Raw genomic sequence first — 72,089 nt, 5'->3', positions numbered from 1 at the left:
CCTAAATAAGGCACAGATCATGTGCCTGAAGCATAGAGGTATGCCTGAAAAAGGTCTGAAAGAATTCTTACTGGAAGCTATCAGATCAAGATTGCAGAGATAAGAAATGGTGGGATTAAGATAAACTTTTATCTTCTTGATTGTGGTGTGTGCAAGTTTTAGATTTTCTTCTCTTCCAATAGAAAGTGGAGCTTCACCCAGAAAATCCATATTAAATTCACCGAAAAGTTATAGTTTGGAAGAAACTTCTGATGATCTTCCATCCAGCCTTCTGCTCCAAGCAAGTGCAACATTGAAGCTAAAACAGGCTGCTCAAGGCCATGTCCAGACAAGCCTTTGACTATCTTTAATGATGGAAATATCACCATCTCTTTTGGCAAGCTGTTCTACTGCTTAACCGTTTTTGCTGTAAAATCTCTTTTTTAATATCTGAACTGTGATGTCTCATTAGTAACTCAGGTGATAAAAGATTTGGAATTTTAAATTTTTTTTCAGAGGTCCCTTTTAATTGTCCCAAAAGAGTGACTGGCAAGAAAAACAGTTCTTGTCCTCTTTTCTAACTTAACCACTGAAGAGACGGGCTCTACCAGTGGACTTCACATCTATTTTGAGAGTGGAGTTAAACTGGTCAGAGACATTAAGTACTGTTCAATCTTTCACCTTTCTGCATCTTTGTCCTTTGGTGTTAGTATACTTTGGCCCATGAGTTTTTATCACTTATTCCAGGCTCTCCTCTCATCTCTTCCTAGCTCTTTTTCATTTTATTCCCATTCTCCCAGACCCCTTGTTTTTTTTCCCAGTTTCAATCCCCCTGATCAGGTCATTATTCCCAGTCTCCTCCTGATGCCTCCTTGAAAGTTTGCTCTCAAGAAAGAGAGATCAGTCTAGTACAGTCACTCCCTCTGCATTCAGCTCAGGTGAGGTGTCTCCTCTCATGTAAGGTTCCTGGTCACTGGCAGAAGCATGGTGACCTCAGCAGCGTGACTGCCTCTTTTCACACGCAAAGGGCTAAAGCCATGGGGCAGGAATCACAGGTAAATATCTGTTCAGTTCCTCAACTTCAAGCTCACTTCAGAGAGAGTACCCAAATAATTATCTGTCTCAGCATTTCAGGAGGAAAGGTAAGGATTTTTCCTGAAATAAACATGTGTAAGGATGTCATATTTGCATGGTTTGATTTTGATTGGAACTTCAACAAACTGTTGCACTGCTTTCTTGTATTCACATACAGGATTTTAGATAGATAGATAGATAGATAGATAGATAGATAGATAGATAGATATTTCTTTTTTGTAATCAGATTCTTAGACTTTTTTTTTTCTTAGATTTTCATTTTGGAAAACAACATCTCTAAAAATGACATAAACATTTTTCAAAATAACAAGGGTGGCGGGGGATGTGTGAACCATACACCAGATGCTTTATTTCTACCAAGGTCTTCACCCTAGAAAACAGATATGGTTCTGTTAAAGCATTAGTTATGGCATCACAATAAAATAAATACTGTATCTTAATAACAGTCTCTAACTGGCTTCTTAAGGATCTGTTATGCATCAGTTTGATATCTGAAAATGAATTGTTAATACAGTAACATTATTATGTGGCTGACTCTGTATGTTGAAAAGTAACAGACCCCTGTTAGAGGATGCAAGTGTATGGACTCCTTCCTGCTCATGTGACTGTTCGAGCCACCCAAATCTTAACAACAGCACAAGATTTTAGAGAACAAATAGTTTAGTGCACTTATGAAGAACATAAAGGAAAACCACTCTGCCTAGAGGTACCCTTGAGAGTCTGCTTCTAGTGCATCCCTGGAGCAATTTGTTTCACCCACTACCCTACTAGCCATTGTAATAGGAACAGTTTGTACTGACTGTTTCAACATTCACTTCTCCTTGCCCTTCTTTCTTATTTAGTCATTGAAACGATTGTTTTCTCACCAGCAAACAATAGTAATGGGACTTATCTCTTAATTTGCCTGTAAATTTGAAAATCAGCAGTTGAATTAAAAGTTCTCATTGATTGTCACTTCATATAATGATCAATTTCTGAATAAGGTCCTCAAACTCCTAAATTAAAATGTATATGTTGATGACTGTAGTTGATAAAGACTTTTGCTAAATTCAGACTGGCTAGGTTTCTTTTTTTGTTATTTCTGTATTCTTTGTTGGCCCAAAATCCTCAGCACAATTTTTATACCATTTTTCAACCTGAAGTGCTGCCCAGAGAACAACAAACATAAAGGTTTTTTTTCTGTTGGCACTAAAATTTGATACAGTAATGATTCTCATTGAAGTAGAGATGCTGTAACATAGAATTTTTAGGTAATTTACAGAAGCAGATATTCCAAACCGAAGATATTATTAGAGTGCATGCATCACTAAATCATGGTGATTTGCTCCTGGTTTGGCTTCTGAGCTTCATTATCCCTCATAGTTCATATAATATTAGGTCACTCCTGAGCTATTATTACCTGTAGTGAAGCAATTGTCTGACTTGGTATATATCCACAGGTATAGTAGGCTGTAAAGTAGCTCTCGTATCGCCCAACTTTTCTTCCTCTTTATGGAAAACAATGCAGGGCTGTAGGGGCCACCTGGGACATGAGAAGACAGGGAACCATAGCCGTATGTAAGTATTCTTTACTAATGGCTCCCCTGCAAGCAGCATCTCCTAGGCACAACTGGAAAAGAGGACACACAGTTCTGGTTCTGCCAAAAATACCTCGCAGCAATACAGCTTCATACGGAAAAGCTGGAAGCTGCTTATATGAAAGTTTGGGATATGGACCACAGCTCAGTGTGCACGCTTCTAGTGTGCTGAGATACATTGGCTCTTCAGCTACTGTAGTGGTTTAACCCCGTTCAGCAGCCAAACACCCACCCAGCCTCTCACTCACGCCCCTCTCCCATAAGGTAGAAAGAAAATAGAAGGAAGGAGAGAAGTCTCATGGATTGAGATAATATTGCTTAATAACTGAGACAAAAGCTGCATACACAAACAAAGCAAAAAGAGGAATTCATTCATTACTTCCCATCAGTAGGCAGATGACCAGCCACTTCCTGGAAAGCATGCCACAACCATGACCATCACCCCTTCCTCCTCCTTTCTCTGATCTTTTATTGCTGAGCATGACATCATATGGTATGGGATATTCCTTTAGTCAGTTTGGGTCAGCTGTCCCAGCTATGTCCCCTCTGAACTTCTTGACCAGACTACTTACTTTGGGTGGAGAGATGGAAGAGAGAGCCTTCATGTTGTGCGAGCACTACTCATTAATAGCCAAAACACTGGTAAGTTATCAACACTTTTAGCCACAAGTATGAAGCACAGCACCATGTGGGCTGCTATGATGAAATAGGACTATTCTGGTACTTCTGCTCATATTACAGAATCATCTAGGTTGGAAAAGACCTTGAAGATAATCCAGTCCAACCATTTACCTAACATGGACCATTCTCAACTACACCATATCCCTCAGCGTTATGTCAACCCAACTCTTAAACACCTCCAGGGATGGGGACTCCACCACGTCCCTGGGCAGCCCATTCCAACGCCTAACAACCCCTTCTGGAAAGAAATGCTTCCTAATATCTAGTCTAAACTTTCCCTGGCACAACTTGAGGCTATTACCTCTTGTCCTATTTCTTGTTACTTGGTTAAAGAGGCTCATCCCCAGCTCTCTGCACCCTCCTTTCAGATAGCTGTAGAGGGCGATGAGATCTCCCCTCAGCCTCCTCTTCTCCAGACTAAACACCCCCAGATCCCTCAGCCGCTCCTTGTACGACCTGTGCTCCAGACCCTGCACCAGCTTCGTTGCCCTTCTCTGGACACGCTCGAGTCATTCAATGTCCTTTTTGTAGTGAGGGGCCCAAAACTGAACACAGGAATCGAGGGGCGGCCTCACCAGTGCCGAGTACAGGGGTCAGATCCCTTCCCTGTCCCTGCTGGCCACGCTATTGCTGACACAAGCCAGGATGCCATTTGCTTTCTTGGCCACCTGGGCACACTGCTGGCTCCTGTTCAGCCAGCTGTCAATCAGCACCCCCAGGTCCCTCTCTGACTGGCAGCTCTCCAGTCACTCCTCCTCAAGCCTGTAGCGCTGCTGGGGGTTGTTGTGGCCCAAGGGCAGCCCCCGGCATTTGGCCTTATGGAAACTCCTCCAGCTGGCCTCAGCCCATGGCTCCAGCCTGTCCAGGTCTCTCTGCAGAGCCTCCCTACCCTCGAGCAGATCAACACTCCCACCCAACTTGGTGTCATCTGCAAACTGACTGAGGGTGCCCTCGATCCCCTTGTCTGGATCATCAATAATGATGTTAAACAGGAGTGGCCCCAAAACCGAGCCCTGGGGGATACCACTCGTGACTGGATGCCAACCGGATTTAATTCTGTTGACCACAACTCTTTGGTCCAGGCCATCCAGCCAATTTTTTACCCATCGTGCCCATCCAAGCCACGAGCAGCCGGTTTCGCCAAGAGAATGCTGTGGGAAATGGTGTCAGAAAGTTAACGCCATCCCAGCTAGAGCCAGTACAGCTACAAAGACAAGGACTTGAACCACCTTCTCAGTCTGCAAGACAAGCTTTGAATAAAGCCTTAGGGGAAGAAACAAGAGAGGGAATCAGGTACTCTTTCTTCACTGGACTTGAACAGTCATGCAGACCTGATGAAAGAGTCCTTCTCTAGTGTCACATGATCACCAGTTGCACCCTGCAACCCAAAGGCATCCAAAAGACCCTAGCAAAGGGAAGAGTGTATCTCTGTGAGCACGTTCTTTAGTTGCACTTGTCAGGGATGCAAAGAATATGGCACATAGGTGAAGAGTTTACTCAGAGGACCCTGGAAAGCCTTTTTAGGATAGGAGACTGGCACCACATAGGTACACCGACCAATGCTAATAACAGTTCTCCAGAATATTATCTCATCTCTACATTTCCCCTTGTTATACATCATCAGCAAAGAAGGGGAGAAATGACCTGCAAAATGTCAGGTTTTAATGTTGATTGCTGATGAAAAGTTACTTCCACAACAGTGACTACTTGCTACAGGTTACTGATGAGCAGTAGTGGGGCCGTGAAATAGCATTACTGCCAGGCAAATCCAGCCTTTCTAATGAATCAAGAATTGGCTTTGCACCCAGCTGTGTTCAAGTTGCTGTCTCTGTGTGGAAGTGAAAAGCAGCTTGCTACAACTACCATTTTCTTCCTTCTGACACCTCCATGTTTTCATAAGTGATTTTTAAAATTGCACGGTGCCTTGTCCTGTTGAAAGAGTGGTCAAGACATCTATTAAATATGCCCCCACCTCACTTCCTTCCCTCAGACAAGGTTTTCCCCACTCACATCTCACTCAAGATGCATGTCTACTTGTGCTGTGGTTCATAGCCTGTTCGGCAGTCTGTGGATAGGAAAGCTTACTAGATTTACAGAAACTGACACTCCTTTTAATACTTTTATGGAAATTATAAAATCCACAGGGTATAGGCAGGGATTTATTTCCATAAGCTTTCAGCTGTGAAACTCCCATATAATCAAAGTTCAAAATCTAGTTTGAATTTCTATAAAGGAAGGTTAATCAAGAGAAGGAATCAGCAAATAATGACTTTACGGAATTCTGTTAATGAAAAAAAATGAAAGCCAGGTAAAAAGCAAGTTTGTGTGGTCAATCATTAAGGTATTACCCAAGTAACTTTGATCTAAATTGGAACAAATAAATGAGCTGAACTCAGCAACTATTCTAATATACATATCTCTCTATATATACATATTTCCTAAAACACATGATGCACAACCCACAAAATTCTGTTACCTTACAGAACATTTCAGGGTATATATATATATATATATATATATATATATATACATTTTGGCTGCACTTTGGACTGTCCAAATGCAAACCAGACCTGTAAGATATACAGCTGTAATTGCTTGGTTCTAATTTGGAGCTACCACACATTTTAGAGAAAATTTAACTTCACTCCTGCAGTTCTGGACAGGAGGATACTCAAGTCTCATGGTGACTGTATTACATACAGATGTGCATCAGCTTTGGGAGTGGTGAAGGAATGGGGTATGCACCTTCGGTGCATATAGCCACAAAAACATGTAGCCAGATAGTTAAAACGGACAACTCTGAGATACTTGGCCTTGCCTTGTGAAAAACAAGTCTTCAGCAACTTTACTGAATAAATTCTCAACATTCCTTAATAAATATTTGCAGTCTGCAATTTTTAAAAATCCTATATCTTAATCTCCAGTGAGCTGATTTCTATAGCAGGAAAAACTACATTTGTGATTAAAATGCCATTTTTCTGCCAAGATCGTTGCCCGAAATGTCATCAGTGTCTCTGAAAGATCATCAGACTATTTTAATACAAAAATACACATTTTGTCTCATTCTTGTCCTCAGAAACACTGTAATGTTTTTGTTTGTTTCCAGAAAGTTTGTCCTGAGGTAGAACTGTCAGATGAGATCAAATAGTTAATTTGACAAAAATTATACATAGATAAAGAGAGAATGTGAAATTTCAAGGGAACCCCATACGAATAGAGTTTGCTGATGTGGAATATGTATTTGCAATATTAATTGCATTTCATAGGATGGTTTGTAAGAATTAGGGAAGAGAAGCTTTATGACGGTTTTGATCTCCTGAACAACTTAAGCTATCAGATTTCACCAAGTAACTTCTGTGAAGAGTCTCCTTTCAGTGGAGAATGATTTGAAGACTTCAAATTCTGAGTACCATTACATGCTTGGAAAAGTGCTCCAGTGATTAATAACACTAAAATTTGCAGTTTCAAGTTCAAATTTCTCTAACCTCATCTTGAAAGCACTAAATCTTACTTTAGGTGGTTTTTTTTTTTCCTGCTACTTAAAGAGCCCCTTGCTCTCTGGAATCTTTCTCCATTATAGTTACTTACAGGTTTTCATTTTTGTCTTTGATTAATTGAATAATCCTTTTTTTCTTCTTGAATCCCTTGTGATATGCTTGTTTCTAACCAGAAAAACTTGCAGACCATTTCCACTTTGAAAGTCTCTGAGTTTACTATACAGACACATACTACAATATGTTTAATTTAATGCAAACTGCATGAATTGACAAAGGTATTAGCTATACTCATAACTGATTTCTCAAGTGAACTCTAAGCTTAAGAGGTTAAATAGTTCATATGAGAAAAATGTACCAATTTTTCCATTCCTGCCTTGGGCACAGAGCTGCCTTTCATTAATTTCATCTCAGAAAGATTTGTCTAAAATTTTCTATGTTGAAAGTAATGATTGAGCTTGAGATGTTGCAAGGCACAAGGATTTTTTGATGATTAATTTTTTACATGTTAATGGTCACAACTGGTGAGTTTCAACTGTAGTGAGTGTTACATGAGGGCATGAATGAAGCACTGACTTTACATTGCATTTAGTAAAGTTCATTTTCTTATAATTCTTTCCATGACTACTCCAGATTAGATTTCTATACTAAATTAATCAGTACACTGGAGTATTTCCAGATGAGAGGAAATATATGCATGCAAATAAAGCAACTTAAAATCCTAATTATTATCAGAATCTACTTTTGTAGCAAGTGAATGAGTTTCATCCAACTTTTATGTTCATTAAAAGTAAAAAAAGAAAAAAATAATTTCTTCTTATAAACAAAAGTCATATTATCTTTTAATATTTTTGACAGGTAGGTTTTTCATGGCTGGTTTGCTGTGGAAGTAATCTAATTAAGCATATATTGTTTATGTAAAATAAATAGAAAATACTAATGTAGGGAATGAAGTAGCTATGTGAGAGGGATAAAACATCAGAAAGCCATGATGAAAATTCACCTGTCTGTGGTTGGGATTAAAAGAAAGTCTTGCAGTTGTTAATAGCCCTCTTAAGTCACCCTAAGATTCTCCTGTTCTTGAAGTAAGGATAATTAGTAAAGCATTGGTTTTCTCAAACTTTCTACTCTTGTTAATCTGTGTTTTTCTATCCAATTTTATTTCAGAGGGGATCTTATATTTAAAGGTATGATTTCTTATAACAATAGTTTAACATGTGCAACCCACGACTTCCTCCAACAAAGAAATTCTCTTTTTATCTGAGTCACGTTCTGGTTTTATCAGTTTCCTTTCTCTCTTTAGTACGATGATTATTGTATCCACACTTGCGTATGGTGAGTACTTTGAGATCCTTGAAATTAGGATACTTCCCTGCGATGTCAAAGATGTAGTTCAGCCCTCTTCAAACTAGGAAAGCACAGAAACCAAATGTCCCACCTTCCTGAATGACAACTATTAATCATTATGTAAAAAGTGGCCACTTGCAGTGTCACAGCTGACTGTGAGCTGAAAACATTCTGAGTACATTGGACCTAAGTCTTGAACATGCTTAATTTTCTGTGTCCCCCCTGGAGACGTGAGGGGAACTGACCTTTGTTTCAAATCATACCATGTGTGTATGTGTCCCTCTCTCTCCTCAGACTGAGGTATGCTCAGGATTCCAAGCTTACATAGCTTGGAGTGCTAAGGTTCAAAATTAAGATTATTTGAATAATTGTTCTAATCTATTTGCCAAGTTAATTAATTCTCTCTTTCAGTTTGGACCCTTAATCTTCTGGTCATCCACACTGCTCTGATTTGGAACAAGCCAGCAAATTCTTTTCATGAAGAAATTTGGCTGTGGAAGAGAAGATGCTTTCTGCCAAGGTCCTTGTTCCCAAATCATCGCCAGATTTTGCTGCTTCTTCCTGATACAGTCTTCTAAGATATCCAAAGATGTCTTCTGTGTTCACAGGCTTTGCCAAGGCCTTATATGCATTCCATGCACTTGGCATTATGCTGTAAAACATCATCTGGCAGGCTGCAAATTGCACTCCTATGCACTAGGTACTCCATGTACTGATGTGCTTATTAATTGTGATGGCTTAGGATCAGAGGAAAGCGACTTGGAGTCCAGAGGGTATAGGAATCAGTCTGCATTTGCAAAGAACTTGCTCTCAGCCAGAACTCTGCTGCATTATGGGGCTGTGCTGGTAGCCCTGTGAAAAGCCTGCTGGGCAGTTCAGCACTGATAGTTCCCAGCATGGCACCAGGCAGTGCTATTTTAAATATAAGAAAATTAAAATGGCCTATCTGAAAGTGCGGAACCACTGAACAGGCAAAAGCATTAGCTAACCATAAGTTTGCCATGCCTTCCCGTTTACAAGCTGCATCTATTTCTAAAATAGTTTAAAACAGAAGTGTGCATTTCTGATATGCTCTGCTGTAAGGGTGCAAAGGATTCTGTGGTCCTGGCCAGGGCTCTCTATATGATGGAAAGGATGGATATGAGAAATTCTATACTATCTGATCCACGGACCGGACTGTGTACATAGTGAAGATGGTATAAATATAGACTGAAAATTTCAATTTAGCTGCAGACAGCAAAGGAGCAGTGTACACTGCAAGTACACTACAAATGTACCTAGCTACTATTACATTTCAATATAAAAATGTTAGGCATTGTTTAAAATATGGTCTTTGTTTCATGAGAAAATAAGGACATTTATAACTACTTATCAATGTATGCATTCTGTCTACCCATTCATCCAACTTATTCAGTGTGTTTGTGAGGCACACTACCCTGTAATACTTCAATATTTCATAATTTTTCATCCAATTACATTATATTCCCATGCTTGGTCTTTTAGAAGTATTCAGAATGCCTGTCAGTTCCCTGGAAGGATTATTTTCTCTATCAACTGGAAGTCATACTTAAGATTCTTCAATTTGATTTTTAAAATAGATTTAAACATGTCCTTTTTATACTTCCAAGGTTCCTTGATTTCTTGATCAGTTAACAACCATGACAGAAAACGTATTTGAAAATTGTATTAACTTGATATTTCACATTTATCCAAATGCTTTAATTTAAATAACTTCTGAAGGACTTACATTTATCACTTGAAACTGTAGGCACAAACATTTCAAATGTGAAAGAACCATAAGGTCAATCAAATATTTTGAAGAAGTTAAATGGTGAACAAATCAAAGACCTAGAGATACATAAAACTGTCTCAGAGGATGCTCCCATTATTATACATATTTTCACAAAACTGATACATCATTTTAGTAACTGAACTCCCATAATGATTTAAGATAGTTGCTTCTAACTGTCATTCCTCATTGTTAATTCAATCTATCAGGTTCCAAATTGTCTAGAATACCAAAGAATCCAAAATATACGCTAAGCTATTTCTATCTAACTCAATTTCTATATTAATAAATCCCTCAGGTTTCAGTGCAATTACAAACAGTCTGCAAAGATGTTCTTCCACAAAGGACAAAAATGTTTTGGAAAGACCACTGGATTATTTTGGCTTAAAGATTTAAAGATAATTATTATCTTTAAAATTATTTTACCTAAGACTTCACCAAGGGCATGTTACCTACCAGAAAGTGATCAAGTTCACTTGCTCAGTAATTCATCTCCTGTCATCCAAGACTTCATAACAGACTGTAAATCAACTTCTAGCTTATTATAGTTGTGGTGCTCAACACATTGGCTTAAATCACTTTTGGTGCCTAAGGTTATGAACTGAATATGGAATAAGAGAAGTCTGGATACATGAACAGCCAGTTACTGCCTCCCAGCTGATGTGTAGTGACTTTGCTAAATTGCAGGAAGCTGTTTTTTACATGCTTCTGCTCTGTGTGGCATTGCCTCATATACAATAGTGTTTGTCACTTCAGTATCCTCACAAGGTGCTTTCCTTTCTTTTGCTGGCTAGGAAGATCTCTCCATACAGCTTGGTGATATTCTTACTATCTCCAGGTGATATAGATGTGCGTATACTACAGTTCATAATTTTTTGTCTCTCACTTTTCTGTGGGAGTCCCAGGAGTTCCTGTAAACCCATAATGAGACTCCAAAGCATCTGTGCTTCTTTGTGAGCCATGACATCTCATCTAAGTCAGCTTTGAAACAAGCCTTTCATCTTGCCCTGAAATTGTCTCTTCAGCAAGATGATAAAAAGAGATCTTGCAAAAAGAAGTACTATCCATTTTCCTTCTGCCAAAGCAAAGCCTCTTCCAGAGGCCTACCCGGGTCTATAATACTCTACTGACTGCAATGCTTTCATTTTGAAAATGCACAGCTATGCTGTGGAGACATGGGAGTCAGGAATTTTGCTAATTTGGGAAGCAGCTGTTGAAAGGTGTTGTGCTAGAGACGTCTGGGGAATGAGTTTGGTACTTGTAATTACTTTGTAATTAACACTGTTGTCATTTTAAACTGGTATAATAGTTATTATCTGATGTGAAAAAAGGCCCAGTCACATCTCTGAGATAACATCTCAGACTCCTTCTGAATAAGAGCTTTTGAAAATTAATGGGCACTGCCACAGATTTCCATGGTTCTGACTCAGTGAGCAAAGAATTTAATGAAGTAGTAATTTAGCAGTTAAGAGAACTGGGTTTTGGAGATGTTACAAATCAGAAGCATTCGTCCTGGAACCAGCAAGGTACATGGTGTAAAATTAGGCTGAATGAAAGTCTTATCTTAGAAATCTGAGAAAGCAGATTTTACGGGAAGCTGATCTTAAAGAGAAGGCTAAAAACCAGCTTTGCTCTTCAGTGATATGAAAAGTTCAGACAGTTTTAAGACTTTCCTCTAAGAAAAAACTACTTTGCAAAGGTAATCATTTCAATATAAGGGTAGTGATAATCCACAGAAATGAGTGCACAAATCAATGGAAGAAGTTTTAAGGGAAATATTTCAATACTTATGGAAAACATGAAAAATTAATGAAATATTCATTCATTTTCTCCCTTATTACCATTTAGATGAGCTCAAAGCGAGCAGTTAGCACAATAAAATGTGATTACTTTTTAAACTATTCAAAAAGATCTGAATAAAGGCAGTGTCTAAGTATCATATCACAAAGTATTTAGAATGCAACTTTTGCTATGAACTTATTAAATATTATGTCTGAATAACAGATGTTTTAATGATGAGAAAATATGAGAAAAGTGCTAAAGATTAATTTCCACTTTGGAGGAATGAAAGTCTTATATTTCATTTGTGCAGCAGTAGCAATGTCAGAACTCAGGCTTTCATCAAATGTATCATGAGTCATGACACAGAGTTTGAAACTCCTTTCTCTTGATTACTTACAGTTCAGAGATTATTTTACCTTTCAATTTTGAAACTAATAAATTGCCCAGTCTTTCAACCACACACAAAAAAAAAAAAAAAAAAAAAAAAGATTGAAAATGTTGTCCAAGAAGCTCATAATCAAACAGGAAATACTAGAGAAAATGGATTTTTTTATTTTTAACCACATGATTTGGGTCTAAAGGATAGTTTCATATGGTACAGAAAAGCTACAGCCTATGTAGCAGTTCTCCCCTATGATGATATACTCTGTATCAGCAGATATGAGGCTGCTTGGTTATCCTTGAAAGGCTGCAATGATCAGAGGAAGTTCCTGAGGACTGGAAGAGAGTGAATGTCACTCCTGTCTTCCAGAAGGGCAAGAAGGAGGGCCCAGGGAACTACAGATCTGTCAGTCTTGCCTTGATCCCTGGCAAAGTGATGGAGCAACTAATCCTGGAAACCATTTCCAAACACATGAAGAACAAGATGATGATTGGGGCAGTCAGCACAGAATTTAAGAGGGGAAAATGAAGCTTAAACAGCCTTCTACAATGAGGTGACTAGCTTGGTAGCTGCGGGGAGAGTAGTGGATGTTGTTTACCTTGACTTCAGTAAGGCTTTCAACATTGTCTTTCAGCACTGGCCAGTGTTGTGTTTGTGTGGCAAGGTTCTGGTAGCAGAGGGGCTACAGGGCTAGCTTCTGTGAGAATCTGCTAGAAGCTTCCGCTGTGTCTGATAGAGCTTCTCCTATGTCCAAGAAGGACCCATCACTGGCCACAGCCGAGCCCATCAGCGACAGTGGTAGCACCTCTGGAATAACGTATTTAAGAAGGGGGGAAAGTTGCTGCATGACAGCAATTGCAGCCAGAGAAAGGAGTGAGAATGTGTGAGAGAAACAACCCTGCAGACACCCAGGTCAGTGAAGAAGGGGGGGTATGAGGTGCTCCAGGTGCCAGAACAGAGATTCCCCTGCAGCCTGTGGTGCAGCCCGTGGTGAGGCAGCTGTGCCCTGCAGCCCATGGAGGGTAACGGTGGAGCAGAGATCCACCTGCAGCCCGGGGAGGACCCCACGCTGGAGCAGGGGGATGCCCAAAGGAGGCTGTGACCCCGTGGGAAGCCCACACTGGAGCAGGTTTGCTGGCAGGACTTGTGACCCCATGGGGGACCCAAGCTGGAGCAGTCTGTTCCTGAAGGACTGCACCCTGTGGGAAGGATGCATGCTGGAGCAGTTCATGGAGGATTGCAGCCTGTGGGAAGGAGTCACGTTGGAGAAGTTCATGGATGACTGTCTCCTGTGGGAGGAACCCCATGCTGGAGCAGGAGAAGAGTTTGGGGAGTCCTCACCCTGAGGAGGAAGGAGCAGAAGATATATAGCTTGTGATGAACTGACTGCAACCCCCAGTCCCCACCCATATGCACTGCTGGGGGACAGGAGGTAGAAAAAATCATGACTAAAGTTAAAACTTGGAAGACAGGAGTGGAGAAAAGGTGTTTTTAATTATTGGTTTTAATCCTCATGATCCTACTCTGGATTGGTAATAAATTAATTTCCCCAAGTTGAGTCCGTTTTACCCATGACAGTAATGGGTGAGAGATCTCTCTCGGTCCTTATCTCAACCCACGAGTCTTTCATTTTATTTTCTTTCCCCTGTCCAGCTGAGGAGGGAAGTGATAGAGCAGCTTCGGTGGGCACCTATCATTCAGGCAGGGTCAACCTACCACACATTATCACAAATGAGCTGGTAAAAGTGGACTCCAGTGAAGTGGACTGAAAACTGGCTGAACTGCCAAGTTCAGAAGGGTTGTGACCAGGAGCATGAAGTTCAGCTGGAGGCCAGTCACTATTAGTGTGCCCTAGGCATTGATAAAGGGTCCAATCCTGTCCAGTATCTTCATTAATGACCTGGATAATGGGACAGAGTATACCCTCAGCAAGCTTGTAGATAATACATACCTGGGAGGATTTTCTAATACACCAGGTTGTTGTGCTGCCATTCAGAAGAACCTTGAGGAGCTGGAGAGATCTGCAAAGAGTAACCTCATACAGTTCAACAAAGGGAAATGAAAGCCCTGCACATAGGGAAGAATAGCCCCATGCACCAATACATGCTGGGACCCAATTGGCTGGAAATCAGCTTTGCAGAGAAGCCTTTCTTAAACAACTCCACTAATTCTACAAATTGCATATCTTAGTTGTAATAGCAGCATGGTGGGATGCAAGCAGTTAAGTAAATTTTTGGTGTGTAGCAAGGATAATTTACTCATAAAAGCATTTGTTGGGGAAAACAAGGGTGATGCACATTGAATCTGAAACTCACTAACAAGGAAGTGTTGCTGACTGAGATGGCTGACACAGATGTCGATGGGGAGGTCACCAGGAAGATGGAGCCAGGCTCTTCATGGTGGTGTATGGTAGGAGGACCAGAGACAGTGGGCATACGTTAAAACAAAAGAGATTCAGGCTGGCTATAAGGACAATGTTTTTCACCATGAGGACAAGTCATGTAATAGAACAGGTTGCCCAGAGGGCTTGTGCAGTCTCCATCTTTGCAGATTTTCAAGGTCAGACTGGATAAAGCCTCAGGCAACCTAACCTGACCTTGAATAGCTGACCCTTCTTTGAGCTGGAGGTTCAACCAGATGATTTCATGAGTTACCTTCCAGACTGAATTTTTCTATGGTCCTACCATCTCATTTTTCTATTATTTTTTGAAACAAAATCTGTGCTTTCAGAAGGAAGAGTAAAACAACAGAATTTTTTTAATTGAAGTTTTAAATTAATATTCACTACATAAATCCCCCACACTAAGGCCACTGCATTTCACGGACACCTCATTAGTCATTTTTCCCCATGTTATAAATATGAAACTATATTACTATCTTTTTCTCTACATCTGTTCCAAGTCATGCCAATCAATTTAAATAGTTTAAATGCATTAAAGAAAACAGTTGCTATCAGTGCTGACCTTGCAGCATGCATCAACTTTTAGATATCCTGTTCTATTTCATTTTTAAGGAATCAGTCAAACATTATGCAAATAACCTTGTGTTTATGATTATTTAAAAATTCTCAGCTTTGAACTTTTTTTCCTGCTTTCCTTCAATTAAAGTATGTTAAAGAGTTTACTTTAGCCCTCAGAATTTTGTTCTCAGCTGTATATGATACTTTTCAAACTTTAGACTGAACCTACCCAATCTGGTTTTGAGTTGGTTTGCTGATCAAGGATGCCAATTAAACTCAGACACCAGAGTGAAAAGAGTAGGCTAATTTTACCATTAATAATTAAAGGATATAACTAAGTAATACAGGAAATAAGCAGTAAGAAAATTACAGAATAGTACACTTTATTACTACATACAGTTAATTATAGAAAATAAGAATAAGCAAGGTAATGCACCTAATCATTACTACACAACAGGGAGAATAGTGATTAAGAAAGATGCATCACCACTTGCATACATTACCAACATCCAGACCCGCAGTGGCTGGGGACCCCCGGTTACAGCGAGGGTTTGGTGAGCCTGTCCCGGTGTATTGGGTCTGGCTGAACTGGAATCGGTTTTCCCCTATAGCAGCCCTCACGGTGCTGTGGTTTATGCTGGGAGCTGGCAGGGTGTTGGTAGCACCCTGGTGTGGCTGCTGCTGAGCAGTGCTTACACAGCACCAAGGCTCTTTCTGATATTTTCCCCAGTGGGACGGGGTGGGCAAGATCTTGGGAGGGGACACAACCAGGACAGCTGACCCAAACCGACCAAAGGGATATTCCATACCATATGACGTCTGCTCAGTATAAAAGCTGGGAGAAAGGAGGAAGGGGGTGGGGTCACCCTTGGTCCTCCGAGGCAACTACTACGCGTATTGGAGCCCTGATTCCTGAGAAGGCCCGACATCGCCTCTTCATGGGAAGTAGAGAATAAATCTGTTTGCTTTTGCTTCCACGCGCGGACTTTTGCTTTGCTTTGCTTATATTAAAACTGCTTTTGTTTCACCCACAAGGGTTAGTTTATCTTCTTTCCCCTCTTTACCCTGTTGAGAAAACAAAGGGAAGGGGGGGGGGGAAGTGATAGAGCGACTTGGTGGATACCTGGCATTTAGCCAGAGTCAAACCATCACACCCGGCAAGTGGGAAATCCTACACAGTGCATCCACCCATACATGAAGTCTTCAATGTCACAGCAAGAGGGTCCAGCCTTATATACCAAAAAATCAGCACGCCAGAATGACTTGCACTTTTCTTTGAGTGGCAGCATCTGGTTTCGTCCTCCTGTTGGATTCCACCCAAAGCCTGGCCAGGGCTCAGCAGGGAGAACCAAGGTAGTTTCTAACAAGGCCAAATACTCGGGTTCTCAGCCTTGAACACTGCTAAACAAGCGAAGTTGGATACACATTCTCATGATGTTTCATCCTCACTACTGATTATATTTTGTCTAAGATACATCTTTCACTAGTGAGCATACATATTTCATTAATGATCAGATACTAATTAATGAATGCTAATGGTAATACAGATTTTACTAATTAGCAGATACTAATAATGGATAATGTTTTGTTGTGAGGGTCATCTAGAGGTCAACTGTTTCAGGGCCTATTATTCAGGTCCTAACACTACAGCTGTTCAGTTAAGACAAGACATTGGCTCTTCATGTGCTTCTCAAAGGTATAAATAGAAAGTGTTCTGAATTACTCCTGGTGATTATCATTTTCTGAAATGCAGACCAAATAACATTTATTCTACTTCTAACATTTCAGATTTCTTAAAAATTCACAAGAGAACTGAAATGATGTACTTCAAGAGTTGTACTCTGTGGGACTCTCCTGTCACATTGGCAAGATACAGAAGGAATATCAGGAAGTGTGGAAAACTTTATTTTGCAAATTTCCTCTTTAAAATCAGATTAATGTTATTTTAGCCCAAAATTTACACCCAGTATTAAAAACATATGGCTTGGGGTTTTGGTTTGTTGGGGGGGGGAGGGGTTTAAATTTTTTTGTTTCTCATACAGGGCATGGCATTTGAGGTTGAAATATGTAAGTCTTAACAAGTGTCGACTAGTCTGTTTTGCTTTGGTCAGATTTAGATTCACTACTAGGCAATGTTAAGAGAATCAGGGAAGCTGTTAGAAAGGGGGTGCCAATGAGAAGACACAAGGTGGGAAAGGTAAGATTGATTATAGGCTGGGAGTCTTTCAAGGGAGTTCAGTGAGAAGAAGAAGATTGTTTCTTGAGGGTGCAGAAAAGGCACAGCACTTTCTCCCACTCTTGAAGCTTAGAAACTTCTTTAAAATGTCATCTTAGCCAGTGAAGACAGCCACAGTGATCTGCCAGAGACAAGGGATAAAAGGTGTTCCCTGGGAAAGGGTTGTAGTAAGCTTGTATGTATGGCATGCCCTTCTGTAGCATACACTTTTGAATATCTGAAGAGGAATTACAAGTTTCAGTTCTTTCTAGCTTAATGGCAAATACTGTTAATTATTTCAGCTGGGAATCTAGAAACTGAGCAAAGCTTTTTGGTGAACATATGCCTCCAAGATATGCCAGCAGAATATTTTACTGTCATGACCAGTTTTGTTGCCTGTGCAGAAAACAAACACGAAAGGGCAGCCTAAGGCACAGTTGGAAGGTCTCTTTAATTACTGACTTTGGCAGAATTTATTTCCAGAAATGTTATCACAGAATTGGAAAGAAAAATGTCTCCTGGCACCACAAGAGCCTTTTCAGACATCATTCTCAAATGTGACACTTCTGAACAAGTTGGAGGAAAAAAGAGAATATTGTGCCCACTGACTTCTGACAAAATGCTATAACCCCAGAAAAACTCATTTTAAGAGACTTTCTATATCATCACCACTTACAGTACAGATGCAGACCTTAATCCTTCAACACCCTTTCTAAACTACCAAGGCACAGTCACATTGCTTCAGCTTCTGCTAGTTTACTACCTCTTTTTAAATTTTGTTGTTGGACATGAGAGTGCCTAAGGTTTCTCAGTACTAATCTGCTTAGCTTTTGTTTCTGCTTAAAGACTTGAGTTTCTTTCAGACTAAGACTAAGACCAGACATGGCCAATATCAGGTAAGATACCAGGTAAGGCAAGGCCTAGAATGTAGAGAAAAGCATCTCTGGAAATGTTATGAGAATAGACTTTATCCCAACATGCTGCTGCAGTGCTTAACTGACCAAAACTCACTCACTGTGTGAGGTCCCAGCTAGTGGCGTGTGACATAATCCTGTCTGGTGTCTGCATTTCTGGCTCAGCACATAGCACTGGCTGAGACAGAACATCCTACAGGTGGGTGAGGAAGGCTTAGTGAGCTCCAGACTTCAAGGCAGAAGGTGAGTGTTTATAGTAGGAGGTGGGATCTGAGGTTGGATTCCTGGCTTGGAAGGTGAGACCTGTGACAAAAAAGTGGGAGAAGTGGGAAGGATGAGCCTGGGGTCCAATTTTAAGAAAGTAGGTTCCTGTGGCTCCAGAAACGGGTTCTAGAGCTTTTGCTTCTGCTGCATCATACCATGAAAGGTGGCCCCAGAGCACAACGCAATGGAGCGTCCTGGGCTACAGAAGTATGACTCTTCTGCTCTAGGCTGATCTATTTCCCCTGCAGGTGTGTAGCCAGACCTGGATCAGTGCTCACATTGACTGCGAACCACAGGATCAGAGAAAGTACAGCTAAATTTCTTCCATACTGTAACATCAAAGTGCAAAGCTCTTAATCAAAAATTACAGGAGAAAAGGAAAGAAAGAGAGAGAAACAAGTTTTTTAGGAAGTACTGAGATCAGTGAAATACTTTATGGAAATACAGACATGTTACTCACTCATTGCTGAGGTTATCAACTTACTTTCCTGTTCTCTTCACACAGAATTTGGCAGTACCTGCATTTGACCGAAGAGGGGAATAATGCTTTTGGATATTTTTCAATCATCCCATTATTCTCTTTTTTTTTTTTTTTTTTTTTTCCTGGTTTTGAAACCTTCTTTATAACTTAAGCTAATTAAAAAATGAAGAGACAGAGGTTTTCTCTGCATCCGCCAAAGAAAACCAACAAGGTTTTCTCTGCATCTCTATACATCAGGTAATATCCAAAGAGCAGTAATGTGAGCATGTTATTTCTGTTCTCTTCAGTTCTCTTTACAGAATCACAGAATCATCTAGGTTGGAAAAGACCTTGAAGATCATCCAGTCCAACCATTTACCTAGCACTGACAGTTCCCAACTCCACCATATCCCTCAGCGCTGTGTCGACCTGACTGTTAAACACCTCCAGGGATGGGGACTCCACCACCTCTCTGGGCAGCCCATTCCAACGCCCAACAACCCATTCTGTAAAGAAATTATTCCTAATATCCAGTCTAAACCTTCCCTGGTGCAAATTGAGAATATTACCTCTTGTCCTATCTCTTGTTACTCGGTTAAAGACGCTCATCCCCAGCTCTCTGCACCCTCCTTTCAGGTAGCTGTAGAGGGCGATGAGGTCTCCCCTCAGCCTCCTCTTCTCCAGTTCTCTTCAGATCAGATGTGGACTGAATTTCTCATGAGAACTCTGTTTTAGAAAATAACAGGAGAGATGCATAGCCTTCTCATATCTAAAACTCTGGATACTATTCTGGAATAAAATACACTGCCAGAAATACATCAGTTCTTCAAAATAGAATCTAAACTAAACTTTTCACTACTTTTATTGACAATAACTATCTTTAGAAATTACTCTAACAAATTCAGAAATTTATTACTCGCCATAATTAGTTTTTGTTTGAAATTCTTTGTCAAAAGACTTCCAGAGGATCAAAGCCATTTATAATAGCTCAGTTACAAATGTGATCCAATCTTATTGATAATGAAAATTATTGTAACTAAGAAATGAGAAGATAGAGGATATATGATATGAACATACAAGGAAATAGTTTGAAATCTTCCTCAGTATACATTTCCAGATTTCAAATAAGTTGAAAAGTTCTTGTCAATGCTTGTGCTTTGAATACTCCTTTCTAATTTTGAATACCAGCAAAACTCACTTTCATCACAGGACATGGGGAGAGCTTTCCTGGAATTCTCAAAGGACATTTGCCTACAGGCATCTGATCTGCACAGAAAAACAAAGAGAAAGGGCTAAATAGAAATAGTATTTGATAGGATCTTACCACTCACTTGTTTATCTTAGTGTTTTGCTTTTCATGCTCACTTCTACTATAGAGATCTGAAAAAATGAAATATTTAAGTAACTTTATATCTAAAAGCATCTGGCCTAATTCTTACTGTCATAAATCCAAAAGGTTCTGCGAATAATCAGTTTGTGTCTCAAAATGTAAATATTGTATTACACCTTGCTTAACATTATAAAGAAGCAAATGTCATAATTTTTCTATACAGCTAACTAGACATTGCTTTACCTCAATAATTCACATCACGACTTCACAATGCAGGAAATTCCACATATTGATAATTGATTTCACACGTGTGAAATACTTCCATGAATTTCTGAACTCAGCAGCTGTCACTGTCACAGCATGCCACCTCTTCTACCCCTTTTCATGGCGGAATGTTGCACATTTTGCTGTTTGCTCCTCATGTACTCATGCAGTCCCATGCCTTTTCTCAATGAGGTTGGTTATTAGTCCTGGTGGGTTTTGTTATCACTCAGTGGTATAAATGACATCATTGGATAATATAAGTACTTAAACGGGAAGGGTCTCTGGAGGTCTTCTGCCTCATGCACAACTCCACACAAGACTGTCTTCAAGCTAATTCAGGTTTCTCAAGGTGTTGTCCACATAAGTTTTGAACATCTCCAAGGATGCCAATTCTACAGCCTCCCAAAGCAACATATTTCAGTGATTGAATGCTCTTGAGAGAATTTTTTCCTTATATGTATTCAGAATTTTCCTTTTAAGTAAGTGCAGTCTTTTTCCATTTCTCCCTTGTGCTTGTGAGAATAGTGGTGCCCCTGTTCTCTGTAAGCCTCCTTTAGGTGGTATAAGATTGGATCGTTCACGAAGAGTGAAAACAAATATGGAAAAATATACTATTTTTGACAATAGGAGTCACTATTAGTATCATTATTTCTGATTTCACAAGAGTTGTTCTGCTAGAGATGCTTTTGTTTAGAAAAAAATTTTAATGCAAACAATTTTTAAAATAGCTTGTTTCTTTCTCTTTTTCATTAAAATCTCTTGTCTCCCTGTACATGTAATCTTTCTGCAGTTCTTGAAATTCTCTCACTGAATCTCTCATCCAGAATCGTTGTTGCACCAAGGTCTACCAAATAGGAACTGGTAAAATTAATTCTTTTGCATTCTGATAGTATATTCTCAAGGGAGTAAAATAATTCAGAACATACATTTATATGCACAGTATTTGATGATTCAAGTGTCTGAAAGAAATTTATCACGAAAATGTGTGAGCTTGTCCAAACAAAACCATATCCAATTTCTCTAAAGAAATTATGTTGTATTTTCCAAGTCCTGACATTTATTTTCTAAAAGGCTTTGTAATTATTTTATTATGGATACAAGGTGATAGAGGCTTGCTTTTTAGGACTATTAATCACAGAACTGCTCTGCAGAACACCTAACCACGGTCTACTCTCAGAAGACATGTACAAAATGTACATCATTTCCATGGAGACACCATGTATTCTCCCAACCCTGGTAAAAGAGTCTTCAACCCTGCTGAACTCAGTTCAGTTAAGAATTTGCAGAACAAGGCATATGACTTCACAGGGTAACTCAAGATCATCTTCACCTAGGAAGTGTTTATCGGAGAGTTTTTAAGTCCTTGGTTTATTCTCTTCTTTACTGAAGAGAAAGAGAGTTTCTTTTTTTCTTGGATAATCTGAAAGCATAGTCTGAATGCACATACAAAGACTGAGAATTGCCATCTAAGATTTGGAGATAACAATATATCATATCAGCATACCTTCTCACTGATAAGAGTTCAGGATTAGAAAAACCTACTGCTGAATCAAAAGTAATTTTCTTCTTAGGAAGGGAAAAAACAGGGGAGCAAGAAAAAAACGAGAAAGAGGCAAAGAGACAGAAAGTTCCTTTAAGTGATAATTTGGTCTCTCTGGGCTTTTTTTCTGTTTGTTTTATCTATCAGGCTGAGAAATATACCATTCTCTCCAGATTAAAAGGTGAAGATAGACTTCACTGGAATTGAAAGAGGTATTTAATGAACTCTGCTGAGGATATCCCTGGTAATAGAACAATGGATTGCAGAAAAATGTCTGACTTGCTTCATATTCACAGGAATTCAACTTAATGGTAGAATTTAATGTTCTACTAGTAGAAAATAAGGTTATCCATCCTGAAAGTGCTTTCTAAGTAATAGGAAGAATAAAACAAACAGTCACGCAGTGCAGCAAAAATGTTTTGCTCTTATGTTGATTTTTTCTTAATAAAAGAGTTATACACAATGCTCAGCTTAGATGCAAATGCTGAAATGCTTTCTCCACAAAGTGATGTATGATACAATCTCCCCACAAAGTCTTGGAGCTATTCCCCTTCAGTAGGCAAAAAGATGGAAAGTGTCATGGGGGAGTGGTATGACAACACATATGTTTCTCACCACTCCTTCACTGTACAGTTTAGCAACTACATATCACAGGAGGCACTCTACCCCTCAAAGCCTTAAATGACATGTCCCATCAAAGTCCTTAATGTAAACAATATGAACTATTTATATATTTTGTAAAGGAACTGCTAACTCCCCTCCTCCTCATTCAGCTGCACAGTTGCTCTGAGCCAGGAGGGGTGCAGGGTTCTTTCTGAACCTCAGTAGGAAAGGCACAGCGGCAAACGGTGCAGCAAAACTGCTTTAATAATAATAATAATAATAAAGTAGAAAATAGGAAGAGAAATATAGTTATTGAGTAAATCTCACGTGTCTTCAGGTGCTGGGAAGCCTACTCTCCTGCAGCACAGGGTGGGCCCCAGATGCCTAGACACAGTACGCTGCGCCGATCCCGTCCGTGGCAAGGTTCACTTCCACCCAGTACTGCTTCTCGTCATCCTAGTGTTGCAAACAAAACTATATATCTTGTTTTGACAGGTCTCTTGCTTTATGCTCATCGGAGCATGTGTCAGTAAATATCTAGGAACTGTATCCAGTAACAGTACACATCCAGAGCCTTCCAGCATGTTGCCCTCTATTGTTATGTACCTGGGGCTATGCAGCAGTTGATCCTGTGAACATACGTGTGTATCAAGCACAAGACCCAGTATGGCTGTCACGGCTTGCTCAAGCTCACTGACTCCTCAGACATGTCTTCCATAAGACTCAGAATGCAACAGTATTTCTCATTTGCTTCCTTGGGGAGCTAAGACAGAAAAAGGTGTACAAGAAAGAGGAGCACAGACTGGAATGGAGACCGTGATGGGATGACAGCCTGTGGCAATTAGTGTATCTTTCCATTCTGGAAAGTCTAATGGTGCCTACAATTCTCAAGCTTTATCATTCCTCTGCTGTCAACAAACATCTGTGAAATGAGGACTGATTTAAATAGAAGATAACACCAGTTGTTGGTGTTAGTCTTTCCATTATCTTTAGTGGAAACCAGGTGTGCAAGAGATCTATTTATGATGGACTCTGTGGCTGTCCCCTCTGTGATGGGACCTGTGCTCTTTTAAAACAGAAGAAAGGTTTACGCATGTCATACAAAGGAAATGTTATGAGTAGACTCAAGCACAAAAAGTTCAGAGGGTTGAATATTAATATTCACTGCAAAAATCCTCTTTCTTTTAAATACCTAATTCAGCACACTAGATGTATCTGCCGTGTGGATGAAGCAGGACAGTATAATAACAGAGGCAGTAGAACTGTCAGAGTTTGAAGGTACGGTATGATCAAGGCAGGGTGTCATGTGAGACCACACTGGTCTCCTGAAAAAGGAAATTAAATGCTAATTAGTAGACTTAGTATGCAGCCTTGCCTCTTCAGTGTTCCTGTAAGGATGCTTGCTAAAGTAATAGATGAAGTTACCTGAAGGTAATAACTCATTTATGTTCCTCTATTCTTGGATTCCTTAACTGAGACTGGTTTAAAAATCATTTTTCTGATTTGCAGCTGTACCAAGTACTTGCAGCTTGAAATTAAATGAGTAGTGCAGTTTCTCTGAATCTATGAGAGCTTCCTCTCCCTCAGGGGTACTGTGAAGATACAATAACAATGCATCATGCATGCTTAAAATATTGTCATGAGTTCCAGACAATAGTTTGTGAAGAAAATATTTAGTTTTTTCATCAGAGTGAGTTCTGAATGGTGTATAGTAAACAAGTTCTCACTGAAAAACAAGGAGAAAAAACAGATGATGAAGAGGCACTTGCCGAATTTATCTTCAGCTAGGCTATACACAGAAAGAGGTGGGATGACCATGGGAAACATCTAATGAAGTTCCAAAGCTCACAGTGGACTCCAAGATAGTCAACTTGAGGGTCCAAAATCTCATTATCTTCTGTTCGTCTAATGTTACTGGCAGTTCTTGACAGTTCTAAGAAGTGTCAGAGCCCTGAGGGCAGTAAGAGGCCTTGGTCAACCTCATCCATAGGCTCCATCCACCCCTTCTGCTCATGAGTCCAGGTGTATTTAAGCTCTGTTCTGGGCTGTTAGTCTGATCTGTGCTGTAGGTTTGCTTGTCTCTAGCTGCATCATAGCATCCCTGTGCCTGGCCATGGACCCAATTGCTGTGCCTGAGCTGTGACTGACACCTGGTTTGATCTCAGACTTGTCTTGTCACCTGCCTTGAGACTGCTGCACTGGATCTCACAAAAAGTAGCATTAAATTATTTGGCTTACATTCATAGGTGACTCCTTGTCTTGCTTTAAGTGTGGTCATGGATTTTTGCTATAATTTTCAAGTCTGAGGAAAGCATAATTTTCTTGGGACTTGGGAAAGAGATAAGTATGAAAACAACATTCAGTCTCAAAAATGACTTACGATCAAGTCCTCTTTGAATCACAGTACTGTTTAGTGAACTGGAGGGCAGAATAGTCTTCCCTGAGAGATGCGTCAGTCACATCAAATATTCTTATAGGAGTCAAGAAATTCCAGATTATACTTTTGAAGATAGCCAGAGGTCAGGGAGGGGGTCATTTATTTTTGTAGCTTTGAGGGAGATTTTGAACACTGTATGAAAATGTGCTGTATGAAACTGGAGTGTGCTTCAGGCATAGAAAAAATCTCCAATCCACACTTTGATATTATTGGATCCCACAGTCTTTTGTGCCTCAATCCTTACAGTCCTTAGTTAAATTAATGGGTGGGGTTCTCATTTTCTTAAATTTATATGGGCACTTACTCTATTTTTCACAATTCACAATAACTGCAAATCCAGTCAACAAGCAGACTGTGCTTCAGACAGCATAGGATTGTGTATTTCTTTCACTCTTTGATAGGTAACCTTGTTCTTACCAGATAGCTTGAACAGTGGACCATTAAGAATTTATTACTCCTTGCAGAAACTTGGCTGTGATAACAGTAGGCAAAACAGACAACTTTCACAGCCCACAGCCAAAATCTTTTTGACTTTTCCTTATACAATTCATGTGAATCCTTCCTTATAAAAAAATAGGTTCTTCAAACTGAGGAATAATCTAGTTATTCTGTTATTGTAATCTTTTGGTTTTAGAAAAAAAAATACTGAATTTTGCTAAAGAAAACTAGATAACATTTTATCTATGCATTCTGTGAAGGCAATTGTCACAGACAGAATAGTCCATCGGATTGTTTAATGTGACCTGTATGTTGACACATGATTTCTCAGCTTAGGATGACATATCCTTTTTTTTCAAAATAAAAATAACAGTAAGTAATATTTCTCTAGCATTTGTATAACATTTATCTACAGTTTCTTCCAGCTTTCTTTGGCCATACCACAGAAAATTCTTAAGTAGGTCTGTGAGGTATTATATTATGATTTTCTACAAAGGTTAGAAAAGAAGTTACCAGATACCTTTAGGACACAGGATCCTATTCAAAAAATTATAGAACACTTTAGGTTGGAAGGGACTTCGGAAGTCATCTAGTTCAGTCTCCTCCCTCCAGCAGGCCTAACTTCCATGTTCCATCACATTTCAGAAATCTCCAAGGATGGATATTTCCCAGGAGGAGTCTAGTTCCATCTTCTCTGCCACTCCCTTAGGTAAAGGAAGTCTACAGTGAGATTTCCCCCTCCCCCTCCAACCTTTTCCCCAGTCTTGTAAATCCAGCTCCCTCAGTCTTTCCACATACATTACATGCTCCAGCCTCCTAACCATCTTCCTCAGTGAGACAGTTCAGTTTTGTAGGCAATGCTAATCTAGGATGGCTGCATGTCACTCTATCCTGAATGGTCAACTCCCAATCTACATCTGGATTGACTAGGAAGCCCTTCAGCACAACAACAACTGAAAGGTGGACCTCTGGATGCACAACAAACCAGAGCCAAACTGCGGTCAGAAACTGATAAAGAGCAAGCAAGGCAGTACTTTTTCAATTTTATTTTATTTTTTTTTTAACATATGGATATAGAATTTAATATTAACATCACTTTTCATTAAGTAGCACAGAATGTCTAGAAGCAAGAAATTAAAGAGCTGCTTGCTCTTAATCTCTTAGCAAATTACAGAAAGTACTTTAAGGATTAACCCATATGTAGCTTTGAAGTTAGCCCTGCTTGGAGCAGGAGGTTGGCCTAGATGGTATCCAAAGGTCTCTTGAAATTAAATTATTCTGGTTTTATTCTGTACCATGAAGCATTCAAGAGAATTCTATACCATACTTAAAAGAACATTATCTCTAAAGACAAGAAAAACTGACTAGACGAAGAACTCTACTTTTTCAAATGGAGATAAAAGAATACATAAATACTTTAGAAATCACAGGATGTTCCTAAAATACCTGCTAACCTTCTACTAAAGGTCTCTAACCTGCTACTTAAAGGTCTCTATCAGTCTGTTTTCCATGAATTTTCACTCCAACCCCAGTCCCTCATTTGCAATCCTGCCTCACTCCCTGCAATGTGTCAGCACAAATGCCTCTGGAGTGGCACAGTGAAAAGGGCATGTCTTCCAAAAGGACATCCCAAACCCTGATATTTTATATCCTAGATAAGAGCCCTGGCTCCCTTGCTTAAACCCATTTTGTTTGTTCTCTCCTTAGCATGATGAGATTTATTTTGTGCAATATGGAACAGATTCAACAGGATAAAGTAAACAAAGACTCTTTAATCCTGTCTGAACTAGGCTGCAGGTTGTGGTATTCTTCTGAACTGGCTGAAACCAGAACTGAAGATGCAATGGTTATGTCTCTAGAAGTGTATGTGGGGAAGTGTCTCTCATTTTTGGTATGAAAGTGATGAACTACCACACATGACTTGACAGGAAGAAAAGTAACAGAATAATCAGAAGTTCCTCCTCTGAGGGCAGGTCTAGGACTTAAGAGCAGAATTTAGGTCTACTAGATTAAACACTAACTCATCCTTGGGACATAGTATGTTCCCACAGGAATCTCACATGAAATTATTAACTGGGGTTTTTTCCCTGTCTAGATAGGAAAATTGATTACACTCTATAAGCGGTCTTATATGATGACACTTTATTCCCACCTTCTCTTTGTTTCCCCATACTTTTTCTCTCCCCATTCACCTTGAGCCTCTGTTTCTTCACCCTTATCTTCTCCTCAAAACAACACCACATCTCTAATCAGTTTTTCCTATCGGTCCCTCTTTTGCCACACATGTACCAAAATTTAGTATTTCTGACACTGTTATCTAGGTCATTTAGGTGACCTAAATGATATTACTGACATAGTTACCCAGACGCTGGAGGTCTTGCAGGATTGTGCTCCACTAAAGACTCCCAATACTCCTCTCCAATTGTCAGTGAAGTCTGACCAACTCTCACATAACTCCCTCATAACCATCTGTGATATCTGGCCATTTCTCAGGGAACTAGCTGTAACTTTCGTCAGCCTCATACTGTATTTGTTATGTTCAACAATTTCTCATGCCTTGTCCTGTAGTTTCTCATGGTCTGTTCACTTAGCTAAATCTCAGACTGTGACCCAGTCTTTTGCCTGCACACCTTAATGTTTAATGCCCATCCATTAAACAGATTATTTTCTAGTGCTAATTTGACAAGAGACAGGAGACAGCTCTCTGCTGCTGTTATACTCTAATAGATTTGTTAACTACTACTGTGGATTTTTTGATTGCATTTACATAAAATACATTCAGCTCTTTTTCTTGGTGCATGCATTCAATTCATTTTGTTTTGCATGGTATTCTAATCCGGAAAATCACTGTCAGTATGAATTTATAAAGAAACTTACACATTCAAACTGTGCTCTCAAAAGTTTACAGTGGCAAGAGTCGCCAGATTTCTGAATACCCTCACACAATTTTACATTGAAAAAATGTTTTAAATAGAGAAAGAATAAGGAGACAGACAAAAACTTCTGGAAGTGGGCTGCTTATTCATTTGGAAAAAGTAGGTGGTGTATTTTTGAAATTATGAATTACATTCAAAAGGTGAGTAATGTATGTGAACAATGTTGGACTAAGGACTTTTGCCCAGTCCTGACTACTCAGTCCTTTGAATCTTGACCACTAGACCAAGTGACACAGCCATAAACATTAGGTAGATCAGTGAACACAAAAGCCCTTCCCTAGAGCATTTATGAAACCTTGCTGATAACCTCTAATAAACCTCCCAAACTTGTTAAATTCACTTTTTTAAAACTTGTTAAATTAATTTTGTAAATTTTCAATGTACAAAACATAACAAAGAAATCTGGACTGTGCAAGAAATCTGTTGCAACCAAACAAAAGTTTGCCAACAGAACACTGCTAATACCACGATGTGACACAATCATCAATGTAAGGACGGCCATGTTGGGTCAAACCTAAAATACATCTTGGTGCTGATTCCAGTATCACGCTTCTTACCAAGAGCAGCTGGAGGACTGAACCTGCCCCCCTCATACTGCTTCATTTGTTTTTCAACCACCTCAAAGCACTGGCACTGAGCTGACATATGCATGGAAGCATCTTTTGTAACTGCAAATTCTCACTCCCAAGGGGTAACTGTCAGCTCAGAGCTATTCTTTTGTGTAATTAGGATTATTCCCCCCCTCATGTTTATTAACAAGAATTTCATGAATCACTGTAGCACTAAGCCAGTACCATGATGAGCTTCTGCTGTAGTAAAAAAGTGTGCACTTTTTTACCATTCTGGTACCTCAGTATCAGCTGCAAACTTTGTCACCTCACTGTTCTCTTCCTTTTCTACCTGTTGACAAATGTATTGAACAGTGCAAGCATAACCCCAGATCCCCATAGAAATCTACCAGTGACCTTATTTCATTTTCAGATCTGACCTCTGCACACTTCAGCCAGCATACCAAAAGCTCTCAGGAACTGTGGAGGTGAAAGTAAGCAGCCACTATAAGCCAGAATTAAATCCTGTGGTAATGTGTAAAGGATGAAACGTCCAGCCAACAAGAAAATCTTTACACAGAACAAGCACTGCATCTCTCAGTCCTTATCCTAAAGGAAGACTTACAAACCATCGTCCACAGATGCATCTGGAAATTAAATGTGTAACACTAGGACATCAAACCCCATAGATTCAATAGGGACACTTTTTATAGCACATTATAGTCTCCTTCTTCCCCCTTCAACATTCTTGTGCTCCATAGAATAAAAAACTTCTCTCTCCCTCTTTCTTTCCCCCCTTGCACTAATATATTACCTGGTCTGAATACTCCAGACACCTTTCCTTGTGAAGTTAGTCTGATAAGCAACTCACCTCAGAGAAAGTACTCTGAATCCCTAATTAAGTTTGACATCTGCTGCTCCCGGAGAAGAGATAGCCTGTTCAAAACTTGTATAATTTTCTCCTCATTATACCATTTAGTCTAATAAGATATTGCTGCTTATAGGCCTTATCCCAATTATATCTTTAGACCATCATGTTTATAACAAAATGAAATACTTTGGTTTGGTTTTGCTTGTTTGTTGTTGTTTTTTTACATCCATGGGTAATGCAACTGGATTGTCAGATCTCCAGCCTTGAATATTGACCTAATATTTCCCAAAGACGTTTACACTGGGAAATAGCCCAGTGCAGTGCGTGATTTCAGGCACTGTTCCAGGCTATGCCAGCTTAGTCTGACCTTGAACTTCTGAAGTATTTGCAGCTGTCTTGTGTACATATGTAAAAAGTCATCAACTGGCTTAAATCTTTGGCCAGCACTCAACAGGCCAGGGAATATTAGACCAGCACTCAACATCAGAACCCAGACTGACAGGTATCCAGAATCTCAATGTTCAGTAGAAGAATCCTTTGATTGTGTTTTGTTCCCACGAATATCTGTCAGATAACAAGTGCAGGCATTCTGTTTCTCATAGACAGTGAGTTAAAATGGAAAATAATACTCTGATATACTGAAAGGCACAATGGAACTGAAAGTTCCTCAGGTTCTTTATGCAATTTGTTTGTGTAATGCCTTACAAGAAACTGCAAAAGAAACATATGACACAAAGGATGCTGATCTTACATGTCCTTTCAAAAGAGATCAGAGGTTGAACAAGTTATTGTGCTTTTTCTTGCCTACCTTTACTCAGAACAAATATGAATGAAATAAGCAGTCACAGCCATATTCAGGTTACACATCCATGCTATAGGTGTCAGCCAGGAACTAAATAATGTACAGCAGCAAACCAAGTGCCTTCCAGATTCACAGGAAGCTGCTGTTCAGACAAATACACATTTCCTAGCACAGTCTGAAACTAAATGAACTGTCATTAGGGAAGATAATATCTATATAGGAAGTATTCATGCACAAAAATTTCCCTCATAATCTCATTTATTTGTATCCCTTTAAATTGCTATGATGTTCGGGGATTTTATGTTTTAACAGTGACATGTAAACAAGTAACATGTTGCTCTTAAGCATTCAGAAATGAAGAAATTAAGGACAGATACAAAGGAATGTTCAAAGATCTATCATCGTCTCTAAGCAAAATTTCAAGAATTATGCCAAAAAATTATGAATATTGGGTAGGTACTGGACCCACCTTTATCCTGTGCTAAGTCTTTCCTGTATTGTACTTATGTTGGTTTACACTTTTTGCCCACTTAAATGGACCTATTTACTCTACATGGCCATGAAATAAAGCAAGAAAATCAGCCCTGTGCTGCGGTACTCCTCTCACAACTGAAACCAATATAAGAACTTCATTTTACTGGCACTGAGGGATTAAAGTAACAGTTCAGTTGTTTCCTATTTTTTTTCACTTTTTAGCTTCAAATATAATTTATCTTCCACAGGAAAGTTTATTTGGGAATGGCATCTTTTGTTTCCTCTCCTGTAAAAATTATTTTACAGTTAAGTGCACTTTAAGACAATATTTAGACAACTAATAACACTGATAAGATAGAAAATTGTAAAAAGCCACAGTCCTTGATCAAACTGTTGAAAACAAGTTTCACTGGGATGGGACCAAACTAGTGCAGAATCAAGGGAACTAATTCCCCATTAGCCTGTTTCTCCTACAACTCTGCCAAGTCCCTTGTTGCCAGAACAGAGCCACAACTCCTTTCCAACTTTCTGATCCCACGTAGTAAATACAGGGAGCCAGACCATACGTGTCTTTCACCAGTTACAGCTTGTAGCAGCTCATATCAGGCATGGAAATAATAATTAGTGTAATAACTTCTAATACTAACATGTTTGGAATTCCCATCATAGGAAAGGTCTAGGGATCAGAGAGTTTTTCTTTCTCTCCTGAGATGCCTCTTGGAAACTGAAGAAAAAGGAAGTAGAAAAGGGCACAAAACTTTAGGAGAGAGGTGGATGTGATATAGCTTGACTTTAGGTACTTCCTCCCACAACATCCTCATTTGAAAACTGAGAACGAGTGTAACTGACAAGACTGTTAGACGGGCTTAAAATTGTCTGGACTAACATGCTGAGAAGATTGTCATCAATCACAATGTTCAGCTGGAACATGACAGTGAATGAAGCGGGAGCTTGTACCGGTGTCCATCTGGTTTAACATTTTCATCAGTGGCCTGGATGGTGACAGAGTCCCTCTTCATCAAATGTATAGAGAACCCTGACCTAGAGGTATGATTATGACTGTTAGGATTTCCCAGATCCATTAGTCCAGGAGAGAAATGATACTGCATCTCCATGTCTCCAGGACCAACCAGTAATGATGCTGCAGTGCCATGCCTCCAGGACGAAACAGTAACAAGGCTGTGTATTGGCCACAGGCACGTGCACATGTGAACAGCACTTATACACATATACACACATCCAGCCACACAGATCAGTGCAGACAGACAGACTCAGCCCACACACAAACAGACAGCACCAATGGCCTTGTTCTGTTCCTCTCCCTGGCTGAGTAGTATTTGGTGAAGAGACTGGGTCAACCACACGATTGCTGCCTACACTACTTGAAGAGGGAACTACAAAGTCAAGGGGAAAAAAAAAAATTCACCATAGGCTCAGGTGATATAACAAATATCGGTAGCTGCATTCAGCAGCTTGGGGGCTTCACCAGGAGGGAAATGCAGCACCTGAACATGTTGCCCAGAAAGATCTGGAATACGCACAGTTGGACGCTTTCAGGCTTTGGCTTGGCAACCCAGACTGACACAACCTAGTGTTGTCCTGTTTGAGAGGAGGTAGTCAAGGAGCAACAAGCCAAGTGCTGCTCTACAGCCATCAGGATGGGGGCTCATCAGCCCACCAGATCCCAGACCTACAGTGTCCCAGAGGAGTAAGCAGATCAGGCCGGGGGGACAGCCAGGTTCAGCCAAGAGTCCAGGCAGGTCCGTAGTGACGACACAGGTCCAAGATCAAGCTGGGAAGACAGCATGCAGGTCAGGATCCAGATGGGCAAGGACATGGCTGGAGACCAGCACAGCTCAGGTAGGGGCTGGAGGCCCCAGACTCAGCTTGAAACGGGGCTTCAGGGCCATGGGCAGGGCATGGGGAGGCTCCAGGTGGGGCTAGTCAGGGCCAGGAGGCTAAGCAGTGATCTCAGAGCTCTTCTGGGATGCTGAACTGGAATACTCCAGAGGTCTCTTCCAAACAGCATTTCTATGGTTCTTCAGATGATGCTCAGTTTATTGGGCGTAGCAGCCACATAACCTCCAACACCGTTCTCCTAATCCAGTATTACTGGATCCACAGAGCAAGCCAGAGAACCAAATTTCTCTTATCTTTTTTCCCCTCCCCCAAGGTAAGCTGAGAAGAGCAGAGAACCTGCCTAATCTGATTTTCATAAAGTAAATCTGATTATGGAAATGGAGAGTGCTTGCTAATGCAATCAGCATTTCAAAATATGTATGATTTTAATGAACAAACCTGACAAAAGTTTCCTAATTACATTTTTAAGCATACATTTATCTTCAGCTTTCTGTATTCCCACAGTGTCTGCAATGTATTTTCTGTGCTGACATATGTTTTTTCTGTTACATTCCCTCTTGGCTTTTTTTGTGAACCAAAAGCCCTTGGTCATCCGGTGGGGAGAAAAGAAAGAAGCAGCAATTTCATTGTTTTTACATACACAGTAACAACTAGAAACAAAGAAGAACCAAGTAAACCATGCGAGGAAGTACACTTTGGCTTCAGCATTAAGATGGTATACACAAAGTCAAAATAAATACTTCTGAGTGATCAGCTACTCAAAATTATCATGAGAGAGAAGGGACTGAAAACTAATTATAAGATGTGAAGCCAGATCTGTAGTTGTGTGTGAAAAAACTTGCATAATGAGGGGCAGAAAGGGAGATATGATGAGAGGCAGGCAAGTTCAGCACTGTATGGAAAGGGAGGTGTGTATGAGATATGCCAACAAAACCTACTGTGCTGCAGAAAAGAACGCATTCAGTGAGAAGCAAAAAAGCAATGATATGCAAGAGAAAAAACTCTGAAGAGATACAGAATGAAAGGTGATATATAAAAACAAATGTGTGTGTAAAAGTGAAAAGTAAAACCTTTAAAAGTCATAGGTGAGGAGAAAAAAGCATGATTAAATGGAAAAATCATTATGAAATTCAAGTATGTAAGAGAAAAAAAAATTAAAGAAATGCAGAAAGCATCTCAGACTGATGTGGAATAAAGAAAAATGTGTTAAAAGGAGGAAATGCAAATAAAAAGATACATGAAGTTATATAAAAAAGGAAACATAACAGCCTGTTGAATAGAATATTCAATGTAAGGTGACAGAAGTAAAAGATTAAATAAGAGGTAAAAGTGAAGAGCTGTAGTGTGATACAAAAAAAGGCACATGTGTTTTGAAAGTAAAAATTAAATACATAGTGAATACATGCAACACAGGGGCAAGTGGGAAATAAGAGATGCAAGAATACATGCAAGAGGATGTGAATACATGTGACAGGAAAATTAAAATAGATATTGAGCTACAAGGAAAAGAGCATATGTTAGAGATGAAAATGCATACTGAGTTAAAAATGAAATGCATCAGTGAGAGCTGAAAAGAAAAACATAATAAGATGTGCAATTTAAGACCTAATCAATTGTAAAAAACCAACTTGCAGTAAGAACTTATATAACAAAAGGAAACCCTGAAAAAATACAGTGACATGATAGAGAAATGGATGATGGGATGAACAAAGATCACATTTGGTGCAGATGAAGCTACTCAAAAACATAAACAAGTACTTATAAGTGGAAAAACGCAATATAAGGAATGCATAAGGACTTGTGAAATGGAAGTGTGTAATGGCATTTAAAAACAAAAGGGGAACAAGACGTGAATAATGGAGCTGTATAGTGAAATCCAGAACAGATATAAAAGATATAAAATGCAAAAATCTAAAATAAGTAATGTTATACAGCAAAGGAAGCAGCGTATAAGTTAAAAAAATCAAACCAGGTGATTCATTCAGGAAAACTTCTAAGAAAAATTTAAGATTGGTGAGTGACAAAAAGGAAAATTCATTCTGAAAGGGGAAATTCATAAGCAAATGCAAAAATAAAAATACATAAATAGATAAGGAAAGCATGAGAGTATTGGAAATCTGAAACGTGTCACGAGCTACAAAATATGAAACATCATTAGAAATAAATCAAGCTGCATAACAGCATGCATTAGGGAAGGTGCAGAAATAGCTCTCAAAAAGAAAACACAGAAAAAGATGCACAATCTGAAAAGGAAACATGGGAGGATTTGCAGATATGAAAATGTATGCTAAGAGGCACTACCACCCACAAGTTTCAAAAAATACAAAAACGGAAGTTCGTTATGCATTCTGGAAATGAAAACTTAATATGAGATACAAAACCTAAATTTGCAATATGATACCATTCGAATGAGTAATGAGATATTAAAAGAATGTATTTATCAAGGTGCAAAAGAAAGACAGTTTACTCAGGTGTAAAAAAAATGCATTTGACAAATTGTAGTAAGACACTAGTAAGAATGTATGAGATTTATCGTAAGATGGAAGAATTTAACTGAAGACTGTGAGAAAAGGAAAATACAGGGGGAGATCTGAAAGCTCATGCTCAGAATGCTGTGCATAGTCTGTAACAGGCAACAAAAGGAAATTGACTAATGAGTGATGATACATGAAATTCCTAATTAGATCTAAAAGTACATAATGAGACACTGAAGCAAAACCGAGCAGTGAAATAAAAATGAACATGCACAGCAAAAACCAAAACTGGAAACTGGAAATGGGATGTGAAAAAGCATTCATATTGAGATGCAGAACCAAAAAAGTGGGTAATGAGATGTGAAAAGGAAAACTCATAATAGGATTTGACATCAGAAATGCATAGTAAGTTGAAAAATTGTAATAAGCCATGAAATACAAAATCTGAAAGAGTCATGAAATGCACTAGAAATGCACCTTTAAGATCACAGAAGAAAAAAGAAATAAGATGCAAAGTAGTGAATCATGTGATGCAGTAGCAAAAATTATGAAAGGGTAAATGCATGATGAAAATGCAGAAAGAAAAATCGATAAATTGTGAAAAATTGGTGTTTGATGGGAAGAAAACCCCTTGGTGTATGATGTAACATGAACGCTGAAATCCACCGTGAGGGTCTGGAAAATGAGTAATGAGATGTGAAATCAGAAATAAAATGATTTCTGATAATGATCATAATGACAAGCAAATCAAGAATTGAAATGTTAATGCAGCATGGCATGTGAAATGCCAGAGGAGATACAATAGATGAGATGCATAATGGAATATGGAAACACAAATACATATTATATATTCACTATATGAAACTTGAAAAAGAAAACAAGTACCAATGCAGAAAATGTTCATAATAAAACACACGTTGCCAACCATTTTGTCTTAGAAAGACCGAAGCATGTAAACCAGCATGAAAATGGAGCAGTATAGTTGTTGAACTGCTAAAACTGAAACATTCAAGAGGTTCAGAGAAGGAATTTTACTTGAATATTTGAACAATGGTCTTAATTACAAAGTCACTGGCTGTTGTGGCCTTATTTTACCTTTTTTTTTCTTTTGAGCTTACCCCACTTGCCACAGGTTAGATACAAAAAGGCTCTCACCGTCCATTCGCACACAAGTTCTTGACATCCAGTGCTACTGTGCTGTAATATGCCAGCTTCAGTTTGTGTGGCATCATCTCTCATCATGTCATAGCAATAGGCTCCACTAGCAGATTATGGAGAAACACTCCTTGGGAATTCTCCCTTGGGCATGTCAGGGCCACCAAGCATCTTATTAATTGTGTTACAGTTTCAGCCTTAAGGCATTTATGCTCAGGCTCACCAGCAGAAAAGTGGATTGCTTGATTAGGCACAGATCTACAAAGAATCAGACAATAGGTACACAGTGATTGTGAGCATGTTAATAGTGTATATAAACAATGGGCTTAAGTGCTTAAAGAGGAAGGCAAACAATTGTACAACATTTTTACTACCTCATGCTTTAGTCATGCCAGACAATATAGATAAGGCTAAATTCCCCAAGCATCAAGAGCATATTGGCCTTGAAAGACACTTGCAAGGCTTGTGAGGGTGCTCTGTTGAAATGCTGGGTCTGCTTAGCCCTGACAGTGCCTTCTGGGGTGTCTCCAGCCATTGCGCTGTGACCTTGACTTTTACCTGTGAATATTTAATGATAAAGCAGGCCTGCTCTCCAGTACACACCCCAAAGGCAATGTGACTTTGACATCATCTCATGCCCCCAGGATATTTCCATCTCGCCGGTCACTGATTTTACAAAGACTCTGTAGCATGGGCTCAGCCCCTCTGCAGAGGATGCCTACAAAGGGGGAAACCCTCTGAATCACGGAGAAGAGCAACATTTGGATCATGCAAGATATGCACCAGGGAGTCTACAGGCTCTCGGGGATAAACGTAGGGATGCAGAAGCAGTAACCCCTGCTGACCTATACAAGAACATTCTACCCCTAAGCCAAATATTTCACAGGCTGGTCTGGGAACACACACCAGAAATGCAGTGTAGCACTGGCTAAGTCACCCCTGCTTGGGTGGCCTCCTCAGAAGGGATCACTGCAGTGAGCACACGCTGCCTTACTTCTGTTGCCTGTTACCCCTGCCACAGGCCATGTGAAAGCCACTGCTCAGAAAAGACCTGGTATCAAGGCTGCTGTTGTTTTTTTCCATTTGGAGTAGCTTTTTGGAGAAAGGGTCTCAAAATCTTCCAGGGAGATGGCTAAAGTAGAAGAGGGCAGTGCTGGCACTGGCTTCTCTTTGCAAAATCTCCCTGTCCGTTGTAAATATATCATGGCATGCCATGGTATAAACCAGCTGAGTTATCAATTCTGACTGTACAAGGGATCAGCCTGGCATGATGGTGGTGATAGAGCAGGGTCCCAGCTGCTGAGCAGAAAAAAACTCAAAACCCTCAGAAGGTATCTCTAGGGTATTTCCTTGGCTTAGTATCTGGCACTAACAAGAAGTGTTCCATCATCTTTGTAACTGCCTGCTAAGATGTGGAGAGCAATGAGCAATGTGAGAGCCCCTCAACACCATATGTTTCCTTAAATTATATGTTAAAGGTCTCTGTCATCTTTATCTAAGTGTTGTCATATAACAGGCAGCTGCTTATGCTAAATATTACGTCTAGGGTTACTGAAAGGGTTGCAAATAAATGACATCGCTTTCTTCCTTGCAGTCACCTGAGGTCAATGGAACAGAGTATAACTGAGGTAGCTGTTTACTGCAACCGTGACAAACATATATGCAAGAAAAGGCCTTTGCAGTCCTGCATTGGACTATCTTACAAAGGCAGGTCTTCCTCAGCTCCAGTCCAAAACCAGGGTAAGAGGCTTCTTGAGTTCTAGAAGTGGTGGCTGAGGAAGGACAGCTGCCAGGGACAAGTGTGTCTGAGCACCCTGGTCTCACAGTGTTTCACTCTAGAGATGCCTTGTACTGTAAGGTGAGTACAACACTCTCGGCTTGGAGGCTAACATGAGAGAAGAATACAAAGTGGCCTTCTTGGTGGAGCTTTGCATTGGTTAGCATCAAATGATTTGGCACGAGTGGTTCAGGAGTTTTTTAGAGGGGAATGGTTAGAAAGGGATTTTTATTAGGGAGAAGCTTCTCTCTCCTCACTCCTGATGCTTCTCCCTTTCTTAGGGCCCACATGAGTTCAATCTGATCCCTGATTTCCTGAAAGGATCAACACCAAATTTGAAACATCCCAGACCTTTTATCTTAGACCCATCCCTCAAAAATGAGAAAATCCTCACAGAAAGCTGACTGTCATCTAAGTTTCAGCGAAAACTCCAGCTAACAGCAAGAAAATCAGGATTTCACCCATAACTCTGCTTCAGAAACTCTGATCCTTCTAGTACAATACCTGTAAAATTTGGTATGACAAGAGGCAAACCCCTCAATGGCATTAAGCTTATTAGGCTGATTCAAAAGCTAAAGTAATACTGTGATTAGTATGTATTGCATGCATTAACACTGTAATAAATAAGTTGCCAGAAGCATCTGGTATCTTGTCTTATGTTGTAGAGTCAATCCAAATTACTTACTGAATGGCAGAACACTTTAAAAAATGGGTAATGCTTTGGATGAGAAATAGCACAAAAATGCACACTCTGATAGTACAGATAGCAAAGCTAACAGCTGAATGGGACAGAGATATTGAATGCACATATAGGCTCCATTATCTTTCCACAGGATGTTTCCCTTCTGTATATCCTACAGTCTCCATGTATACTGTCTGGTAAATAACTATTAAAAGCATGCTCAGTCAGCTACAGAAAATGCTCACAGATTAATTTAAATAAATAAGCATTCAGCAGAACTCAACTTTAATGGTGCAAGAAGCATTTTGTCAGAGCTAAAGAGCAACATGAGGATTGTGTATCTTTGATAGAAAATTTACTATACAGTTGGTTTGTGCGTGTTCCACTTCATGAAAATGTTGAACAACAACTCTTTTTATCCTGAGAAAATCAAAATGTCATTACAAAATACTCTCCTTATTTTAGTTAAATGTAAGCCATCTTTATGCATTCTCTGGGCACACATTATTTCTCCTATAAATAAAACAGGCCCAAATCTTGGAAAGGCATGTGCATACCTCACTTAAACCTCCAAATTTCAAGGTGTTTTTATCATAAACTCTGTAACTCCTCTCTAGCCCACCATTTTGTTTTTCTTCTGTATGACACTTTTGTGGTTTTCCTCTAGGACATTCCTTGAGTGAAATACTGCAGCACTACAGTCAACTGAACCCTAACAGTAAGTTGCACCAAGATTAGAAAATGTCTCAAAGAAAACTGAAGTCTTTAAGCATTCCTGACTGAAACATATGGATTATTCTCCTGCCTTCTGTATTTTAAATTGCCATGTTACCATGAATGAAGGATGTAGATGGGATGAGATGAGGCTGGTATTAAACCTCCATCCTCTGACACACAACAGTGCTCCAAATGAGTTGACACTGGCTGGCAAAGACCACTTTGAATCTGATTTAAAATGAGTATGAGGGGTTCTCTAGAGGCCACACTGAACAGCACAAGTGAAAATTAGCTTTCCTGGAGAAGTCGTGACTCCCACATTGAATGCATCCACTTTATTGGAAGTGGGGGCAGGCCCACTTGTAAATTTTTCATACTCATAAATAAGTAACAAATGGAATATTTAGCATATAGTTAAGATTGACTAACAATTTTTTATTATAAAACTTGTTTCCCACTAATTACAATTTTGTGATTCTTAAATTGTTTGGGCTTGAATTCTCTCATTTAAGTGCTCGCTGCAATTGATTATTATCTTTTTAATTTTTATTTCATGTAATTTCCAAGACAGATGTGCCAAAACACAATTTCCCCCAGTCTGAAAATAACAAGTAAAAAAAAAAAAAAAAAAAAGCCAGAAGAAAAATCCAGTCTTATAAATGTTTCTTTTAAAAGCTTTAGCACTTCTGCAGATGAAGGAGTTGCTACAGTCACTACATACATAACAAGAAGGCTTTTTTTGGCTCTCAGGGCTGCCCAATTACATTCAAATGATAATCCTTTGAAAATAAGAGATCTGAAGTTCACATACATTCAAAGGCTACAAAATGGTCTAAAGATGTAACCTTCATTGAGTATGGTCCATCCCTTTGCTGTTTTACATACCAAGCAAACAACTCCGCAATGAGCCACAGAGCAGATCTGTATGTATCTCACTTCAGTGATGGGCTGAAAGGACTTTGTCTGTTGATCCTCCTCCAGGCTGGCAAAACAGAAGGTCCCTCTCCGAGTTTCCCAGTGCTTCTTCCAGCAGCAAAGAGCATGAGGAGAGGTAGACTCTTCTTCTGCTGGTCCTTGTTGTAATTGGAATGGGAGTCCTAGAGACAGAGACAGGAACAGATTCTCAGCATCTCTCTGCAGACATATGGGAATGCCACCAGCAAAACATATGTCTCTTTTTTTGTAACGGTGAGTTCATATACAAGCATCCCTTTTAACAAAGGGATAGAGGACTGTGCTGTAGCTCTTCAGGCCCCCAGCCAGCCAATGACTCATGCTTTAAGGAGGGCTGAATTCTTTTTAAACGTTTCCCACTAAATTCTAAGGCAAGAAGTCTAATTACACTTTATGCTTTAGCGCACTTAGAAGAACAGCGTGATTTGGAAATGGCTCTTTTCATAAAATGGCTTTGTAGAACACATTTGAAAGTGACTGTTTTCCTGAATGCAAATGTATGAATTCCTCTAATTATATAACTGGGGAAAAAGAGGCTTTTTTTAGACTGCCAATATCTGAAGAAACCAAGAAAGGACAGGACAGCTTCTCCCAGTATTCTTTTTTAGTTTGTTTTCTATTCTAGTCCTAAATACAAATAACCAGTGAGATTGTCAGCACTTTCTTTCTCTTATTTAGTAATTAGATATCACTCTTTAAGAAAAAAAAAAAAAAAAAAAAAAAAAAAAAGGAATTTTAAGTTTCAGCTTGTCAATCCTAATTATGCTACATTGCCACACTGAAGTCGGGAGCCCCCCAAAACACCATCACATGAAGCTCGGAGAAGTAGAAGGAATGTCTCCAGGACTTTCTCTTACAAACTTTAACTTCTTTTTATCCTGACAGGTAAATAACATCCCTGTAGTAAGTATGGAATCTGATTGCATGAAAAAGCAGTAATAGAAAATGTATTTTTAGTTTCTTTTAATGTAATTTCACAGCTGGAAGCTGGAAAAACAAGCATAGTGACCACATCTGAGCTCCTTTAGAATATAAATTAGAGACTAAACCAGCTTCTATCCTCACTGCTTACAGGTGGGAGCATCATCAGAATTGAATCTAGAGACTGCTGCTTGGTTTTTCAGTGTGGGTACAGGGAGGGGGTCCACTGTAACTTTTATTTAAAACTGAAGAATACATTCAGCTGCCATCAGTCAGCCCCCACCTATCTCACTGGCCCCTCTGTTGATAGTATCAGGCAGAAAAGGATGGTCTGCATGTCTTTCCTAACTACAGGAGGAGATAAGGCCTGTAGGTATTAAGAACTGGGTCTGAATGCTTATCATACGTACCTGCGTATCAGAGAGAGATATCTATTCTTCTGGTGGTTTGCACTAGTGAGGAAGCCCTGGTCTCTCGGCCAGTTCCTTAGATGGCTGCAGTGGGAAGCTCAGGTACAGATGGGGTCTGAACAGCCACTGAAGAAGCTGAGTCCTGCCCCTGCACCCTTATCTTCCAGCAGTCTCTCTTCCTACCATCACACTTTTTGCTGTCATCTGTGCACTTGAACTCCCGTTTAAACTGGCAGTCATCAAGATTTTCACACCTGGAGACCAAGTCTCTTCAGGTGCCCAGGCTAAACCTCTCTGATCCTGCTACCTCATTATTTTGTAGCCAATAGGACAGAAGTTAGAATAGTGAGAGATTTTCTCTGCACGGCTCAGCACAGCTGTGGTTTCATGGTAGATGTGCTGGGATTTGTTGTGAGGGTTTCTCAGCATATAAGTCTTACTGTAGAGCAATTGGTTTGGATAAAGGGAACTCACATCTACATTTTTTGCTCTATATTTGGTTTTCTTCCCCCAGACAGTTTCATTTACTCTGGATTGGTTGCGGAGGATGACTTAATTGGCACGCAGTGGGTATAAGGAGAGGACCAGATCTCTGGACCACCCCAAGCAGGTGAACTGACAGCATGATGACACCAGGAGCACAGGGCAATTCTGGTGAGTCCCACAGGAGCTGTGTCAGGGGTAGTGCATGGGCACTGGCAGGAGCTGCCAGATGTGGCAGCCAGACAGAGACAAGGCAGCCACAGCTCCAGGCCTCCAGCAGCAGGGCTGAGCACACATTCCCAACACACACATGAACAGCCTTGTGCTGAGCGGCACGGGGGTTAAGGTCAGGTTCAGAGCAAAGCCAGGATCGGATCCACACTGGAGACAAGCCCAACAGCAGGACTCATATGAAGACAGACCCCTCTGCACCCAGGGGGTTTACTGATGGTGCTCATCCAGGGTAGACCCTCGAGTGTGGCTGGAGGGTCCCAGCTCCTTTGCAGTGTCCCCTAGGTTCAGGAACAGTCTCCTGCACCCCCAGGAGCATGGCCAGATTCCCTACAGGGGTATGGCAGAGACACAATGTGAGCACTAGTGACAGTATTGACATGTGCTGTCTGCATCATTTACAGGGTTTAGTTCAGGGGTGACTATAGAGACACGGATGTTAGGAGAGGTCTGAAAGTACCAAATCCTTCATAGGATGGTGAGGCTGAAATTTGTACATTTTGTCCCTCCTAAAGTCTCCTAGCCCTTTCTGTATGAATTGGAACCCTGCTACCTGACTCCATAAAGGTTGAAATTTTTCTGTCAGTTAAGGAAATTGTTTTGCAGGTGTTTATTTCCCATTGTAACTGGGTTTCTCAAATTCCACAGGGCAGTTCACAGAGAACCTAGTCTTAGCTTGTTTCTCTCAGGTCTCTGTATGTTTCATGGCTGTCACAATTTAGATCTCCATTTCTGGTGGGCTACCTGCTTTCAAAAGACCCTGAATATGTGTCTTTAAGTATACATTTTATTCAAATAAACCAATTCCACCCACAAGAGCCAATTTACATCTCATTTTTGACAATAAGCTAGATTGTTCTCAATTCAATTACTTGATTTTTCCCAGGATTTTCCCTCACAGTCATCTAAAGGTTTGGTGAATAATTCAAGCACATGGGACACATTTTCAAAAGCGTCAGTCCTTCTACACATGGGAAATTTGCCTCATGATGCTGAGCGTCATCCCCAAACCATAGAGCAGAGTGAACCCCTGTGACATCCATGGGAAGATCTGGGGAAAGACTCTGTTTCCTTGCTGTTGGCCTGTATATAGGGTGTAGATGTCAAGATTTTGTCAGCTGTGGGACTGCAGGGACATATTCTGTGAGATGAGCCTTATTCCCCCCATGTGCTGCTAATGGTTGGGGTAGAGGAGTTGGGAGTGAAGGAGTGAATTAAGCCGAGGAAAGGGGAGAGGAAAGGTGTTTTAATGTTATGTCCCCATCCTGTTGAGTGGAGGAAGTGAGTGGCTGGGTGGGGTTTGGCTGTTGGTTGGCATCAACCCACCACAGCTTGTCAGTAACTTGCCCGTCATGTTGTGTTTGTCTTCCTTCATGTTTGTAGAGATGGACTTTTTATGGGCTGATTACTCTCCTGTGATAAGCCTGGGAGTAGTCTGACAGGATATTATTTGCGTTCCCCACCACCACCATTGGTTCTTTGTGCACCTTTGTGTATGGGAAGACAAACTTTTTATAATATAACCTAGTACTTTCTATCTTGATATTCCCTAAAAGACAAGTTTTCCATGTGCTGTCCTTCAGTACCTACAAGAAGAAAACTCTTAAATTCGGTTTACATAAGGTATTCTTTGGTGTTTTTCTGTGTCTATTCTTAACATTCTCCTCTCTGCAGATACATCCAGCAGCAAATTTCTCTTCTGCTGATTCACAACCCACTCATGGACTCCAGTTAAGCCAGCAATTGAGACTAAGAATCTTCCTGTTTCCTTAGCAGACATCACAGAATGGTAGATCACTTCAAATCTTTCAAGTCTTTTTTTTCTAAGGAATAACCAAGATGTTTTCCTGCCCAGCCAAACCTTCAGCACTGGAAGTTATGCCATTAAGTCTGCATAACCTGCAAGATTCAGCTAGCTGAAAGTATTGGCCAGTTGCAATCCTCCAGGCCCTTTAGACAGTCTATCCTCTTCCACTATTTGTAAGTCTTACTATCTTCCCATCTTCTTTAGACATTTTCCATTGCAGACCAAATCTTTCTGGTCAAATAACATATACATTCATTCAGCTTCTTCATGCTTTCAAGATGCATAGCAGCAGTGATCTGTATCCTGAATATGAAGATGAGGGCATAGGCATGTAACTTTTTGCATATTGTTTACTATAGCTTCCAGTGCCTGGAAATTCATAAAGCCAAGGGAGGGCCGAAAAGCAAAAAACCATAATGGAAACATGTCTATCTATCACATTGCAGCAGATAAACTATGCTAGACTAATCCCAGTGGCTAGTTCTTCACAGACCAGTTATTCTTGCCCCTCAAAAGTCTCTCCGACAATACCATGCAACTGTACAGGCGGTGGAAAACTGTTTTCTGTACTTGATCCCAGGCTCCGAGACAGGCATGTATGCATATCTATGTATGTTTTATGTACATATAGATATTAATTTTGATATATGAATGTGTATTATGCAATCGCACATGGCAATAGAAGTGCTCCAGCTCTACTTAAACATTTTTAATATTAACAGTTGTTGGTACAAATTATTCTCTGGTCTTTTTATAGGATCCTATTCTCTTTTTCTATTCATCTATAATGGTTCTTCTTATCATCTAAAAGTTGGTGGTGTATTGGACTAGAAAAGTAAAAAGGTACCAGCTAGCTAGTTAGTCTGATGTTACCACAAAATATGGATTTTCTCACCCCTCTCATGTACCCTGTGAACGAGGTAAAACCTTCCTCTTCCCTGCACACCAGATTTTTTCTGTTCCCTTTAAAATATCATGAAACACTGTTGGCTAAGATACACGTAAACATATATATATATATAAAATACACACATGTATACAGATACATGTTGCTTCATCTCACATTAATAATGTTAATAAACTTACATTAGTTCTCATCTTAAAGATTAAGAAATACTGCTACTAGATTTCAACTGTCAATTAACAAGTCTCTCATTCTTCTTCTCATGCATAAGGATTATTACTTCACTTCTAGCAAAATTAAGAGATCCAGAACTTCAAAGTACACAATAGATGCCAATGTTGTGGTCTGTCAGTATAATATAATAATTTCACATGAAATCAGTAATCAAAATTAGTGATAATAATAAAAAAAAGTTTTCTGGCTTTCACAAGGTACAGGTTTGGGGCTCAGAAGTGATACAATAAAATCAACTGAAGGAGTAGTTATCCATGGTTCAGTGAAATACATTTATATGTTTGTACAAGTGGAGAAAGCATTGTCCTTTGCATAAAACATTATGCATAAATATACATTTTTCAATATACCTGCTGCTGTCTGTTTCTAAAGCATGTCTGAAAGCTGAAAATGGGAAGCAATATTTTTTCCTTGTCTCATTTTTTGTTTCTTCAATAGCACTGTTGAAGATGTGACTTATTTCTAGAATAGTATAATGTAGTTATGACATTACCTTTGGGTCCCCATCATCTCTAAGGAATAATTATTGTGATTTTGTCCTTGAGTATAACATCAAAGCTCCCTTCCAATATGTGACTCAAATATGAATAAGATATAACATATTTAAAGGTGGAATTTTCTTAACCTCACATTATACTATAAAAAAACTGAAAATAATAAAACTTTACTATAATACCTTCCATAAAGGATTTCAGCTTCAAGTTAACACTGACATTTCTAACTTTATTTGCTAGAAAATGAAACACAAACATTTGTTAAGACATACAGAAGAAGAATACTTTTTGGAACACGGACTTTTCTGATGTTTTCTTTTCCATTTCTGCCTAGTGAACTGTAAATTTTTAACCAGAGAACATTTTTTTAAGATAACAAGGCAGCCAGAAATTCACCCAGAGACTGCTGTGACTCCATTGACTTCTACTCAGAATAAATTATGAAAAAAGACCTAGTGACTTGGTAGAAAACATTATTGTTCTACTTTGGCACACCTTAACAGTTAAATTTTAATCCCAGCATGCAACTGGTAGATGTGACAACACTATCAAGAAATGTACATTTGTTGTATGGATAGGTGCACCCAAAGTAGAATCATTCTTTCTAGCTTGAGTAATACGTGGTGACAGAAATTTGATACTGACAGATGAGCCCTTACCACAGTAGTTTAAGAGATTATTGCCCTGCATCTGTATCCTGACTTCAACTTGACTTTTCTTCTCCCTACCAGTTAGCTGAACAGAATATGCTATATTACAGATGTTTCAGATCCCAGCCTAGAATCGGCATAGAGTGCTCTTGAAGGTGGGTTTGCACTAGAGCATCTGGGCTATAACCTATTGTGTCTTCATTACTCTCATTTCCTGCATTAGGTAGGCAAGAATTAGTGTGGATATGCCTACTCACATTTTCATTTGCTCCATAGATGTCCCCTGCATATTGACTTCAGGAGAAAAACACTGACATTTGAACACTGCGGAAACAGAAGGACTCCATAAATTTATTCCCTGTTTTTATGTGCAGCAAATTTCTGAAACACTGGTGAAATATTTAAAAGAAGTATTATAAACCATGCCATCTAAAAAAAATTTTCTCCTCAAACTTCTCATTTGAGACAGTTAGCTGTTCACTGAAGGAAAAGTGTCCACAGCAAAACTCCACACAATTTATGGTGCAGCATAATTCATGAAGATACACAAAAGGATTTTGTATGCATGTATTGTCCTTAACTAATAACTAAAATGTTCAGCATTGGTTCACTGTATTGCTTAAAATAAGATCTTGATTCGCAGTTGCCCTTCTGTCACTTATAAACACATGGAGATGGTGGGTGTGAAAAGCAAATCAGAAGGATTCACCTCTCAGGGAGGAAACATTCTTTGGTGGAACAATTCTTTGCTAGAACAGATAGGGCATGTAGAGAGACTATTTCACTGTGGTGGCTTCTGCTTTCACTGGTAGTATCATTGTAAGTTGTAGCTAGATATATGACAAGCCCATAAGCACGGTAAGGGGAGGTTTGAAACCAGGTGTACAGGTTCATATCTGTTTTCAGACCAACAAATAGAATGATAGTTACTAGAACAATCATTTGGGTAATAGTTAAAATAACATTGTTATTTTGTGAACTCAAACTGGTTTGCTCACTTGAATTTATCTTGGTGTCTTTAATATATGTTTCAAAATTATGTATAGGTTGCCACATAGCTGTACCAATATGTCCCTTAGGCTGACAACAATTTAGGAAAAAAACGTTAAAGGGACTATGTTAAAGGTTTTGCTCTCAAAATGATTGCTCCATTAGCAGAAGACATAAATTAAAATTTCTAAACATAAAATAGAAGTAATTCAGTACACAAATTAATTCAGAAACAGCTGAACTCCAAATATAGCCAGATAACTGCTAAATATTTCAGAAATAGTGACATATTTCTTTAAGAAAATCACAGTTTTCACAAACAATTCTTATGACATACAGATCATTCAAACATCATCAATACACTGCTGTACACATGAGCCTGTGTGAACAAAAGAACACTGCTGCTGGGTGTATAGCAGCTAGATATAAATAATGGTGATGAACTCTCCTTTTCTGAGAGGAATGGAGAAGAAACTGCCAACACATTTCCATAAGTGAACAGATTTCTTACTAACATTGGGACAATTCCTGTCCTATATATTCTGTGACACAAAGCTCCTCATAATCATTTTAGGGAGGGAACCATTCTCTTAAAATGATTAATTTTCTCTAGAACCCTGTAAAATATTGCCTGGGTTTGACACACAATCAGGTCTTCTTGTCATAGGATCTTTAAGTCTCTAGGTGGGGTCAAACAGCTATAATTGCATTTTGGAACAGTCATCACCACCACGAGGTAGTAGGTACTCCATGCAGATTGATATGGATGGAAGATACCATGGGCAACTGTCTTTCAGTTCTCCATGTGCTAATTTCCTATTCTTATTCATTTAAATGAATGAAGATACTGCTGAAGAATGGGGAGATGGTAAAAAGTTGTTGTAGTAAGTAGATTGCCTTTCAGGAAAAAGATTAATATTGCAGCAAATAGAGATTAATTTCTGGAAATACAGATGAGAAGGCAGAGAAAGAATTAGCTAGAATATTCACATCAAAATCTAGTGAAAGTCTTTACTGTCAAATATTGGAACTTGGCAACTTTAGGTCTTAAAAATATTGTTCATACCGGGATGTCATTATTATAGCCAGTAAAAGAAATATGTTCTTTCATTGGCTGGTTCAAATGCTAACATTGTTTTTCTTACATGGAAGTTTAGGTGTACTAACCCATGGTTTCTGCACCTCCAAGCCAATACGTTGTTCACTGGCTTGTTTTAGACAACTCTTAGTAATCAAGATAAGAGATCCAGGTGTGAATGTAGAAACAAAGCCTTCAAAGTCTTGAATGAAGGACCAAATTAGCTAAAGAATGGAGGCTATTGCAGCTCCATCTCCTCAGGTTCAGCAGCTGCAAGGCTGGAATTAAAATTTAAATGCTAGAGGGTACCTATGCCATTTACTCCTAGTAGAATTGTCAGGATCAAAAATTCTGGGAAGTGTTGATATTTTCAACGAAATTGTGTGAAGACTGAGTTTCAAGAGACAGTACTAATAGTAGAAAATCACCCATACGGCCACTGCTCTTGATGGATTTTATTGAAGAAAGAGGAAGCTATAAATGGAAAGAAGCACATAAAAACTGCAGACACTAATTGATACTGTTTGTGGTCTTGAAATGTTTGCTCACTTTATCTGCATACATGAAGCCAAAATCCTGATCTAAAGTATATTTACATTACAGTCAAAATGTCTTTGACTTGTGTCTAGTCATTTTAACATTAGAACACTTCTGCACACACTGAACGGTCTCAGTATCTCTCATAGAGAGAACTAAGGGACCTATGACTGCCTTCTGTGCTGTAGCTACTACTGCAGTTTAAGGCATCCTAAAACATTTGGGATAATTAATATTCTTTTGTATGGAATAGTCCCTGCTTTCTTTGATTTACTACTGATATTTTATAGTAAGAAATATTTCCACTTCATCCAAGATGGACCTTAATGGGTATTGTTTCTGCCGTACTAAAGTCTCAGTTAAACAAGGAGAAAGTATTAAATTGTAATTGTTGTGGATAGGTGAAATGTGTAAGTAACATGTCAACTCTATGTTAGTTCATAGCCTCATAAACTCCTACACAGACTACTATACATCACATAAATAACCACACTCTAATCAAGCGAAAATGATTACTGAAGATGACTGAGCTGGTTCATCACATTCATAAGTTTTTAAAAACTTAATTCCTTGTTAAAAATTCATTAACTGACGTTCAAGTGCACCACAATATTCTTTCATTCTGGACAAATAAAAAATAGAAGATCATATTTAGTGGAAAGGGAAAAATTTGTGCATGCTAATTTAGTATAATTCAGATTTCTGCCACTAAAACTTGGTTTCAATTTTTATTTTACCAGACTTTGACCAGGTCACAAAAAATAAGCAACAATTGCATTCAGCTGTGAAAATAAATATGTTAATTTGTCAACACAGTTTTGCTTTTCTTCAGTGAAAGGTTACTCTTTTAGAAAGCACACAGACTTCTGCTGCAATAAAATTTCTGTCTTCCCAAAGGAAAATATGTTCACAGACAAAGAGAAGTATAGCTTTAAAGCATGATGTAATCAAGTGAAGGAGAGATAACTCAGCAAAGTCTACTATATGTTAATAACAGCTCTTTCCCCTTGACCCCTCAGTGGTAAAGGTGATCCTGCTTACAAAAAGTGTGAATACAATGCAGGAATTTGCAGAAACAAATGAAAATTTGGAAGAGAGATGTGAGAAAATAAAATAAACTGGAAAACAGGAGAGAAATTCTTGTTCTTGAGCATCGTGTAAGACCATCTAATTACATTAGTAAGTATATTTACAAGGATGTTCTCCTTATTATCAGGTGGATACCATCTTCTCCTAGTAGACCCTCATTTTCATCAAATTAAGTGCCATGATCAAATAAACCAAAGCTTTCTGAAGATATCAGACCATTCATCCCTACAACAGTACAGGCTGGGGGACAGCTATCAGGGAACCACATTTCCAGAAAGGATCTGGTGATCCTGGTGGACAAGTTGAACCTGAGTTAGCAGCGCACCCATAAAACAAAGGACAATCACATACTGAGTTTTATTAGCAAGAATGTAACCAGCAGGTCCAGGGAAGTAATCCTTCTCCTATATTCAGAATTTGTGAGATCATATCTGAAGTGGTGTCTAGTTTTGGACTCCCCACTACAAGAGCTATATGGACATACTGGCTAAGTCCAGTGGAGGGCCACAAAGATAATGAAGCAGCTGGAGCATAAGATAAACAAAGAGAGTTAAGAAAGTGGGACTTTTCAGGCTTAAGAAGAGAAAACTAAAGAGAGACCTTATTGAACTATTCAGCCACAAGCTAGAGAGAAAATAGAGCTGAGCTCTACTTGGATGTGTACAGTGGTAAGACGAGAGTCAACAGATACAAGCCAGGTCACCAAAAATTCAGGTTAAATATAGGTGGGTTTGTTTGTTTGTTTGTTTGTTGTGGGTTTTTTGTTTTTGTTTTTGTTTTTTTTTTAATGGGTGGTCAATTACAGGAATAGATTTCTCAGTGAGGTTGTGGAATCACCATCTCTGGAGGTTTTCAAGACTTGACTAGAGAAGTCTCTGAGAAGCCTGATCAAATTAGACTTACTTTAAGATGGACATTAGATTAAATGGCCCTTCCCATCTACATTATTACATGATTCTAGGTTCTGCTGTACCACACGTGTTTTTTCTTACCCAAGCCCTTCCTCTTAATCAGGATTGAGAAGGATGCCACCTGAGGCTACACTTACCTCTCCCTCATCCTTGTCCTGCTCCTGTCTTCTCTGGTTGTATGACTAATGACCAGATGGATGAGCAACAAGAGGCCATAGGTTGAAATTACTGGAATTTTTTCAAACAGAAGACTAGGAAATGGGAAAAATTGAAGAAGACACAGAGATCAGCTTGCTCATACAATGAATACTCGTATTCATGCTTAGCTTTGGCAGACTCCACAGTGTTTATGAAGAGATCTGTTAATATGTCAGTTAATATAATATTCTCCTCTATGGACATTTTAATTCATATTTTGAACTTAAGAGAATTCAATTTATGTGAATATGAGTGAAAGTTTTCCAGTCTCCTCTTTTAACTAATAGCAAAACTAACTATACATGATTAATAATTTAGATGCAATTTAGAGAATAGAATCATAGAATGGTTTGTATTGGAAGAGACCTTTAATCTTTAAATCTTTAATCTCTAGTTCAACCCCCCTGCCATGGGCAGGAACATCTTTTACTAGATCAGGTTGCTCAAAGTCCCATCTGACCTGACCTTGAACACTCCCAGTGATGGAGGATCCACAACCTCTCTGGGTAACCTGTTCCAGTGTCTCACCACACTTCCCATAAATAATTTCTTCTTTATGTCCAATCTAAATCTACCTTCCTTCAGTTTAAAATTATTGTCCCTTGTCCTGTCACTACAGGCCTTGATAAAAACTCTGTTTCTCTGTCTCTCACCACCTTTCTTACAAGCCCTCTTTAGATACTGAAATGCTGCATTCATATCGATTATTGGTACTTCATTTCAGTAAGCAATATTTTGTAGAAGTGAAATAATTTGTAAGTACTTGTAATGAAGTTGATTCATAATTAAATGAAGTGAATTTTAAATTAATTTTATAAAAATCACAACCTTGCCACTGTAGTTCTTCTACTAATGTGACTGCATTATGAAATCCATGTTAATTGTATGCTCATGAAAGATCATGAAACTATAAACTCTCAGACTGGACTTTTGTATTTCTTCTCAGAATGGATAAAGTATGTTGCCAGGAATCAATGCACATTTTCACTGTTCCATTGCAGACTTAGACAAGACATTTGAGGCAAGGAAGTGAAGTTAAGTAACATCCTATTTACATATATATTGAGCCTTTTGCCCATGTACTAAACTGTGAAGAGTGATCATTAAAAAGCAGATATAGAACTGTAGCAATGTCCTCTCATTCTTGATCTTAACTGAGTTTAATATGTCAGCTTGGAGGTGAAAAAAAATCAAAATCTCATTTTTCAGTTGAACATCAGATTTCAAAGGCTGTTTTCTTCATTCTGCAATAACTGATATTATGGCAGTTGGAAAATGTAAGAAAAGGGAATGAAACACTTTGCTTGGCTAAAAAGTTCTTTCTGAATGTCACACTCCAAAATACACCTAGTGTTAGAAATGCTTTCACCTTGCTGATTGCAAGGTTTTTTATTCTAATCACAAACGGTCTGACAAAATAAACCTGGCCTGGACAGATGTTAATGATCTAAATTAAAATCACAGATATTCATGAATTTAATAGTGTGTTAAATGATCACATTTAAAAGAAAGAACAATCCATAATAACAACTGGCATCACATCTATAATAAAATTAAGAAATCAAACCACAGAATTCAAACTTTTAGTTGGTTCCATTTCTTTGTGTTGTCATGCTTTAAAACATTTGCTGAGCAAAAAATATGATTTAAGTATTCCATTATCCAAGTCATTAGGATAGATTCTTGCAAGAACAAATGGGATAACATAAGTATGATTATGGACTATCAGATAATACAGCATCGAAAGAGCAAAACAGAATATTTTGGTGCACTATAGTATGCATTCAACTGAAATATCCATTAGGAAGCCTTCAGATGAAGTTTGACTGTGGTGGAATCTGAAGAGAAGCAAGGTATTGGCCCTCCAATCATGTTTTTAACTTCCCTCCTGAGCAAATCATTTAGGGACAACATTCACTGCTGTGGTTTGTAATTTAGTAATACTTTACATCTGCCTTCCCCCAAAATCAGCAACTAATTTTCCTGTGAATCAACATGATTGATGTTGATTAATATATCAATGTAAACATTTTAATTTATATTCATATTAATATCAATATTAATTAATATAATTAACATGTTACATTATATGTTTATTAATATTTATATTGATTAATATATTATTAACATATCGATGCTGCATACAGACTCCACCTACTGTTGTGAATGTACCTCGTCAGACAGAGAAGGAGGAATGCTCATCTCAAGCAACAAAGGGAGAGAAGAAAGGTCCATCTCATTACAGCTGCTTCTTTGTAAATCAGCGTCAAGAAATGGGAGGAACTCTGATGTCTTCTAGTCATACCCATTATAAACTCCAATGCAAGATCCCTAAGAGGAGAAGATGATGAGGGACATACAGGAGAGATTTCACCAGTGCTGCAGCTGCAGAAGCAAATATTACTCTTCATACCCAGTTAATAAAATTTCTCTGTGTGTGAGTGAAACACAGGTTGTCCAGTGGTTCATTTCTCAATATATGTAGTAGTGGTGTGTTGGGTAGAAATGTCTATGCCACAGCTCCTGTTAGAAGACTATGCTCCTGGGAAAATGGGAAGCTTTAGGGGATAATCACCTGTTTAAAGAAGCTAAAGGGCAAATCCCCTCTCCAAAAAAAAAGCCAAGTGGCAGTGTGGCTTGCAAAGCAAGATGCTTAAAGCTTACTTAAGGCAGCAAGTACTTTACGATAAACAAGGTGAATGTATCAGGGGTGGAGACACAATGGCAGCCTTGGTGGATGTGCAATGGTTTTCCAAACACAAGGATGATATTAAATGCATCTTCATGGTGACAAGAATATTACTCAGACCACTGCATAATAGCCAGGGCTATTTTAGAGCCATTTTTACCTAGGGCAAACCACCTCAGAAGTTACAGACTGTCTGGGAAAATATGGTTTAAGCCAGTCTTCAAAAAACTTTTACATCTGTATAACATTCACTGCTTTGTTACTATTAATGAAGTAAAAGCCTCCATCACAGAACACTTTAACAGGGCACTCAAAACCAACATATGGAAATATTTTATACCACCCAACACTTGTTGCTACATTGATACATTATTAGAATTTATAAAGAGCTATAACCTTCACAGAGCCTGTGGAAGTGAAATCTTTACAATTTGGGGGGGGGAGTTAAATTTTAAAATTTAAATTAAATTTAAATTAAAGAATCTTCACGTTTCATCATAAAGGGAGGCCATGTAAAAGTGTCCAAAAGAAAAGAGAAAGTTGAGAAGGGTTATAAGCATTCAGGGATAAAATTTTCAAAGTAGCTAAAATTGTGAAAAGGGATACCTGTGTACCACTCCATAGATCACAGTCATGAAGCAATCAGAGGGACATTTTATGCAGAAGAACCTCAAAAAGGGAACGTAAATAAGGTCAGACTATGAAATTGAGAAGCTCATCACTGCAAAAGGGAAAGGAAGGAAAAAACAGCTGCTGGTGATGTGGTGTAGCTCACCCCAGGTATTTAACAGTTGTATAGAAGCCTCCCAAGACCAGGATATCTAGTGATTGTGTTGGAGCAAGGTGAAAAGAAGTGTGGTGGACAGTGGTTTATATCTCTTGATACCCAGCAATGCTGGCACCAGAATTTTCCCACAGACCATAGTCTCAGACTTCATCATACAGCTGGTGAGGTCCCTGGAGCTCACGTGAGTCAGAGATGGGGCTAGCAGAAGTACAATACCCACACAGCTGGAATAACATCAGTGAAACGTCATCTTTGAAATATCATTGCTGGGCAGTAGACATGGCACTATACCTTGTGGAAAGGTTTTAATGGAATGTATGAACCATCTTACTAACTCTCACAACGAAGCTTCAGCCATCCAGTCTCCAGACATAGGCCTGGTCTGCAGTCCCATCATAGGAAAACAAAGCTTAAACCAAATGAAGATTCTTACATTTTTCCTAAAACTGGAATTTTAGCACATATCTGGAGAGGCTTTGCCAGGGGCTCCTGCAAAAAACTTCACTTTGTGGCAGTCATCACCAGAGGTTTTAGCTTGCTCTACCTCTATACACATCTTGTGGAGTACCAGCTTGTTGAGAACTTTATGGTTCCTTTATTTCACTGTGTTCCAACTATCGGTAATAACAATGTAATATCATTTCTGGGATGGGTGGTAAGCTGCACTGTCTGCCAGTATACTGCCTGTCAGCTGACACAATCAGGGGTGAAATAAAGACTAACCAGAACAAGCACATCTTATTTTGCTCTAGGAAGTTGATTGTAAACTAACATCTGCAGCTGTGGAAGTATCTGATGTTTTAATAAACCCCACCAACATGGTAGAAGTAAACTGTTACAAGAACCCAGCCTTGTGAAGGAATAATACAGTCCAGGCTAACAATTACCTCTCTGGTTTTCCAGGCGTTCCTACTATGTATGCCACAGGCGTAGGTGGTACACTCTGTAGCCTGCCATATATTCTGTATATGTAGGAGGTACATTCCATATATTATACTTCAGCTGTAGATAGGCCAGACAACTTTTGAATAGGGGTTTGGAAATTGTTAAATCAATCGCTGAAAGTATGACTCAAGACATTGCAAAAAATGTTTGGACACATTTCCAAGGCCATGCTGGGCAAGTTGGAAACACCAGCAAATCAAGGAGGGCTTGTGGCTTATTTACATTCAAAGAAAAAGCTTTAAAAGAGAAACTTGTCATGCCTCCTGGGACAGGGGTGCGCTGTGCTTGCCCTTTAAAAAACAAGGACAGGAGGCACTGGACAGCAGTCTGGATGTGAAGAAGGAAAAAGAACAATCCAGGCCAAAGAGTGCAAAACAAATTGAAAGCCCAGGGGGAAAAAAAAAAAAAAAAAAAAAAGTCTGTTCCAACACAAGTAAAGGAGATATTTTTTTAAAGGGATGGCTTACATTTAAGACTGCTCAGAATACTGCAGCAAATCAAAGCTGGGTTTGTTTGACATGTCTTCAGCACAGGCTAGCACTGAGAAAAAAGCCTGTTTGTGGAGGTGCCTCCACTTTCCAGCATGGCAGTCTGCACCTCTGGATTTTTTCATAGCCAGAAATGAGGAAGATTAGAGAGATCTGAACAACAATCTGCTGTACCCTTACTGCAAAACTCTGAAAGCTAGGGTGTCCAACCTCAATGCCAGTGAAGCTGTGAGCCTTGCCACCCTCTGTTTTCCATCAGTTACATCGGGAGACTGACTTATACACCAGAGCAACAACTGCTATCGCTCCTGCACACTAATTTTGTCACTCCCCAGTTACAGCAGTGACATTGTCCACACATTTCTCCATGAGGCTGTTCTGCAAAGACACAGCTGGGCAGCAGAAAGCAGAAAATGGAAAGCAGTCAAGGTAATGCTCAGCTCTGATGGCCCAGAGTAAGAGGATTGAGCACTTGGGACCACTTCACCACGATCTGTTCTTTCAGGACAAGCTTTTGTAGAACTGAGTGGATGTAAAAATTAGGCTGATGCACAGTAAAGACAACATTTATTTGATGAGCTCCCTGGCAACAGGGTCCTTCAAACCAGTTATTACCTATGGCTTGTTGTTTGTGAAGAGAGTGTGGGTGGCACACAGGGTGCATTTGGGACATGCTGAGTCTTTACACATGACCAACACTAAATACCTGGTTGACCATGTGGGCATGAAAGTATTCAACATAACAGGCAGGCAGCCATTTCAGTAACCAGGAAAATTTGTTTCTGGGACAGCTGCCCGAGCTTGTTGTTATTGTGTTGATAGATAACGATGCTTTTAGCAGCAATTATGCTTAGAACCCTTTCAACTTAAACACTAAGATTTAAATTTTGCGGTTCTATATGTGGATGGTGAACAAAGCCTAGTGAAACCACTGCAGCTTGATTTTAGGAACAGCTGTTGTATGAGAGAATACCTGCAGCTCATATAGAGGATTGGCAGCCATATGAAAGACCACATATGCTGCCAACCAACAGGGAAGAGTTCACCCCTGGCTATAACCTGTTTGCCGTCAACCTGTCTCCAGATCAGCAACGTGCTGATCACTGTTCCTTGATTAAAACAGAAAACATGAGAGAAGAAATACACTTTGCAGGGGCTTTGACCACCACTCTTAATATAATCATGGACAGCATATTTGGCAATGTAATAGGAATAAACTAGAGGAGATATGTGCCTTTTGACTAAATGTGAAGACAGACAGCTCTCCTTTTTTTTTCAGCAAACCCCTATGGCAAAAAACCATTTCTAGGCATGTACCTGAGTGACTGATGCCATAGTCCTGGGTGCACTAACAGATCAACAGCTCCATAAGGTATAGGTCACTGCTCAGATGGTGGAACATTATGCTCCTAAGCCTGCCCTGATAGCAAGACAGGATGCTGATCTGGGTCCTCCCTATTTAGCACTGAATGCCGGTAGGTTTTTTTCAATATGTAAATGGACAGATGCACTGGCAGAAAAAAATCAGTTCTTATCCTGAAAGCTTCCAGAAACATTTAAACTGACAACCAGGCAGCCTTATGATGCTTAACTAGCAACTTCAAATGCTTCTAAAAAGAAGTGAGCCTCACTGGCATACATCTGTCTGGCTAAGGACACAACCTGGAGCTTACCTCACCGGTTCTAAATAGCACCATGTATTCTGAGGGTGAAAGTGCAGTTCTTTTCATATATTTCGATATGTGCCTATTGTGTCTTGTTCATCCATGGGATAACATCAAGAAGAGTTTGGCCCCATCTGCTTTACACCCTCTCATCAGTGAGTGTAAATCTAAATCACACTGATAAGATAACCCTAAATCTACTCCTTTCCTGCCAGAGCAATCCCAACTCTCTCAGCCTCTCCTCATACAGACAGTCACCAAGATCTTCAGCTAAGTCATCCACAAATTTGATTTGAAAAGTATTTGCAGAACAGTTCTGCTTTTTTCTTTTGCAGTTTTACAGTTCTGATGCAACAGTTGTCAACAGCTGTAACTGACCACGATGCTCTCAGGCATAGCAAAAAGCAAGCAGTTGATACTCTCCAAGTCTTTTTACAAAGTTATTTTTTCCACAGTTGCTGTGTCTTGTCAGAACAGCAGAAAAAGGTTGTTCCTAACAGTGGCCAAGTGGCCAGTGATCCAAAACTGTTGGGAAGGCCATTCAAATTTTTAGTGAACACCCTTTTGTCATAGAGTATCTCTGCATCTTCTGAAGAGGCCTTGTTTTTATCACACACTTCTTGTTTCCAACAACAGAGTACTGAGCTATCATGATCTTCTGGGGTGCATCACTATCTGCATTTATGCTGTAGTTCAAGATGAGGTCTCTCAGAAACTCAAAATTGATGTTTTGATTTATTTCATTTAGAGTATGCCTCTAACTTTCATACACACTGCAGGTAGCCATAGGATTTGAGTCCTGATGATGAAAACTCAGTAATGTGTTTGTCTAGCAGCAGCTCACTTGTCAGGTCACCGAAATGGTCATCAAGCTGGGCATGTTTCAGTCTCCTGAACAATTCATGAAAACGTCTGTGCTGTGAAAAAGCCAGTGGCATTAGAGGGTACCTAAGATATCATAAAGCTTTAGGCATATATATGCATGCGCAAAACAAGCTATGAAAATGTTACTGCTGTGTTCCAGGGTCACACCACTTTTGGCATGCTTCCAGGAAATCGGGGCCGCATCCTTAGTGACAAAACCGCATGAGGACAACAGCATAAGTCAGAGAAAAGAGGTAGCCATACAACTCGCTTGGCTCTCTCCTACTGGTACCTGTAATGTTTGCTTTTACCGGCCCAAAGTATGCCACCAGTGTGTCAGAGCTCTCAGAAATAACTTTTGATGTCCAAGACAGTATTGTTTTGTTGATGAAGTGATGGTGATTAGTAAAATCATAGCAATATATCTTCTCACCAGGGTCTTCTCCATCATAGAGACAAAAAAGCACACCTCTGGGCATCAGCCACACTTGTTTCTGGCTAAGAACTTGTGAGAGACTGAAATGTCCTATGACTGTCTCAAAGCTCGCTTGTGTCTGTGCAAACCTCCAAGAGAAGCTGCTGCAGCCTGTGGGTTGGTCTGGGGGATGCTGCCCAGAGAAGCTGGAGTGTATTGAAGGATGCACTCTCCACTTCTTGGCGGTTGCATTGTCTGGACTCTTTACACAAGCCTCAAAGCGGCAGACATGGACTGAGCTGGCCCCATCCTGGAGCCATTTATGGCTCTGTTGTGCAGTCCAGACCCCATGCCTGCATTGCTAATGAACTGATAAGGGGCAAACCTTCCTGCCCTTGAAGCAGGATGCACAAAACCTGTTGGACCAGAGGAAAAAAAACTAAAGGTGAGCAGATATGCTGATCAGCTGGTACGATGAACTTAAAAAGGCAGCAGAAAATCTTGTGCTTTGTGCATCTACCATCAAAGCCAGATCCGTGTGCACCCACCACTGAACAACTGAAGGCTGAGGACCAACAGGACATCGCTGGATATATAATGGTGACTATACTTGCAGCCCTATCCCGCATCCTTGCTTTATTTCTGCCTTTTCCTTCTGTTCTGTCCTATCGCTACCCCTCTTCACTTTTTTAGTAATAAAAACCTATTTCGGGTGTACGGCATTTGACCTCATTTGTGTCTTAATCTCGCTCTTGAGATCGTATAGAAATCTCCTCAGACATTGGATCGGGATAGAACTGCACAAGCTCTCACCTCGTTTTGTCACAGCAGCCCACTTGTGAGCCTGTACAGAGCTGATGTTAATGCCTGCTCTCTTTAGGTGGTCCATCCTTTGTTGTGCTGTGTAATATAAGTGCTCAAAGGTGGCCCCTCCTGAGGGTTTCAGTCATTTCCATCGTAGCATTTGACACAGCTGTGAGAAAAGCACCTGTTAAATTTAAAAGCTATCAACACCCTGCTGTTGACACTGAAGTAATCCAAGAAGCTAGGCATCCACTTTCTATCTTCTGTTTTGTAATGCCTGATGGATTTGAATATTTTCCTTTTTGGCCACATACGTAAGCCACTACATAGAAAGAGTGGAATCTTTATTTTTTCTCTGATAGTCATCTGAATGGAAAAGTGTCACCATGTTAAGTTTAAGAGACATAAACCAGTAAGTGGACATGAACTACAGAGCAGTGTAGTTTACTGCAAGGATTATCACTGTACAATGACACAGTGATCAATATTCCCCTTTTCATCACCCTCTTTCTCACAGGACACGTAACAGGCCAGCACCCTGATCTCCTTCTTCTGTGATCTGCAAAAGTCCCTCAAAATTTTTACATCCTGTTAAAAACAACAACTAAGCTCTTTTTGCAGGTCAGATATCCCCTCCTGATTAGCTGTGTGCCATGCCAAGAATTTGTCAGGGACTAATTTGTGAAGGCACTCATAGTCCCTAATGACCCTGACCAGCCTCTCCTGGGGCCTCCACTCATATCCACAGCCCAGGGACTCCATTTAGGCTCAGTCCTGGGCCTTCAGTCCCTTCCTGAGCCATGTATTAGGTGTGCCTGCCCCTAGCCCTGTTCCTGAGGTGGTGTTTGGCTTTCGTGGCTTGACCGTGGACCTGTCTTTTTAATATTGCCTATGCCTATTGTCACAACAAAGGCCTGTGCCTGCTCAGGTCAACTGTTCTGTGGTTCATTACCTTCTTGATGAACAATAGTCTTTGGTTAGGTGCACTACGGTTACCCCAAACTGTGCACAAACCATGAAAGAAAAATAAAAATTGTTAAGGCTAATTACCAACCAAAACCAAGATCCATTTCTTATGGTATCTACATATGATAGTTGGTGTTTGGAGGTGGAGTTGTTTGGAGACAGCAAGCACAAAGCGCAGGAGGGAGCACTAGTATTTTTAGCCACACTGTAATGAAATGTTCTGTGGAGCAACTGCAGTTTATAGCTGTTGAAACATTGTGTTTGCAGGGGATTTCCATTAAAATCAAACTGAGATGTAGTTGCATGCTGGCCTGCAGCAGTGTGATGGCCAACGTCCTATAAAAAACAATCTCAGAGGCAAGTGCAGAAGCTGTCATAATTTGCATTAAATGTTTGGGATAGTAATTTAGGAAAAGACTGGGAATATGGGAACTTAGTGACTGACATAATTCATACTGGGTGCAAAAAGAGCTAACAGTGCTCAAGGTTTGCATGAGACTAAGTTCATTTTTTTTTTGTACAGGCTCTTTGGTAACAATATACACATAAGTAACTTGAAATGAGAAAGACCACAGTAACCTCACTGAACACTTTTCTCCTCATATTTTATTTTGAAATGTCCCTATGTACTTTAGCCTGTTAGCACTACAGTCTTGGACTTGAGGAACACAGACAAGAACATGAACATGCAGAGGCCAGCATCACTTTGCACACAAGCAGTCCATTCACACATTTTCATCACCATCTTTCTTATAGCATGGGAGATGATCCTCAACATAGCCTCACTCCTGTAGCCTCTCAGAAGTTTCATGTCTTGTTGGCAGTAAGTCAGGTCTTACAGGTCAAATATTTTCTCCTTCATTGTTTTGTACTGTTCCAAGACAATTGTCCTCAGACAATTATCACCAGATGGTATCTGACCCTGATTACTCTCACCAAACTTGTCCCCAACCTGCAGATTGTCTTCCTGGCTTGAAGTGGACCTGACTCATCTGACTTGACCCCTAGACCCGATTTGCCTTATGATCTGGACTCTTGAGTTCAACCTGTCTACCATCTCCAGACCTACCCTGATGGAGTGCAGGACTGTCATCTGGACAGCAAGGTACCAGCCCGGCTGACTCCGTTTTCTTGCTCAGCTCATCCTCCCCGAGGAAGCAGCTTGCCATCTCTGGTTCCTGACACACATAATATTCATATTGAGGAATGGGTTGTATAATTTTGATTTTCAACAGTGTTAAAAATAGGATGGGAGGAGGAATAACGCAGGCCTAGGACTGTAATGCTTAGGAAAGGCTGCTTAGTTTCATGAGTTATAAATATCTAAAGATTCTAGGAAATGGATGCTGAGGCTGGGGACTTCCGTGCACGTGAGTTAGGGTACCTTATTCTTGTGCCCATCTTATCTTCTCAGGCACATGGCAGACAGAGCTACCAGTAATATTGACAGCCTTAAACATGTTTGTACAATGAATGACAAATTTCACAAAAATTTCTTGACCCAAACACCTTCCTGACACCCTAAACCTAATGTTCATTGTGTAAAAGGAAAAAATGGGCCCTGGGATATTAGAGATTGTCATCTGATTGATAATGAGGACAACCCATCACCATTTTTCCTCTCACACAATGTGATGACATATATTAACATGTAGCAGATCCTCAAACATTGGAATATCACTTAGCATGCCTTTCCAATTCATGGAAGAATTCACTGTCAGTCATGTAAAACTTTTGTAGCACTCAGAGAGTTTTGAGTCTGTCAGATCTGTCACTGCTGTGAGACTGCTGTCCCTGTTACTTAGGTTACATAACACTGCTCTTGACAATAATCTTAGATCTGAGGACAGACTGTATACAGCATCCCCAACACTTTTACAACAGTGGAAGTCAAATACAAAGTGGATAAAAAAACTTTGCTTTGAATATGCAGATTACTGACCCATTTTAAAAATATCTCCACTTTCATATTGGTTAGATTTACCAGGGGAGAACATAAAAAATCATGCATGCTGACAACTTCAGGACAGGGTTGACCACAGACTCCATGCTCAAAGAATTAATGTAAGCAGTCAAAGATGTGATGTATTCCCCCCCAAACACTTTATAAGCAACGAAACCATACCTGACCATTACCAAATCTGTATTCTTCTAAATGTTCCCTACACCTAAATTTCAGAACTGCTAATTCCCACTGCCACACATGTCCATACTGACCATGAGCTGCACTCCCTTCCTCCTCCCTCCTGCATTTGGTATGAACAATAAAGCTAGAGTGTATCTGATGGGTCCTTCTGGGGATCAGCCTCATTCTGACTCTGCAGGAGCAAGGGGTACAGCTCTCCTGGTGGGAAAAATACCCTGCAAATAACCACCGTAGTGTAACAGGATCATAAGAAAAAACAGATTCAAAAGAAAAATGTGGTGGGATGAGAGGGTCCAGTCTCTGGGCCCAAACTTCCAACCTACTGTTTACCCCTCAAGTCATGTATCTATCCAGACTGTATCATACTAACTTGAATACTGTGGGAGACAGTGTTGAGAACTTTCCTGAAGTTGCAATAAGTGACATTCACTGCTCTTCCCCCATCCACAAATGGAGTCATTCAATCATAGCAGGCAGGCAGGTGGATCAAGCATAACTTAAGCTTGGTAACTCCATGCCTATTGTTCCCAGTTATCTTCTGCATGTGTGGAGTAGTGTGCTCCAAGGTGACTCACTCCATGATTTTTCCAGGCACCAGAGCAAAGCTCTATTTCCCTGAGTTGACTTTTGGGGTGTTTTTGAAGATGCATAGAGCTTTCTTTAGTTTTACCAGGAATCTCCCCTAATGCAAGGGCATTGACCAGCTGTCTTGGCACCCTCAGATACAGCCCATAGGGTCCCGTGGACTTGTAGCAGTTGAGTTCTCACATATAATTCCTGTCTCAATCCTCACCTACTACTGATAGTTGCTCTCTTCTTTGAACTCTTTTACTAAGCACAGAGACCTGGGAGATGTTGCTGGTGAAGATTGAGGCTTTAAGTACCTCAGGCTGTGTTTACTTCATTAAATCCACTGACCCATTAAGTAATTGGACCATGTTTTATTACTAAAGTAGCAATAAAAGTTCTTAGGGCCCTTGATGTCCTTCACCAGTTTCAACTGCAGCTGAGCTTTGATTTTTCTAAACCATCCCTGAATTCCTGAGCAATATTTCTAAAGCCCTCCTTTGTACCCTGTATCTGCTTATTGAAGCTGCAAAGCAAACCTAGTTGTCCTAATGGTGTCTAGTGATTGTCGAGTACAGGGGAAGAATGGTTTCCCCCACCCTACAAGTTTCACTCTAGCCCAGAGGCTACAGTCTGCTGGTAGTCACCTTTGTCACAGCAGCACACCACTGAATAATGTTGGATTTTGGTCACCTATTTTGCAAAGCTCTTGCCCAGTTTGTGGGAACCCAAACCTCCTTGCTGCATGGGGCGATGCTGTCCCTGGTTCAGGAACTGGCCTTTGCCTGTGCAGTTTATGAGGGTCCTGTTGACCCATTCACTCAACATCAAGGCAATCCTCACTGCAGGATAGCACCTGAGCTCCAGATGAGTATCATCCAGGAACTTCCTGTGAGTGCCATCTCTCTCATTATCAGAAGATAATCCAGATTGGAAGGGAAGACAGAGGTTCATGCAGTCCAGCCTCCTGCTCAGACTGGGACAGCTATAAAATCAGATTGCATTGCCTAGGGCTTGGTCTGATCTCCAACATGGTCACAAAAAGTTCCAAGGACAGAAACTGCACAGCCTTTCTGGGCTACCCGTTCCACTGCTTTTCTGTCCTCATGGTGAAAAAGTCTTCCTTCTATCCAGTCCTATCCCTTTAAGGATACTATTATTAATGAAGCTTTCCTGTATTCATTTCAAGTGTAAGCATTATTGTGATCATAAGCAATATTGTAACTGGACTAACAATAATCAGTCTGTAGTACTTTCATTAGATTTATAACTAAGGTAACAAATGAAGGTGAGCTCCTTTTTGTCTATAACAATACCTTGAGTGGAGCAACAAGAGGTGGGAAGGAGCTAGATAACCTGTGCTGTGAGGGGGTCACTGTGAGAAGGGCTCTTTTCTGCTTCATCTAAGGGGAGCAGGCCAGATCAAGCATCTAGTGAGGCTGCTGCATCTTTCTGTTTTGCTCTACCCTTTGTGATGAACTGAGAAGTATCCATCTCACATTACTGATACAAATCTTCTCACACAGCATGCAAGAGTCATACAAAGACTCTTCTGAGCCCAGAAAGGGCTAGTTGAAAAGTAGAGCAAGGGTGCTGGAAGGCAACAGGGATTTGAAGGACCTACATGAGGAAGGAGCACATGAAAGCACCTGAGGCGGCTGCCCAAGGCTGCCTTGTGACTATGCGGAAACTGCGAGCTGGGTCCCCTTTGGGTATAAGAAAAGGGAGAGGGAGGGTATTTGCCATGGTAATTCTTCATTGGGTTGAAGTACCTCTGTAGACCAGTCACAGAAGTTTCTTCCAGGAGTGCGGAGGTGAACCTTTGTTGTATAGCCAAGAAATAGACCACCAGTTTTCATGTTTTAGCAGTGGTTTATGTGCTCTAGCAGGGAAGGAGCTGGCTGGAGTGCATGGGCATTGGCAACCATGTCAGCCTAGTTAGGAAGAGAAGCATCTGAGCATCTTTACAGCTGCTGCATTATCATTTCTCAGGAGGCAGCACTCTAGTCTGCGAAGTAGCTGGTTCCTGTTCAGCCATAATCCCCAGCAGCTGCTGCTTTGTCTGCTATGGTTGCCATGGGAGACTGTAATTTGAGGAGATGGTAGCTCTTCGACACCCCCAAAGACATGTGCCAAGTTTCTGCACAGGTAGCCCAATATGACCAAACATCTGATGTTAGAGAGGCTTCATGTTCCACGCCAAAAGAAAGTGTAGAAACCTCATTAATGCACACTGGAACTCTCTTCTGGCCTGTAACCCACTGATGGCTAGGGATGCAACAGCAAGGGATCTCTCCATTATCGTCTTCCCTAAGACTTTTGTCAGCTGGAATACTGTATCTGGAAGATGTTTCTAATGAAGGCCACTGCTTAAATTGCAGACCTGGGATACCTAAGCAGCATATACTAAAGACAGATCTGTTTCGTTCTGCTATCCAAACATCTGCAGCTCCATGTCATGCCATGCCAGGGCAGCAGATGTGGGACCAGCCTACCACCACGCTAGGTTTTTAGTTTGCCTCAGCACCAGGTGGAAAAATCAATGATAGTCTCTGTCCAGTCTTCATAGTGCCCATTCATATATACTTCGGAAAATATATCTGATGCTACATGCACCTTTACCCCCCACATATACACACATTCCTGGTCCATCTTCCCACACAGGTTGCCCAAAATGGGGATCTTCATTTCTTAAGGATCCCACATAGCTTTGAGCTGTTTCTCTTATCAAAGACTTCAAAAAACAACAGTCTCTGGCAATAGAGTTTTCACAATATAATGAAAAGGGTGTTTTTTTCATGACATTGCTGACCTACGTGGGAACAAAAAACCTAATGAGAAAGAGATGGAGGACTGAACAGAGGGGGATTTTTTCCAAGATATCATGGCATCTTTTGTCCTGGGAACTAGGCTCATTCCCTGGCCCAAACCATGTCCAGGAACATTTGTAGGCACCGTTTAATTCACTAGTATAGTCATAGCTTAAGTGTCTGTCCCCCAGAATCTATATTTAAATTCCCAGCAGGGATCAGTAGAGGGACTTATTCTGGTCAATATGTTTATTGACAACTTAGAGAAGGAAATACACAATGAAATCTCTGAGTTGAATGATACTAATCTCATCAGAAGATCAGAGACTGATCTAAGTCTTTGGGTTACTTGTGATCATCCCAAAAAGGCCACATGACCAGTAGTCATGTCTTGAAGGGAGGGACTTTACATCCAAAAGTTCTTCACGCACTGCTGTTCATCCCAAGATCACAGTACTGTCCTGTGCCGCTGTAGGGACTGGCCTCCGGGGACCAAGATTCTTTCTCCATGGGGTCAGTGTCATCAGAGGCAACCTCAGACTGATGTTGCTGATGGAATTTCATGTCTCCTAGAGGTGTGTGGGAGTGTCCATATACCCCTTCCCTCTTTCCATTCCCCAGAAAAAATGTCATGGATATGCATTCACTGTGTTTTATGAGGTCATTTTGGAGTTTCTTGCAATCCGAACAGCCTTTGAATACCAGATGTGTCATCTGCAAACTCAGAAATTTCACTGTGTGCTGCCATTTCCAAATTAGTGATGAAGATGCTGGATAAACCTTGGTCTGGTACTGATCCCTGGGATGCCACTGCTTCTCTATCCTGAAAAATGACCATGAAACCTACTTTTTCTTTCCTGTTCTTTAAACAAATTTTCAAACCATAAGAGGACCTTTCCTCCAAACCTGTAGCAGTTTCATGTCCATCTGTATGGATATCTCATATTCCATTTATCCCCTACAGAGACATAAGAAACAATCCTGAAAGCAAAACAGCAGAGTAATGTTAGGTTTTAGGTAACATTCAGAGAAACAGTGAGGATGGAGTGCTGTATCCCTCCTTTATCAACCAGAGCCAGAGCAGTCTCTACTGCTGACAGAGCACCCTGTTTTAAGTGTTTGCCTTGCCAAAAGGCCAACAGGCATGCTTCAAGGTATTCTGGGGTGACCGGTGCAGCACTGCTGCTTCTGGCTCTGTTCCTGCTCTGTAAGGCAAAGAAGAGGACAAGATCTCTGTAACCTCATGAATACAGTACATATAAGGAGCAGTGTCCAGCTTTGTTCCAAACTGCCTTTGAATGTAGTGGTGGCCTCCACTGAGGAACAGAGAACATAGTTCTGTGTAACGTATGAACTGTCAGTTAAATAATCACTTAATGAGGTACAGACTGCTCTTTCCATCTAACCACATTAGAGTTGCCACAGTGGAACATCTTTCAGAGAAAATATTCTAAACACTGCATCCCAGGGCATCATGCACAGTCATCCTCTTGACATCATGCCATGAGTCTGCAAGGCAGGAACCCATCCTGGAAAACAAGAGGCCTTTATGAGAGTCCATCTCTGAAACAGGCAAAGAATGATTTGTACTTTGGATAGCCCCAAGCAGTGCCAGGGAGCAGCAAGAGTGGGGCTTCTCAGTGAGAGGGGACAAGACAAGAGCCGAGGGCAGCCACAGCCCAGGCGGTGTCCTCACTGATGGGGCACAGTCCCACAGGATCTGCACACAGCAGGCAGGGCAGGGTGCTGGTAATGGCTTCTATCAAGAGTCCTCGAGAGAGCAAAGCAGTCAGTCAGGTTTGGGGGTCTGCTCAGGTCTGGCAGGAGACAGGGCCAGAGACAGGAATGAAAATAATGTTACCTGCTGCATATGTCCAAGGTCTGTCCCAAGGATGAACTGGAGACTATTATGCCCACAACACAGCTTAGGCAAGGACTAAAGGCCCAACCTTAACCTTAAATGAAGCCCCTGGGCACACTGGCAGAAAGGGTAAGTGGAGTCCACAGGTAAGGCTGGTGAGAGCCATTAAGGCTTACTGATGTTGCCAGAGTCTTGAACATCCAACAGGTCAGCTCTTCTTGTAGAAAGGAACACACCATTTCCTCTTCAGTTTTAGGTAACATTTTCAGGCAAAACTATTCTACACAATTTTTTGGTTACATTTAAGTCTCTCAAACATGCATGTTTTAGCAAGTGAGCTATTTAAAATCATCTTCAAACTACTCAGTTCTGCCCTAAATACAGACAGAACCTTTAGATGATGCTACAGTTACCACAAAATTACCTTGTTTTAATTCAATGAGTTTTGACAGCTACTCTTTAGAAGCTGAAAACTGTGAGTGGTTCTACTTCCCTTGCATTTTGAGCTTGTTTCTTTTTAGAAGAGGTTATATGTACTTGTTTGTGAAATTTTTTCAATGAGGCTCCAGATTGGAGGTTGGAGGTCATATTTTGCAGCTCAGTCCCAACTGTTTGAAAATTGAAGTATTAATTTTCCATTCTCTAGAGCTGCACAGACAGCAACTGAATCATGAAAAAAAGCAACTATTGCTTCTTATTTAATTTTCCAGGCATACATATCACCCACAAGAAAGCTTGGGGCTAAGCACAGTAAGGCTAAGTTATTTGTCTTACTTCAGGGACGTATGAACAAACCCACTGTGATTTATTACTACTAACAAATTAAATGAAATAGATAAGGGAATATCCATTCATGAGGTACTAAAAAGTGCAGGAGCAATGCACCACTGTGTGAATAATAAAAATGATCTATCAAGATAGACTGCATGATGTAAAGGCAATTTGTTATTCAGTACAGTTTTAAAAATCCAAATATTTTCTTTCCTTTTTTTCAGATACTTTTACAGAGAAAATATACACAAATCAGGAAGGGAATTAGTCTTTGTCTTGATTATTATCATTTACAGTTTTGATTGGATTCTGTTCCATTGAGCAATCCCATTCTCAGCCAAAAGAGGTTTACTTTTTCAAAGGAGTTTGCTAGCAAGATGACATCAAACAATTTCTTGCCTAGTTCATCACTGTCAATATACTGTGAGTACTCCCTTCAGGTATTTCACATCTGTTCACATTTTTCAAGTCTATTATTTTCATTTCTTTCTTCTGTAGATGTATACTTTAAAAATCTACAAACCCTTGATGACGGTTTCAAAAAATATTATTTATGGTTTATTTGGTTCTTCATCTTTCTTACCTGCCTATATCCAAAATCATCACAACATGCAATCCCCTTTGGAATACACTCTAACTCTTTGCCAAGTGACTTGGTGATTTTTATCCTTTTAAACCTCTCCTGTGAGGACAGGCTGAGAGAGCTGGGGTTGTTCAGCCTAGAGAAAAGAAGGCTCTGGGATGACCTTATGGCAGCCTTCCAGTACTTAAAAGGGGCCGAAAAGGAAGCTGGAGAGGGAGTTTTTACAAGGGCATGTAGTGACAGAACAACAGATAATGGTTTTAAACTGAAAGAGGGTGGATTTAGATTAGATATGAGGAAGAAATTCTTTACTGTGAGGGTAGTGAGACATGGGAACAGGTTGCCCAGAGAAGCTGTGGCTGCCCCCTCCCTGGCAGTGTTCCAGGCCAGGTTGGACGGGGCTTTGAGCAACCCGATCCAGTGGAAGGTGTCCCTGCCCATGGCAGGGGGGTTGGAACTAGAGGATCTTTAAAGTCCCTTCCAACCCAGACCATTGTATGAATCTAGGATTTTGCCTTTACTGGCACACTCTAGCTGACATGCTAATCAAATAAAGTCTCCTCCTAAACTTTTCCATGAGAAGGTGGTGACAGAGAAGCAAACACACCTGAGAATCTGGAGCTATGAAGTTAATTCTTGTCTGAAAGGCTGCTTCCAGTCAACTCAGCCATGCACAGATCCTTTAGATTGCATCAGAGGCCACAAGAGGTAAGGCTACATGTAATGTTATGTAGACTTTGACTACAGAGACTGGATGTGCTTTGCGATTTGGGCTTGGACGTGTCACTGATCCCTTTTATTTATTCTTCCACATATATTACCTCTGCTCTCTAATACCAGAGTCCATCATCTCAAATTATCTGAGCCTATCCCTGATGCTTAAGTCATTGACTGGCTGCATTCTTGTTACAGTGACAATAGAGATTTCCAGGTGTAGCTCAGACATCTAGACCAGGAAAAAGAAATTTTAGAATAAAGCTTGAAAACCAAGACACTCCTGCAAAATGCAGACACCAAATTACAAAATGCATAATGAATTTTTCATTTATTTTAAACCTTCCTGTACCTGAAGTGTTTTGGTTTGTTTTTTGGTTGGTTGGTTGTTTTTTTTTTTCCATATGGAGCTCTGAATACTATTAAGGAGACAAGACGCTTGAGACTCAAAGTCTTAAACCTCCAAATCCACAGTTGGTTGGATGGACTTTATGGACCACAGTGATTCCCTTATTCCACCCACTTAAAGGAGAATAGAGTCCTCCCTCCTTTCTAGGTGGGGTAAATATCACTTCCACTCACCTCCTCCCCAGACACTGTTTACACTACTAGTGAATCCACTTGTAATGACTATCTATTGTAAACCAGAGCAGATACAAGCCTGATCCAAATACAGGTGCTGCACACCACCTATATGACTGTACCACGTAATATGGGAGCTTGCACTGTCCAAAACTAGCAAGAGTTTAAGTCCTGTCACAACAGGAGCTAAATATGAGTCTCAAACTGTGTCTTGTGTTTGTAAAAACAGAAGCAGGGATCAAGACAATTTCACAACTCTTTTTAGCTTGAAGGTGAGGGCAATGACAGCATGTGTGCATTTGTGTACATCTTGTACTTAGACAATTGTATATTTATATTGCTATAAATTATTATTCTTCACATTACAGAGCATTTTGATTGCACTAGTGCAACCGCTGTCACTTTGTAACTCCTTGTATACGAATGAGATGTTCGGAAGGGGGTACCAGCTATACTATGATGACAGATATGCAGACAAACTACTGCTTGTGGGTGTACCTGTCAGAGAGAAATTTCAGGCTGTTAGGTTGGTTACACTCAAATTAATAAAAAATGGTGTTCAGTCTGCTCTAACGGAATAACAACGTAGTCTTAATACAGACAGTGCAGCTCAATTTCCAGCCTAGCAAATCAAGTTCAAGACCACATGAACACAGATTTCACCCCAACCCACCCCTCCAGAAGGCAGTGCAGCCC

This window comes from Athene noctua, chromosome 2 (genome assembly GCF_965140245.1).
Source record: "Athene noctua chromosome 2, bAthNoc1.hap1.1, whole genome shotgun sequence".
Taxonomy (NCBI): Eukaryota; Metazoa; Chordata; class Aves; order Strigiformes; family Strigidae; genus Athene; species Athene noctua.
The sequence above is the reverse complement of the archived record's forward strand: the minus strand, read 5'-3'. Positions refer to the sequence as shown.